The 71083-nt window shown below is 30.6% G+C and overlaps 9 protein-coding genes across 17 annotated transcripts; 6 read left to right on the plus strand and 3 right to left on the minus strand.

Annotated features, from left to right (window-relative positions):
• Positions 1–8631: 8631 nt before the first annotated feature.
• On the plus strand, positions 8632–11923 carry LOC114190782 (receptor-like protein EIX2). The gene is made up of 2 exons (XM_028079815.2): positions 8632–11386; positions 11603–11923. The coding sequence occupies exon 1, from the start codon at positions 8692–8694 to the stop codon at positions 11377–11379; it is 2688 nt and encodes an 895-aa protein (XP_027935616.2). The 5' UTR covers positions 8632–8691; the 3' UTR covers positions 11380–11386; positions 11603–11923.
• Positions 11924–12752: 829 nt separating this feature from the next.
• Positions 12753–20424, minus strand: LOC114191016 (uncharacterized). 4 transcript variants are annotated; one of them, XM_028080148.2, is made up of 16 exons: positions 19768–20418; positions 19561–19683; positions 18844–18985; positions 18520–18767; positions 17540–17586; positions 17356–17450; positions 16907–17009; positions 16720–16814; positions 16087–16149; positions 15754–15829; positions 15572–15680; positions 15040–15152; positions 14903–14961; positions 13894–13983; positions 13428–13539; positions 12753–13288 (listed from the first exon to the last, which is right to left on the minus strand). In XM_028080148.2, exons 1-16 carry the CDS (start codon positions 20156–20158, stop codon positions 13154–13156), a joined length of 2001 nt encoding a protein of 666 aa, XP_027935949.1. In that variant the 5' UTR covers positions 20159–20418; the 3' UTR covers positions 12753–13153. The 4 variants fall into 4 exon arrangements, 2 of the variants coding, with proteins under 2 accessions (XP_027935949.1, XP_027935950.1); XR_014996719.1 differs by lacking the exon at positions 13894–13983 and having other exon boundaries at positions 15040–15193; positions 19768–20419; XM_028080149.1 differs by lacking the exon at positions 13894–13983 and having other exon boundaries at positions 19768–20411.
• Positions 20425–20709: 285 nt separating this feature from the next.
• LOC114191015 (Protein kinase superfamily protein) lies at positions 20710–24993 on the minus strand. Of its 2 annotated transcripts, none has more exons than XM_028080145.2 (5): positions 24676–24993; positions 22205–23565; positions 21955–22135; positions 21391–21844; positions 20710–21278 (listed from the first exon to the last, which is right to left on the minus strand). In XM_028080145.2, exons 1-5 carry the CDS (start codon positions 24933–24935, stop codon positions 20940–20942), a joined length of 2595 nt encoding a protein of 864 aa, XP_027935946.1. In that variant the 5' UTR covers positions 24936–24993; the 3' UTR covers positions 20710–20939. The 2 variants fall into 2 exon arrangements, with proteins under 2 accessions (XP_027935946.1, XP_027935947.1); XM_028080146.2 differs by having other exon boundaries at positions 20728–21278; positions 22205–23613; positions 24676–24813.
• A 4688-nt stretch (positions 24994–29681) lies between these two features.
• LOC114192621 (uncharacterized) lies at positions 29682–35052 on the plus strand. The gene is made up of 4 exons (XM_028082400.2): positions 29682–30007; positions 30242–30394; positions 33649–33714; positions 34361–35052. The coding sequence occupies exons 1-4, from the start codon at positions 29885–29887 to the stop codon at positions 35027–35029; spliced, it is 1011 nt and encodes a 336-aa protein (XP_027938201.1). The 5' UTR covers positions 29682–29884; the 3' UTR covers positions 35030–35052.
• Positions 35053–38456: 3404 nt separating this feature from the next.
• MAKR6 (membrane-associated kinase regulator) lies at positions 38457–39814 on the plus strand. Its single transcript, XM_028079402.2, has 2 exons — positions 38457–39263; positions 39372–39814. The coding sequence occupies exons 1-2, from the start codon at positions 38606–38608 to the stop codon at positions 39383–39385; spliced, it is 672 nt and encodes a 223-aa protein (XP_027935203.1). The 5' UTR covers positions 38457–38605; the 3' UTR covers positions 39386–39814.
• A 5676-nt stretch (positions 39815–45490) lies between these two features.
• LOC114192572 (polygalacturonase-like) lies at positions 45491–47249 on the plus strand. The gene is made up of 4 exons (XM_028082333.2): positions 45491–45654; positions 45793–46101; positions 46203–46721; positions 46850–47249. Exons 1-4 carry the CDS (start codon positions 45526–45528, stop codon positions 47084–47086), a joined length of 1194 nt encoding a protein of 397 aa, XP_027938134.1. The 5' UTR covers positions 45491–45525; the 3' UTR covers positions 47087–47249.
• Positions 47250–52994: 5745 nt separating this feature from the next.
• LOC114192608 (polygalacturonase-like) lies at positions 52995–54748 on the plus strand. Its single transcript, XM_028082387.2, has 4 exons — positions 52995–53159; positions 53297–53605; positions 53707–54225; positions 54354–54748. Exons 1-4 carry the CDS (start codon positions 53031–53033, stop codon positions 54588–54590), a joined length of 1194 nt encoding a protein of 397 aa, XP_027938188.1. The 5' UTR covers positions 52995–53030; the 3' UTR covers positions 54591–54748.
• Positions 54749–58774: 4026 nt separating this feature from the next.
• Positions 58775–60539, plus strand: LOC114192570 (polygalacturonase-like). Its single transcript, XM_028082331.2, has 4 exons — positions 58775–58936; positions 59075–59383; positions 59485–60003; positions 60132–60539. Exons 1-4 carry the CDS (start codon positions 58808–58810, stop codon positions 60366–60368), a joined length of 1194 nt encoding a protein of 397 aa, XP_027938132.1. The 5' UTR covers positions 58775–58807; the 3' UTR covers positions 60369–60539.
• Positions 60540–66875: 6336 nt separating this feature from the next.
• Positions 66876–69544, minus strand: LOC114190149 (S-type anion channel SLAH2-like). Of its 5 annotated transcripts, none has more exons than XM_028078931.2 (6): positions 69391–69544; positions 69152–69266; positions 68545–69009; positions 67656–68429; positions 67539–67570; positions 66876–67455 (listed from the first exon to the last, which is right to left on the minus strand). In XM_028078931.2, the coding sequence occupies exons 2-6, from the start codon at positions 69251–69253 to the stop codon at positions 67116–67118; spliced, it is 1713 nt and encodes a 570-aa protein (XP_027934732.1). In that variant the 5' UTR covers positions 69254–69266; positions 69391–69544; the 3' UTR covers positions 66876–67115. The 5 variants fall into 5 exon arrangements, with proteins under 5 accessions (XP_027934732.1, XP_085531532.1, XP_085531530.1 ...); XM_085675406.1 differs by having other exon boundaries at positions 67656–68426; positions 69131–69266; XM_085675404.1 differs by having other exon boundaries at positions 69131–69266.
• Between the last annotated feature and the right edge of the window lie 1539 nt (positions 69545–71083).

Below are 71083 nucleotides of genomic sequence, written 5' to 3' on the forward strand. Positions count from 1 at the left end.
TTATTATCAAATTCTATTTATAGTATGATATATAATATAATAATTGATTTTAAAGTACCAGAAATTTATTTGATATATTTGTTTAGTCATAATCTAAGAAGTCTGTTTATAGAGCATCTCATCATAGATAATCTCTTCATGTGTAAATTATTCCACAATAGTTATCCAATATTAAAAGCGAAGATTTTGCCTAAACGACTCCTCGATAAACTACAAACCTTCTCTTAAAATATTTCTAAGCAAAACTATATATATATAGGACTTAAAAAAAGAAAAAAAAATCCAAAATTTGATAATGTGATAACTTTAAAAAGATGTTAAACTAATTTACCACAGTGATGGAATTACTGAATAATTTTTTTTAATATAACAGTGATCGCATAATAATATTAAATTTTTTAAATAATAATATTTTTACTCACTTTTAATCTATCATTCTAATTATTTTTAAATTATCATATCATACTACTAAAAAATTAAAATAAATTATCTAAAAATGATTAAAATAATAAATAAAAAATAAATAAAAAATAGATTAAAATATTATTATACTAACTTTTTACGGATCTTCAAGACGAGACATGGTTCTATCATAATTCACCGTTGTCTTATTTGGGATATTAAATAAATAGATAATGATATTTTAACTCATTCTTTTGACTCACTTTTAATTCATCATTCTCATTATCTTTAGATTATCACATTATATTATTTTAAAAAATTAAAATAAATAATTAAAAAGTAATTAAAATAATGAATTAAAAATAGATAAAAAAATTTGATCAAAATATCATTATACTAAATAAAGATATAGCTAGAGTTGTCAAAATGGGTTGAAACCCGCGAGCCAATCCGACTCACCATGGGTTTGAGCCGGATTGGGTTGAAATTTTTTACAAATTTTAATACAGATTGATTTTTAACCCATTTCACCCGGGTTGAACTCGTGGTAAGCCGGGTTGGTGAGCCAACCCGCAAATAAAGGATCACACAAGTATTTTTTATTTAATTGGGTTTTGCATTTAGGTCATGTTAGGTTGTTTTTTTAGTCAAGACATAAATAATTTTTATTTTTTTGATTTTGGTTTGTATTAAAGTTTATTTAGATTTTAATTAGAATTATAATTTAGTTTTGACTGAAAAAATTAAAAAATGTATTTTTTTTAAATTAAATGAACTCGTGATCCAACTTATTTAACCCACCAACCCATGGTGGGCTAGGTCGAGTTCAAATTTTTTTTGCTCGCAAATAGAGGTTCAAATGAAGCAGTTGAGTCTATTGATCTTGCTTACCACCAATATATGATGAATATTGTTTTCAAGAAAATATCAATATAGTTAAGAAAACAGGACTAATATTACACATTTTCTGTCATACTATTCAACAAAATATAAATAAAAAAACTATACATTTTTGTCATGCTAATTTAAAAAAAAATGTTTATAAGACAATTGCTTGAGTAATTTACTATAAAGATATATTACATTTAAAGAATAAAGTATCAACATATATAACTTGACAATCAAATTAATTAAACATTCAAACTGTTCAAATATTATTGAGCAACATTCTAGCATTTAAAAATATGAAATTGTGAACATATATGATAGGAGTAGTAAATAATTATTAAAAAAAATTAAAAAAAAATTAAAAAAAAATTGTAAAAAAATGTTAGTGGGTTAAGTGGGTCAACTCACCTTCAACCCGACTTCTCGAACCTGTGGATTAAGTAAGTTAGGTTGAGTTCAACCCACTTTAAAAAAATGAATTTTTTTCAACCTAATCCGGTTCGTACCAGTGGTGAGTCAAATTGACTTACGAGTTAAAATTCATTTTGATATTTTTACACCTCATAATAAATTAAGTTGAATCGAAGAATCAGATCAAATTATCCATTTTAATAACTCTAAATATATCAGTAATTAAGAGACACGGTTCTGACTTTTTTGGACAAACCCGCAAGCTAAGTTACTAATATATTCTTCTCACTCTTAACGATCAACGCTTAAATTCCATCAACAATGACATCAACGAGAAGTGTACCCTCTAGTTGTGACCACCACACTTTTCTCCGACAAATTACATTTGCCCAATGAAGACTGAAGTTAAAAGATACATTAAAATAAGTAACGTTAATTTCAATACCACGATAATGCCACTTCCGTCGTTCTCATGAAAGACTCTGACGAAGTAAAATTAACGTTCTTGTCCATATCAATTAGCTTCCTCACGGATATACTCCACTTTCAAATTAAACATATTTCCGCTTATTCCCTCTCTAACTCATTTTTATTATTAAACTTTAAATTTAAATAAATATAATTTTATTAATCCAAATTGTGAAATTTTTTAACATGTTAAACAATATTTTAAATTGACATTTCATCTATTTATATTATTTCATACATTTTAACTCAAATTTTGATCTAAAATATCATTTAATATGTAAAAGAAATTGACATTAAATTAAAAAAAATTATACCCATTAAATTTTTAGATTTATCAAAAATATCAAAATTTGAAGCATAAATAAATTATAATTTTTAGATTCAAATTTATTCAAGTTTAGTCAAAATTTCTTCAAGTAGTTTCTCTAAAGAGAATGTATCTATGTTTGTACTCTAAAAAGAAAAACTAAAATGGGTAAACAGAAAATAAAGTTGTACCATTTTTGCAAAAATCAATAGAAGTCAAACTAAAGTAGTGATGATTATTTTATACTTGCACTCAAATTCTAATTAGAGTTTTATGAGAACTATGTTATACAACCATATGTTAAGGCATCAACTAATAACCTTATAACGAAATAAATCAAATTAGAAATAGTTAACTAATTATAATTAAATTTATGCAAACTAATTAAGATAAAAATAAAACCCGAAATAAGTATGTGATTTTATGGGTTTTCTATCCGTAATTATATTTGTAAGAGAAGTGTTATACCCAAACACTTTTATTTTAGCAAATATCCTCTTTTTTTTTCACTATTTCTTAACCTTTATCACAATCTTAACTTTCGCATTTTTCTGTCACTCTGAGTTAAATGTTATTATCAATTTTTAATATAATAAAATATGTTTGTCCTACTTATTTATTTTAATATATATTTTACATAAAGTCCAATGGTTAAATACTTCATATAAATCCAGTTTAAAAAGAAAACCCAAATTTTTATAATAATTTAAAGAGAAACAAACATATTTAATCCATTAATAAAACTCTTTTAATACTGACAAAGATTTTTGAAGAATCATTATCAAAATAAGCAATTCCTAGTTTCATGAATGGTGTAATGATGGAAGAGAGAGAGATGTTGTGAGCAATATTTTCCAGTCTTGTACCCCATAACCTTTGTCATACGTACATGACTTTGAAACTCAAGTACAACCCAAAATATCTATCTTTCTCAACATAAAATGGACATGTGTAACTAAAGACTCTTTCTAGGCAGAAAAAAATACCACTTTGTCTCCTCAGCTTTTTCTTATCTTTAATTTCCAAATCCATTCCCAAGACTTTGAAATTTAAAGATATACTTTCTACGATATTTGTGTTGGATTTTTACTACCATCGTATTCAAACATAACGCTCACACTAGGAACAGTAACACCTCGGATTGAATACGGATTATATCTATTCGAAATTTGATCCGTAACGAAAAAATTTATCTATTATTTGTTTCTCTATCCACGTGATTCTTTTTAAAAAATATATGTGAATATTTTAAAATTTATGAATATACGTGAATATTTGTAAATATTTTAAAAAATAATATCTTATAATTTTTTAAAATTAAATTTAAATAAAATTATAAAAAAATGAAAAATTAAATATAAACTAAATTTAAATTTAAATTTAATTTAATCTAATAAAATATAAATTAAAATTTAATTTTAATTTTAATTAAATTTAACTTAATAAAACATAAATTTTATTTTATTTTTAATTTTTTATGGGTAAAGAATTCTCGTGGGTACAAATAATATGATATTCGTATCTGATATATTTATAAACAGATATAAAATACTCACTACCCATAAATAACAAATACTTATAAGTACCAATTATCCGTCACAGATTTTATACGAGATAAATGCATAGATTGAATATTTTTCCCATCCTTAGCTGACATTTTCTACCTGCAGTCATGTTTATTATATCTCTACCAAATTTGGTTTATTATTTTAAAATTAGACTATTATTTTAGTATTACATCTTTGATATTGTGTTTAAAAGAAAAAAAGATGAGAGATAAAAACGCCATAAAGAATATAGAAACGTCACAATCCATTTATCTGAAAATGACATGTTGCTAATCACTTGAGAATGATTTCAAAAGCCATCCAATCTGTTTTTTCATAATATAAAAACTTAAATAGAAGTAGTAGATATTTATTTATATTATCTCATATTACTTAATAAAAATATTTATGATTGAGAATAAGTTAAAAAAAAAAATAGTATCTTGATTTTGACATGATAAATTTTTTGAAAAGAATATATAAAACTTTTAATCATTTAAAAATATATAGGTTTGTAATATATTAACAGTCTTTCAAGAAAAAAAATTTATGAGAAAATATAACCATGAGACTTAGGTTCAATTCATTTAAGAATTGGCATTCATTTCAATTAAAAATTTTAAGACTATTATATATTTTTTGAGACTTATACTCATACTTAAATTTCTAACAATTTCTCTTGATTGAGTTTCTTTTATGGCATAAAAATTTTGGATACATAAATCGTATTGTACTCATATGAGCCAAACATCAAGAATCATCAGTTCTGTTAATTTTTATGAGTCTTTCAAACGAAGAATTCACGAAAATAATAATAATAATAATAATAATGAGACTTTAATCCAACTCACATAAGAGATTGACACCATTTTCAACCAAAAAATATTAAAATAATAAATTTATGAGTCTTATTTTTATATATTGTTCAATTTTTTCATATTTATATATATATATATATATATATATATATATATATATATATATTACCCAAGTATTTTAACTCAGATTATTAGTTTGACAACTTTAAGCTTTATGCTAGCTTGCTAGATTGTGGAACAAAGAGGTAACAAAGAACAAGGAGTTGAAAAGGTTGATAAACTGAAAAAATTATATGCATAGAAGGAATTATATACCTTTATATTGTAATAAACAAATAAAATATCTTTATGAATATTGTGTTGTTATTATTATTGGGTGAGATTTGTAAAAAATTAAAAAATAAACTTCAAAATTTATTTGAAATAAAGGAACTAATTAATATATTAATTTTGTCCACTTTGAAATTGGCATAATTAGAAGAGAAAAAAGATGCAGCTCCTAACTTGAGTCATGATAGACTAAAATTATTGAACAAAAATTTCCATGTAAGCAGCGTTTTCTTTAAGAAGATTCTTATTCAAATATTTGTAGTGGCTATGAAATATGGAATTGAGTAGTTAATTAATTTTTAGACTACCTATTATCCTTTAATAGAAACTGTATTTGATTCAATTCAATCAACCAATAAAGCAAAGTATATCATAGTCATTTGGTAAGCAAGTAATTATCCTACAGTTAATTTCAAAACACAGTCTAACGCAATAAAATTAAAATACAATTTCTTTTATTTATTTATTAAAAAATATAAATAGAAATCATGTCATGCATGACATACTAATTTCAATATTAGTACTATATTGCTTTTGCGATTAAACAATATTGTTATAAGTATCATGGCTAACAAATCCATCACACCTAACTCATGCTAATAACGATGTCTTTCTAAATTTATAAATTAGAAACTCGTAAATTTTGACTTATCATCGGAAATTAATGTTTGATTTAAAAAAAAATCATTATTTAATCCTCAATTTTAATGGAATGATCTCGTTATTTATTACTACATGATAAAGTAAATGTTTAATTCACAATTTATCATTTTATTATATTATTTTATGGACTTTACCATCAAAATTATTTTCAATATTTTTAGCATATTTTACCAAGCTTGTTAAACAATGAATAGCCTACCTATGAAAAACATGTTTAAAAATGCAACTCAACAAAAGATATAACAAAATAATGTTTTTTTATTTTATTTTTTTTCAACACATTAATACGTCATTGCATATTTAAGGAATTAATAAAATGTGTACGAAAAATAAAATTATGATGATAAAGTGTGTTCAAAAAAATAACCATAATAAAATTTATGATAATAATGCGTAAGTAGTGAAATATTTAATTAAATCTAAAATAAAAAATTGTAACTGGATATCTCCAATTATAATTTATTATTCTTAAAATATATAAATTCATTGTTGTTTAACATTTTTTGATTGACCAAGTAAAACATGTTCGTATATTATTCTGTGATGCAACGATACTTAAATTTTGGTTACATATCTTTGTATTTGATATATTTTATTGATACTTATTAATAAAGTATTTGATCTATAAAACAATAATATTTTTATGATAACAATAATTTGTAATTTTTTATGTTAAAAATTTAAAGTATATGATTTTAATTTGATTTCACACAATAATAATAACATATTTATCATGTTTTTAAGAAAGATGATATACTTTTCAATATGTATATATTATGTATCATATTCTATTATTTTTAAAATAAATATATTGAGATATTAAATACGTATCATATCCAATATACTTATAATATCTATGCATCATATATTTATTATTATGCTTTCATTCCATTAATTTTGCTAGACTTCAACTATTCTTCTCAAGTATGAGTTCACTCATAATATTAAACACACTAAATTATTCGATCTTTTTAGTTTATTATGGGTTGGTTATTTCAATTTTGACTTAAATAATTTTTTCGTCCTCAGTAATGTTTGTTGTGCATAGTTCTCGAAAAATATTATGAAAATAATGACGAAAAATATATTTAAGCCTTTAATTTTTATATTGATTTTTTAAGTGAATAACTTTTCAATTACGCGAAGAGACTTATTAAAAGTCGTGATACGTAATAAATGGAAAAACAAGTTCAAACTACTGTATTAATTGTGTCCTATTTGATTGAGTTTTACGATGTCTCAATGAGTGTACATATATAGTCAAGAACATGTGGATTGACAAGGAAATCATATTAATTAAATTTTAATTACTTTTAATTCGGGTTTTATTAGTCCTGTATTTCATTTCATTTAAATATATATTTCTGCAGAATTTTTCATTCAACTTTCACCGTTGTTAGGTATATTTACCAAATCCGCTCATATTCCCTAATTATTTTCCCTCTTAAACATTGCAATTAATAGAAGTCATAATCCATAAGAAATTTTAACTGGTGTAATTATTATCCTTTTCTATAATTATCGAATATTTATGTAATTGTTATTTAATAATTATATAATTATATTTTTTTCAGTTTCACATTAAAAATAGAAATGTGTAGTTTTAACATTAAATATTTTAAAATAGAATTAAATATGTTTTTGGTTTCTCATATTTCAGTAAAATTTGTAATTAGTCTCTCTTCAAAACTCTAGACCAATTTAGTCCTTCATCTTTAAAAATACGTGAATTTAGTCATTTTAACCAAATTTTGTCAAGTTTGTGACATTTCAAAAGCGATTTACGATAATATTTGAGTTAATATTAAAGAGAAAATGTGTCAAAAGGTGTAAACATTTCAAATACTAACATGGATGCACTTAAAACATCAGATAAACTTAACAAAATTTGGTTAATCCACGCATTTTTAAAGATGAAAGACTAAATTGATCTAAAATTTCAAAGAGAGACTAATTTCAAATTTCACTAAAACTTAAGGGACCAAAAACATATTTAACTCTTTAAAATATTATCTTTTTATTGTATTTTTTTTATAAAAAATATTTAATTACTATTTAAATAATGTAAAAAAAGTATGAAAGTGCATCGTGTATATAACGGGATATAAGAATGTATATGAATTTTCATGAGACATAGATATAACACCGCAATGAGTGTTGGAGTTGCTTTCAATCTAGTAATCATGTTGGACTATAGATTAAGTAGTATAAGTAATTCCTCCCTTCTTTGTTTTCTTGTTTTTGAGCTAAGAGGTTTATAGAGTTATATCGATTAGTATAAGTAGTCCTTTCCTTTTTTTTTCTTTTTTTCAAATTTAAAAATGAATGAAAATAATTATTTTAATTTAGTTACTTAATTTTTTTTTATATATTAGTATTTGAATTATTTACATTATTTAGGTGAAAAACATGTTTAGCATATTAACAAAATTTAACGTAATTAGACTAAAATGATTATATTAATTCATTTTAAAAATTTAGGAATCAAAATGTATTAAATTTTAGATAAAGATGAATTTCAATTTTGAATTAAAGTTTAGAGATTAAAAACATATTTAACCTATAAAAAAAATGAGAATGAGTGGTGTTTATTTGGGCTATCTAATATTTTTATATTATATGAGTCAAAGTTAAAAATGGTTTAATATATTTTTTTCTTTAATTCTTTAACAACATTATGAAAAGAGTTTCAGTTTCATAAAAAAAAAAAATTCAGATATAATAATTAACCCTAATGATAGTAGCAAAAGATTGAATGACAAACATTGAATGACAAGTATCGCAACACATGTGCCATTATAAATACTTCCCATGGATTGTATTCCTTCCCATCACGAACACACGCACTTTCCAAATAATGGATGCCTCTGTCTTTGTTAAACTGAAATTCCTTTTACTTTGTTCACTATTCACAATCATGTCTGGTTCTGTCATGTCCAATTCCAAGATTCATTGCAACAAAAAAGACATGAACACACTCCTGCTCTTCAAACAAGGACTCACAGATCCTTCAGGCATGCTCTCCTCATGGATCTCAAACTTAGATTGTTGTCAATGGACTGGAGTCAAATGTCACAATATCACTGGTAAAGTTACAAATCTTCATCTCCCCTGTCACACAAATCACCCTAAAGTTGTTGATTTTTTAGACAAGGACCACAAATCACACTGCCTAACAGGAACACTCAGCTTCTCTCTGTTGGAACTTCAATCTTTGAGTTACTTGAATTTGAGCAACAATAACTTCAAGTTCATGCAATATACCTCAATGCTAACTCCACCAATAGGTAACTTTTCTCGTCTGTGTCGAAACTCCACCAATCTCCAGTATCTAGATTTATCAGAAAATTATGATCTTTTCGTCGATAATCTCCATTGGATTTCCCATCTTACCTCACTGCAATATCTTAACCTTGGTGGTGTTTATCTTCACAAGGACATTGACTGGCTTCAACCAGTGACCATGCTCCCTTCACTTTTAGAGTTACACTTGAACTGTTGTGAACTTGAAAACATGTATCCATTTCTTCAACATGCCAATTTCACAAAACTTCAAGTTCTAAATCTTGCTGACAACCATTTTATGTTTGAGTTGCCTAATTGGTTGTTCAATCTTAGTTGTGAAATCTCTCGTATTGACCTCAGTCAGAATCAGATACATAGCCAACTACCCGAAACACAACCAAATCTTAAAAGTCTCAAGTCCTTGGTTTTGTGTGATAATATTCTCAAAGGACCCATTCCAAGTTGGCTAGGACAACTTGAACAACTACAAGAACTTGATCTTTCAAACAATTTTTTTTCTGGTCCAATCCCTACAAGTTTAGGAAATTTGTCATCGCTGATCAAATTGATGCTCGAGTCAAATGACTTGAATGGAAACCTTCCAGTGGAGCTCGGACAACTCTTCAAATTAGAAACCCTTAGAGTTTCAGAAAATCCCTTAACTGGAACTGTGTCTGAAAAAAATTTACGTTCTTTAAGAAATTTAAAGAACTTTTCCCTGAGTTCACCCTTCTTGATCTTTGACTTCGATCCCAAGTGGGTCCCTCCTTTTCAACTTCTAAACATTGAATTGGGTTATTTGAGAGACAAACTTCCTGCATGGCTATTCACACAAAGCTCTCTGAAATATCTGACCATCAGAGACTCAACTGCTTCATTTGAACCTCTAGACATGTTTTGGAACTTCACTGCTCAACTCGAATACATCTCTTTGGAAAACAACACGATCAATGGGGACATGTCAAAGGTGTTTCTAAGTTCAAAAGTGGTTTGGTTAGTGGACAATAATTTAAGAGGTGGCATACCGCGTATATCACCAGAAGTGGTTGTTTTACACTTACGTAATAACTCATTGTCAGGATCCATTTCTCGTCTTTTGTGTCACAATATGAGACATGAAAACAATTTAGTGTATTTGGACATGAGTTATAATAATTTATCCGGAGAACTCACAGATTGTTGGAATAATTGGAAATCGTTGGTTCTTATCAATCTAAGATTCAACAACCTCACTGGCGAGATTCCTCACTCAATGGGTTCCTTGTCTAACCTTCGTTTTCTGTATCTGAAAAGCAACAAGTTCTTCGGAAAGGTGCCCTTTTCACTGAGAAACTGCAAGAATCTTCGGATACTTGATCTGTGTCGAAATAATCTTTCTGGGGTGATACCAACTTGGTTGGGGCAAAAAGTTGAAGGTCTTGAATTGAGATCTAATCAATTCAGTGGCCATATTCCCACGCAACTATGCCAACTTCGTTCTTTAATGATAATTAATTTGGCGAGTAATAAATTATCAGGAGCAATACCCAATTGTCTCCGTAACATCACAGCCATGGTTTTTAGTAATTCTGTAACTCGTAGATTCAAATTTACCCTTAATTATCCAGGTTTATCAGTATACATTTCATGTAGCATTCAGCTGCTTATAAAGGGAAACGAGTTACCGTATTTTGATGTGATGAATGCCATTGATCTTTCAAGCAACAACTTGTCTGGAAGTGTGCCTCTGGGGATATGTAATCTCACTGGATTACAGTCCTTGAATTTGTCCCATAATCAATTCATTGGAACGATACCAGATGAGATTGGCAACTTGAAACAGTTGGAGTCCATTGATCTTTCATCAAATAATTTATCGGGAAAAATTCCTCAGTCCATGTCTGCTTTGCATTTTCTTGGGGTCTTGAATCTATCATTCAACAATTTTATTGGCAAAATCCCAGCGGGGACTCAACTTGGTTCCACAAATCTTAGCTACATCCACAATCCTGGCCTATGTGGACCTCCACTTACTAAGATGTGTCCTCCAGATGAAAATCCCAACAACAAAAAATCTATGAGAGGAGATGATAGAGATGATGACAAATTTCAGGTGCATTCATGGTTCGACATGGGACTAGGAATGGGATTTGCCGCAGGATTTTGGGGACTATTGGGCACCGTTTTCTTCAACAGAAAATGCAGACATGCTTATTTTAAATTCTTGAACCGAATTTCTGACTTTGTGATCCAAAAGACAAACTCCATTACTGGAATGTAGGACTGCGGTACGTGAAGAGACATTTTCTTTCAATTTTAAATTTAGTAAAGTTTAAATGCATTTTTTTTAAATCGATATATTATTCACTATCTATAAAGTAATTACATTTTCCTCTCTTTGATTGATCCAATACATGCAACCATGCATACACAAATACATGGACACATTTCAAATATAGTCACAGATATACTTAATAACTTCAGTTGCATTTTATGCACTGCAGGTCCTTGATGTTCATGTGCTTCACAAAGTTACACATCAAATACAGAGGTTTTTGCAGCGGGAGTTCATGTGTGATTCAGGATATATAAAAATAAAAGAAGTGTGTGATGAAATGGCAGTGTAAATTTGCTTTACACGGCCAATATATAAATTATTTTCTACAATAAAAGTCGTAACTTGTACAGTTAAGTTTATCGAAGTTACATAATCCATTGTAAAGGCTTCTGTTTACTCTGGAATTTGAATTCTGTGAATGGTTTGCAATGTATTTGGAGATGGTTTTAAGATACATATTAAATTAAATTGGAATGATCATTTGAAACGTTGATGAGTTGATTCTGATTTTTTTTCGGTCCAGAAGTGAAGTAAATGAAAATCTTTCATAAATACACGAGATTGTAGAAGTGTGGAAAGAAAGCAGAGAGTCAGAAGTTAAAGTATACAGTGAAGCTTTGAAGAACAAAAGTAAGACAGTTTTTCAAGGTTAAATTTCTTTTCCCCCCTCAAAATATTCTGAGACAACAATTTTAATCCTATAACATTTTTAATACATTTTTAGTTTTATATTTTTTTTTACAAAAATATTAGGATCAAAACTAATATTATAAAATATTTTGAAGAACTATATCATCAAACTTTACTTTTTTTTATTAATGGAATTGCATAATATTTAGAAAAGTTAAAAAAAAAATCAGATAAATTTTTCGATATTCTATCACTTTGAAAAACAATCACATAAAAAAATTGTTGTTTACTCCGTCAACTCTATGTATGAATTTTCATCCAAAAGAACCTGATTTAGTGGGTTAATCCATCTCATTGAGGGAATGTCTTAGACATAAAACCAGTAAGAAACTTATAGTTAATTAAAAAACTTTTAAAAATGCAAGCATGTAAAATAAGAAAAACAATCCTTACCAAAATCATTTGCTATTTTGTTTTTGAGCTATGAACCAAGATCATGTTATGAGAATCCCAATAATCTTGTTTAAGTAATACATGCTTTTAATAACAGATCTCGAAAATTTCTTTCTTAATAAAGCAAACATATGCATTGATGAACGCTAATTAGTAAGCAAACATGGATCATCAATGAGACCTCATTCATACTATCATTTTAGAGAAGAAATGATTTAATTAGTAGAGGAAAATCAAGGTAACACCCCCAATTATGCATTAATTACAATGGACATGAGATAACCAAATACAAATAAGAGACCTGAAATTCACAGGAAAACAAAATACAAGGCTGAGTGTTCTAGTTTAGAAGGTCTCCATATCTCTTACACGTGATCATCAACTCAAAACAAACCAAGTACATCAAGTCCAAGTTGGTTCTTATAAAAAAATTGAGCCTTTGGAATATTCATAAAAAATGGTATTTGTGTGTGTAAATAGCAAAACATGCTGCTTATAATATAAGATCGGCTGGTAACCTCTATACATCTATGGTCAATCTAGAGAGAGAGAGAACACCAATATATTACAACATAAAAATCCAATGAAGTCTCAAAAAAGAATAATAAAAAGACTCACATGTTACAACCTGGTGCTATGACAAAGATGTTACTCGGACGGAGTTATCAGCTGATCCAGTCAAGAAAATGGGCAGGGTCGGATGCCAATCTACGGCAGTAATAGGAGCACCGTGCGGAAGTGTTCTCCAACCACTTAGCTGACCATGAACCTGACACAAGAGAACCAGACATTGACAATTCCAGATAACTACCAACAGAACCAGAAATTTTCAAGCCAATATATAGATAACTAATATAGCCCCTTAAAAGCAGAGGGGTCTAATCACAATTCACGAGAAAAAAATCAACCTGATATATGGGTGCTCTGACTGAACTTGATGTTACCAAGAGTCTCCTCCCATTTGCGTCTAATGCCATCTCGTGTCTGAAATATTTTGAATCGTTGAGGGGGTAACAGAACCTATGAAAAGGTTAAAAGGTGTCATACTGAGAATTAATTCTTCAAAACATGTCTAAAACCAAGGGTAGGAGGAATAGAGACAAAATTTCTCTAGAAAGCAAGCCAGAAAAAAATATGCACACATCGTACTACTGTTATTCCATATATATCGCATCCAGTTGTAATTAAGGCAACGTAGCAAGCTACTCCAGTATTTTCTGTTATTTTCACGTATAAGTATCCGTGCAAATATAATTAATTGTGCATTTTCATGAGGATTTTACTATCTGAGTCCACAAGTTACATTTTTTTCACCCCTTCTGATCGACAGCATTGGTTAAATATGACTATTTATCAATCCACTACATCATATACCTCTGCCTTCCACCATCTAAACTTACGATGATGTTCTGGCCTGTTGAGATTAACAAAGGAATAGATGAAGAAAAAGGCTTCAGGAGAGGCCTGTCAAGATACAGGAAGTCCTAGTCATTCATGAATTCCCATTACACATAGTCATGAACATCCAAATGCAAACTCAATCAATGATGGAGATAAATATACTGAAACAGCTAAAGAAAGGCAGTGCAGACAGAGGGTTAAATTGCCTAGATTTGATGAGTGATCCAATTGGAGGGTTGGCTTGGGCAGAAAAGTACTTCAAGATTCCAAACACAAGACCAGAGATGAAGGGGGCTCTAGCCTTTGTGACAATGGATGGAGGGTCTGTTGTGCATTGGTTTTACCATTTCAGTATTTGAAAAAGAAATTACATGAGAAGAATTGGAAACTGACTGCAGAATTGTTCTAGAGATGTTACTTAGCAGCATGTTAGTGCAATCTGTCAAACATATTAGGTTAGAGATTATGTGCAGCTGTTCGTCATGTTACTTGTGTAGTTAGAAATTCTAGAGGAACAAGCCTGAGGATATTTTATGAATGAGTTGAACAAAGTTAGCAGACGGAACATGCAAAGGGTAATCTTCCTCGCACTATTCATTGAAGATGAGTTGTTTAGATGAATTCAGGGTTCCGCAGTTATATGTAATGGTGTGATAGTTATTGTTATGTAGGTTCTGACAAGCTCTGTAGAATGATTTTAAGATTTTGGATTTCTTTTTCAGGTATTTGAAAGCCGAAATTCTTTGATAGGGAGAAACCCTGTCTTACTTGATGTTTGTACTAAAATCTGACCTAAAACCGATATTTTATCCATAATTTATTCATATTGAAGTCTGTTTACTTCTTGAGTCCAACATATGACTACCCTCAATTTCATATCTAATTTCCCTACCTTCGACAAAGTACAACTGACCACACAAAAAGAAAAAAAAAAACGGAAACATTTTAAATCTAATTGTAAGCTACCAAACTAGGAACATACCTACTACAGTCTCTCGACCACAGGATTTGACCTTGATTTTGCAAGCTCCACTCAAAAATCTGACAATAGAGAAGCAATCAGTACCGATGTACTACCCTTTTCACGAGCTGGAATAACATTAAATTAATTATGCTTGCCTTCCCATCAGAGCCAAGGCTAAAAATGCTAGTCTCGTCTGGTCCAAACAAAATAGAACTGATGGAAGAATCATGTGCTGGCCAGCCAGTGATTTGTAGACCAGCAGACATGTCTTCGACTGGTTAAGGATGACGTTGTCAAACCATGGGGTCACTGATTCAACATTCAAAATACAATCTATTATCCAAAAAAATTGCAGTGTTTTATTTTACTGAATGACTGAGCCTAATAATCCTAGAATAACTTAGTCTAAAATAGGGAACCTCTAGAATGCATATGAAATCCCAGAAAATTGACAACTCCAGAAAGAGAAGATATAAATAAATACCACTATTCAAATTAAGTGATGATAACTGAAGGTAATTATATAAAAGCCAAGGATTAAGTGAAATTAGAGTCAAAACAGATAATAATGGAAATATAACAATCAAGTCAAATGATAATGGAAATGTGTTAACAACAACAAAAATTATTCCATAAAGGAATCACCAAGACCCCAGCAAGGAATCAAATGAATAAAATTAAGGATACCAAACATGTGAATCATTCCATCAACTGCAGCAGCTGCCAAAATCTTTCCATTGTGATTAAAGCATAGAGAAGTTATTGCTGGGGGATCTTCTCCAAGAGGAAGGACTGTCTTTATGAAATCCAAAATTAAAAATAGCCATAAAACAACATACATAAAACATTTTATACAAAGAAGCACGTACCATGGCTTTCCATGTCTTCATGTTCCACACAGTCAGAGAAGCGAAACCCAGGTTGTCAACATATTTGGAACCAGCACTACGCAGACAGTATAAATATCACAATATTAACAAAAGGTGAAAAACAGAAAGAACGAATAGGGAAAGCAAAATAAAGGAAAGGATACCTTAACCAATGGTATTTAACCATAGATTCATCCTTATTTCCGAGTTCAAAACAGAAAAACATACATATCATAAATAAACTAACATTTTTAAAACAGATTGTCAAACTACCAAATTAAATTAATTTAATAGTATACGAAAGAATTCAATATTTAAAAATTTAAAATTTACCCTCCAGATGCTGCTGCAGACACAAAAATAGGTTCCACAGGACTGCACTTTATGTCCAATACACTGTAAAACATGGGTAGAAGTGTTAAAAGGTAGTTCACATAAGGGAAAAATTACTTTGCCACACTTTTATACTAATTTGACACATGTATTCTCACTCTTCTATTAATAAAAACAGCGAGTGTAGGTGTATCAACCTACCGGTGTCCTTCACAGAAACCTGAAAAACTCATAAGGTTCAAATGTATTTGAAGTCCCCAAAAAATATAACATTGTTTTTAGTTTCTGTAATTTTTTTATCTAGCGTCACTTATTTATCCTTGTCAAAACAGTTGCGACTTAAAAAGGAAAACCTTTATATTTTATGGAGGCCAAAAAGTAGGGAGCAACCAAAAATTACTATATCTGTGGGGACTAAAAACAAATGTTATATTTTGTAGGAACATAAAACCAACACTGTTATATTTGCAAAGACATAAAACATATTATTGTTAATGGCATGACAAGGACCAAAAACAATGACTATTGCAAGGAGCAAAACCAAAAAACAAATGTAGGGATTAAAAAACAAAAAAACTGCTATATTTTTCGTGACCTTCAAAATATTTAAGCCAGCATATAATTGGGAAATACCTTGGAAATGATTCAGTTGTGCTGAGATCACAGACAACTCTCTTTGCATCCACATTCCATGCTTTAATGCACCCATCGGATGTACCAATAAGAAGCTTTTTATCAAGAGGAAAAACTTCATAATCTGATTGTATAATCTCATGTTCATTGAAACTGAATAAATTCAATCATTGATCAATTCACATACCAAGCGGTCGGATTTACATTCCCAGTCAAGGGACAAAATTTCAGTGCCACAATATATGGTTGCGTTTCTAGACACTGGTGTTGATGTATCATAAGTCCATATCCTTCATTAAAACATGCATAGCAAACAAAGGAGAAATTGCTTGAGAGACTTCATAAAAATTAAGGAAGAGTTGCAGATACTCAGTGAAAGGTAAAGCAGGATTGATGAAGGGAAACATATAAAGGGCATTTTGTAAACAAAAAGGTATTAGAGTGCATCAAGCTTTCTTTGAATTTAATTTGTATGTGACGTTTATGTTATTGTTCTGAATAAATCTGCACACATTGGTTCTAAATCATGGCAAATAAGGTACATGCTACAACGAGTAACTGAGACTAAAATTTACAAGAAAACTATTTCATTTTTCCACTAAAATAACACTTCATATCAACTCCAAAAAAGGGTACCTGACAGTTCCATCCAGAGAAGCACTGGCAATATTGTTTCCAGATGCAGAGAAGCGGCATCGACTGATTGGACTAGTGTGCCCCAAAAATGTCTCCTAGAAACCACATTGATATTCTGATAAAGAAAATGCAAAAGCAGAACAGCTGGGGCACATGAATGAGTCTCTGTAACAGGCAATATTACCTGGTGCTCTAAGTTGACCTCAGCAAAATCCTCATCCCCATCGTTTTCTACCACAAAATTCATTGTCAATTGTTTATTTCCAAATACTAAATCAAAGATTAAAGAAACATTTAGTGCTATCTTATTCTAGAGAACAATTTATTCAGTGTCCAGAAACTTAGGTGTGATTTAAAGTTCAGATAAAGTGCATCAGAGTTACATGGTGAATTAGTGAATACAAAATAGTAAGTAATGATAAACTGATAAGGTTGCTTCCGTGTTTGAAATTAAAATAAAAAAAATACAAAGCAGTTTAGTTTCGTTTCGATGAGTTATGCAAAACTGCAACTGATTCTAGCTTTCTAATTTCATTTTCATATCCGGTACCTTCTTATAGTTGCAGTATCTATCATTGGAAACCACACAAAACTAGATCTCACTACATACAAAATCAATATCTTGTTTCAGTGCAATTTGTGGTTGCAAGTTACAGCTTACAACTAGTGGCAATGGAAAACTGATGTCATCATTGTCTTAAAAAATGCAAATGAGAGTCATATTGGCAGACAACTTCCTTATGTCTCAAAACTCGGGGGTCTGACATTTTGTCCTAACTTCTATCGTCACTTCCATGACTAATTAACTAGTTATCTTTTCAGAACAATAATTAATCATTTTGAAATGTCCGCACACGAAGTAGAAGAACTCTATCCATGTAAAACAGCCATTAGGTAGCAACTATCTTAAATACAATGACCAAGCAATTGAAATAATGGTAAATGCTATCGAGTGCCCCCTGGTTAAGGAATTAAAAGGGAAAGTTTATTATTGGTTGTGTAACAATGCACTCCCCGATGATTTTAGTACAATACGCTATCCCATTATTTTTCATAAAAAAATCCTTTTCAATTTTTTTTTAACCAGTGTCCACTGGTCAAAGAATTAAAAGAGAGTTAGCGGTACTGAAGCATGACTGTCTGCTTCTATAGGCACTGCGTTACCTTTTAGACTGGCATCGTCAGCTCCGCCATTCCTCAAACAGTCTTCCGATAGAAATGCTGAATCATCACAAGATGTGGAGCCAATCAACTCGGAATGAACATTTCCGAGTTCACCCACCGCTAAATCTTGGATAACCTCGATTTGAACTACTTGTGAAGTGGTAGTTGGAAAAACATCCGGAGAACTTTTCACCGTACGAGCAGTTTCTTCACGTAAATTGCTTGATGAACCAGTACTCCCATCCATACTTCAATCCAAATTAATCAGAAAACCAAGTATGTCCAACACATGCTATAGGACTGAATAAACAAACACACGCTTACCTTCTAAATTGACGTAACTGTGCCTCTTTCTCATCAAGCAAACCCTGAAGTTGGGATAACTTCAGATTTAACTGTACGATATCCCTTTTGAGTATATTAGTAGCATTCATCTCCGAACTAACCTTCAGTAGTGCAGGTAGACGTGATACAATATTAAGGTTATACAAGTTGTGAAAGAGATAACGATATTTTGTGAATTTGACAAGCAAGACACCGAAATTCATGGTTTTAAATTATGGTCTACAATGACATAAAGGTTGTTTGTCTCACCGCTTCACAACCACATCGCCCATGTTCAAAAAAAATCTAAATCTGAAATTGACCAGTGATAAGACAAAAAGAGTAAATAAATTAAGGAAAACTCTCACCTCGCAATCAACCGGTTTCGTAAAATTTAATTAGACCATACCAGAATGCTGATATGGAATCAGAGTTTATCTTAAATCCTTGAATAAATCACCTATGACATTAGTCATGCACTGAGCCTAATAGTAACAAACATGAGGGGCGTGTTGAATATAAACTCAACTCCGAAAATTATAAAAGTGGGAGAGAATACTAAGTCACAAAACAGTTTTGTTGAGCTAAGTTAATCCAAAACCCAAACTCTAATACTACAGTCTCATCAACTGCAATTTTCCACAATGTCAAGGATAGTCATGAAATAAAATCACAACACCAATTTAGAACTACGAACAGAATTAACGTAAAGGATATGAGTAGCATTGAAAACCTCGCTGAAGAAGTTTCTAGAAGAAAGATGCAATGCCTGATACCACTCCTTGGAGAAAAAAACCCGAAACTCGGGATCCAAGTGCGGGTTCTTCTTATAAGGAATTGCTGCAAAAAAAAAACGACATCTCATTTCACCGTTTCATCACATGAGAGCAGAAACAAAAACGACGAAAGAGAAAATAGACGCACCGAACCATTGGGTCCAATCTTGCGACCTCTGCAGCAATTCGGTGCCGTATACTGCGAAGAACTCAACCACCTTGTCGTTGCGGTTGCACTGCACGGCGTGGACGACATAAAAGCGTAGAATAGAAGCCTCCAACTTCAAGAGCGTGGAGACGAGCGGCGTGTCGGAGGAGGAAGAGAGGTAGTGCTTGAAGAACCCGAGAAGCGCCACAAGCTTATCGGCGTGGAACTTTGGAACGTAGACGGAGAAGATTAGGTCGAGGATCTTGTCGACCTCGAAACCCTTGCCGATGTCAGTGCGCAATTCGGTCTCGTATGATTCGAGGGTGTTGGTGAAGCCGCGGAACACCAGAAACTCCCTCACCAGCTCCTCCGCGTGACGCATCTTCTCCATCGTCGCCTACAAGCGCAAACGAAAGTCGCTGTTGTTATCGTTACTCAATAGCATCGAGAATTGATCGATCTTGGTACAGGGAAATAGAATCGTGCTGGATTTGGAGAGGGTTTGCGGTGGCGGTGCTAATTTGCGCCGGTGGGGTTTTGTGGCGATTTGTGGTAGTTAGTTAGCAACCAACTGAAGTCATGTTTGCACGTGCGTCGTCTCCGATCTTCGGTGCTGATTGTGAACGGAGGCCCTAACCTCACTTCCAAATCCAATCAGCTGGACCGGTTCACCGTTACCTTACCGTTAAATTCTACAGTAAATAAATAATCTTTTTAGATTGAGAAAATGTTTTTTTATTTCATTTAAATTATAAAAATAATTGTACTTTACACTTGTAAAAGTGTGTATAAAAATGATACAACCAACAAGGTAGAGAAAGGGGTTTGTGATAATTTAATTAAAAATAGCAATGGGCACAGAATTATTTTAATAATATGAATTGTTGGCGAATGATTTCAGCAAAATAAGTAAAAAATTCAAAATTATGGATATTATGAATATAACCTCAAAAGGACAAATACTCCAAAATTGCAAAGAGTATAACTACAAAGATTATCGATACAATCAGTCTTTACTACAAAGGAGTAGAAGGAAAGAACAGTTGTTGAGAAATGGGTAGGAGTAAGAATCTATTTCCTTCTTATGTGGGACTTCTCCCAAAACCTTCCATGACTTTCCCGTATACTCAGATTACACGAAAGACCAAATTTTTTGTGTTACATTTTGAAGATTATCTAGGTGACATTGTGGAATTGCTACATGTGGCACGAGACGTGAGATGGCTGGTAAGAGTGAATGAGCTTGAGTGATTATTCTCTCTTTTCATAGCTTTGTATACATGGTCTAAGCCTTCCTCAATTAACTCTAGCACTGTTTGTGGCATCGGTGGCATATTAATGTCCACCGAATCTTCCAGCAGTTTCACCACTTCCCCCATTGTTGGTCGCATGGATACCTCATCTTGGATGCACCAAAATGCAACTTTCAGAGCTCTCGTTAGCTCTTCTTCATCAACTGCCCCATTTAATCTTCTATCTGCCACTTTAATTGTTGCCCCATTTGTCATCTCCTACAGTAACCCAACATTATACTATCACTATATTTATCAAACACTTAGATAACAAATTTAATACACAATTATCATAATACTAATAATGATTAGTGCAATCTGAAAAATATACCTTGTAAGCCCAACCAGGATAGAAGAAATCCTCGGGGCCAAAGGACATGTCAAGATTTCTCCTACCACCAATGATCTCTAAAAGAAGCATCCCATAGCTGTAAACATCAGCTTTGACAGTTATAGGACGATTACCAACCCATTCTGGTGCCAAATAACCTCTAGTGCCTCTCACCATTGTCACCACATGAGAGTGCTCCCTTCCCATCAATTTCGCCAGTCCAAAATCAGACACTTTAGGACAAAAGTTTTCGTCCACCAATATATTCTCTGGTTTTATGTCACAGTGTATTATCCGATCCCTGCATTGCTCATGAAAGTATGCAATCCCTTGTGCAGTAGCTATGGCTATATTGAAACGAGTTGTCCAATCTAACAGTCTATCTCGCCCCTGATACGAAGGGAAGATCCACTTATCCAAGGACCCATTCTTCATGAACTCATAAACCAGAAGCCTGTCAAACAAATATTTTTCAAGGCCAATAAACAATTTTAGTTTAGTAAACATGTATCATCGTTAGGATAAATTTTAAGATAGTTATTATTGTGAAGAAAGAGTGCATACCTATGTGATCCCTCAGAGCAATAGCCGCATAGGCGAACCAAATTCATATGATGCATTGAGCCAATAGTGTTTACTTCAGTTATGAATTCCTTCTCTCCATGAGGCAAAACCCTGTCAAGTTTCTTCACTGCCACCAGAGTACCATCACCCAGGCTTCCTTTATATACACTCCCAAATCCACCTGCAAAACATGTACCTTTAGTATAACTTCACACAAAATCGAAACTCTTGCAATGATATGCACACGTACCTGTTCCTAGCAGCTGTGAAAAGTTGCATGTCCTAATCTGCAAATCACGATATGTGAAATTCATTGGAGCACCTGATAAGATCAAGGAACTTTCCATCTCCCTTTTCAAAGTTCTTTTCCTGTGAACACTGTAATACAGTAATAAACTCAGCAAAACAATGAGAACTACCATGCTCACAACAGTGGGAATAATCACAGCCTTCTCCTTTGCACTTCCCATTCCATCAGAAGAGCTATTACTAGACCCTCCTTCTTGGCCTTCTGGAGTCCACGACCCATTTGCTCTTACCTTCACAAACAAAGTTGAGCCTGTATCCTCAAAACCACCATAACTTAAGCTCCTCAACACCCAACAATACGCTCTCTCCTCACTTAGCCCATAAACAGAAGCCACGCAATCACATTCCGACAAGCAAGCATCCCCACATTTTGACACATTAGAAATATCACTGTAGTTAGCTATAACTGAAATGTCAGAGAAATAATAGTTGGTTTGCTGCACCGTCGAAATCCTAAACTGGGATGTCTGGTTTTCATGCCTGCCATTGCATTTTCCCACAAGAGATGAATTCTCATAGCACAGGCCATCCCTTCCAACTTTAGAAGTTCCTGGCAAGCAAGTGCAAGTGGCTTTTGTCTTGCTTCTATCCAAATTGCAAACCCCATTGCCACAAACTCCAGCAATGTCACATGGATTTGAAACTGCAGCCCACTGTGGCACCCACTGCCTTGAGCCATTCACTTCGTCCCATCGATACAACCGCAGATTGCCATTCTTTTCCAGTGTCAATCTCCTGAGAACAGTCGATGCTGTTGATTGATGAACTGCAGAAGGCAAGCCTGCATCGTCACCATCATTCTTGTACACATACACCGCACCATCAGATGAGTCTCCATACACAATCCCAAAGCTCCCAGCATGGTCCAAAACTGCTATAACCTCCCCAGTCACATTGGAGATATCAGGGCCTTTCCAATAGGAATAGTTGGTGTATGATTCATCTGAGGCCTGGTAAGTCTCGAGGAGATTGTAAGTGAGAGCAAGGCTTAATGAAGTACGCTGTTGAAGCATTTTGAGAGAATAGTAGCCACCATGAGAAGAAGACTTTGATGAAGTTAGTTCTGAAGACACTGTTAGAAGCTGGTTGGGGAGGAGAGTGTCGGAAGGTTGAGAAAAACTCTGCCACACAGGGTGGTTGGTGGCGTTCTGGAGGATGAAGTTGCCGGATTCTGCCATGACTGCTGCTTGTACGCCAGCACCTGAGGTGTTTGAGGTCCACACTGTGATGTCTCCATCCACGAGAACGAGGTTACCAGTGGTGTCAAGCTCCAATGTCGCATCTTGGGATACAGGAGTGTCTCTATTTGGATTGAGATCAAAGAAAATGAAACATGTTGGCATTCATAACCTGCACAAGCTTTTGTAAAAACACTAAAGACTAGACGGAGATATGATTCATGACTTCCTTTTTTTGTCTAAGTCAAAAACCAGAACTAACCATCTAATCACTTTTGTGTGAAAACTAGCCCCAACCATTTGATTAATTAAATTGATTTCCCAATTTTTTAACCTCTAGTGTTTAAAAGGTTTTAGTAAGATTGTATATTTATACAATTTTTAATTAGACTTCTTACTGCTAATGATATGTTTAAACCCTTTAATAAATTAATGCTTTCCATTATTTCAAGACGAATGGAAATATTACCTATTTAAAAGATTGATCTGTAAAAACTTATTAAAAAGATAATGTTAAAAATCTATAAACTAAGAACTATATATAAAAATGTAGAAAAACTACAAGAGTATGCAAAATAAATTTAACCTTTATATTATTTTTCAGCAAATAACTAAATATTAATGACTTTTACATAATGAAAATAAAATAACTTTTGGCTATTTATTGAGAGATATTCTTATACAAATAAACAAAATAAAAAACTAATTCATTTAGAGGGTTAAAGTAGTTAATTTTAAGTAATAAAGTCATACATTTAGTTTTTATTTTAAAAATACCTACCATCTAAACGTGAGTTCATATATTATATAATTGAAACAAAAAGCACATTTGCTTATATAAAAGATCGAAGAAATAATATATAACTACGAGTATATGACTGTTTGATTCTCCTTGCATCTATAGTTTTTCAAATATATTATATTTTTTTCCTGTGCTCCCTTGACATATAGGTGCAGTTTGGTTTTTTCATTATATTTGGCTTAAGGCTCTTCTATTTCTTTCATTTACTCGTTCTTCATTTTGGCCCTCACGTATGATCACTATCAATTTTTAACATAGTCAAGGTTCTCAGTAAATTAAATTGCAAAAAAAAAAAAAAAACTTAATTTACACACTCAATGAATTTCATTTTATCAAATACTTTCTTTCTCATGCATATATTTTTGCTATATTCAGAAACTTTAACTGTATAGAATAAGTTGATTTATAAAGAGGAAGATGAAAAAATGGTACCTATTGGGTGACCAAACTACAGTTGGATCTCCTGGAAGCTGTGCAAACCAAACGCCAAGCACAAACAATCGATTATCGCTATCTGCCGGAGTAAACCCCAAAGCAAATGTGCCGTTTTCCGAAACCCAAGTTTGGGCCTTGCTAGACAATAACCTGGAGCCCAAGGCAACGTGGGCCGAAATGCAGGTACTAAAAGAAAAGAGGCCCAAAGCAAGAATTATGCAGTAACATGAAAAGGAAGAGGAAGGAGCATTGGCCATGGAAAGTTGTCACAGTAGCATGGTAGAGTGGTTTTGGAGTGAAAGAACAAAGCTTGGGAAATGTTACGGCATGGTGTTATATAAGGGGATGAGTAGCGGGGGAGTGTAGTGTTGTATTTGGAGAAGAAAGACATAGAAATTGAACACGTGGAAAGTGGTGGTTGAACTACAACGTTTGAAAATGTTGGGTAATGTGTGGTCGGTAAATAAGATATGATTAGAAATGTGTGTGTATGGTGGCATGGACACAGTGCTTTGCGGGTTTCAAATGGGGATTCAGATGTGTGCATGGCCGAAAGAGCAAAGGCTATAAAACATGGACACGTAATTGTTGAAAATATTAGTTTGTAGCAAAGTAAGTTAGATGCTGATGATGATTGTGAATGTATGTACGTGTGTTCACGTTTCTCACTTTCAAAAATAGGGGCATCTTGACATTTTATGTGCTCATCGATGCTGACTTTTCACTACCTAACTTCCTCATTCAATTTTTCATTCATTATGCTTATTTGAAATAATTGTTCTTACATGTAAAACTTAGTATACCGTAATTTACATGTAAAAAATAATTTTTCAATGTTACTTGTTCAATCACAAGTATATGCAAAAATTAATTTATATACAAATATTAACCATTCAACAATAATGTCTTCAATTATTACTAATGTTGACTTCTTCTTTTTTCTGACCTTCAAATTCAATCACAATACAACACACTACCCGATGCATGATGATGAGAGGGCAAAGGAGTCATTGCGGTGGTTTGAGTGGGACAAATATAACGAGTCTACATTTTGTTGTGATATTTTTTATGGTGTTCTTTTTAAGTATTGATTTAATCAGTAATTTCATTTTAGCGTTTAAATTTGAATAATAATAATTTTTAAAGAGTGTTAACTTTAATTTAATAAAATAATCAAATTTATTTTATTTAAAAATATTAAAATTTAATTAAGTAAAAAACTATGAAAATAAAATAAATTATAAACTTAAATATAAAAATAAAAATTAAATTACTGGTTTTTAAAATATTAATTTTATGTATTGAAAATTTTAATATATTACAAAACATCAGAATAAATATGCATTAGTATATTTTAAAAGCATAACGAAAAGATAACATACAAATTCATTAAAAATTTTAAATTTTACAATCCACCATTCTTTCCTTATTTGCAAATCACCTTCTTAAATTACTACATGTACAATTTACGCATCCCAAATCTTATCTACATTAAATTTGTCAATCCAAACAAAACTTAGAGAATTTATAAGAGAATACACGTTAAATGCTTGTATCCTTATATTCTTAATTCGGATCTTTTAACGATAAAACGTTTATATGAATTTAATAGAAAGAATAAAATTTACTCATTTATTGTAAATAAAATTGAGATCAAACTTATATCACAATATTATGATTACATTAAAATAATGTTTAATATAAGAAAAAATCTATTTAGCCAATAAATAAAATATTATGTTATGGTTGAATAGAAAATTCACGACTTTTTGGCCATGCAATAATTATATTCATAAATAGATGAATGATGAGTTCCAAAATTATGGTTAGTTATTCCTGAGATAACGTGTTTTCTGTCATACTCGAATTTAAGAGATTCCACCGTCCACAAAGCTTTAGCTCCAAATTTGGATAAACAAATTTTAAAACAAACTGCATTTATCCATTTTCAACTCATAACTACTGGTTTGAATATGCTTTTGTTTCGTTTATTTTTTTCATTCTCATAAAGTGAGAGACACACACCTAATTTACTAATTTGAACAAGAAAACACCAGCACCACACATTTTTTTTTTTTTGTATCATTGCATCAACTCATGAATCATGTTTTTATTTTTTGTTTTTCATTTTTACTCTCTCTAACACTTTTAGGCATTCTATTTTTTATTTTATTAATTAATTCTGTTTTAAAGAAGTTAAAAGCAAAACTTTAAAAAATTACAAATAGGACGTAGTTTTAATTTTAATTCATATTCATTTCTATTAAATTTAATAAAAACTATTTTAATAAATTACTCTATTACTACTTAATAATTTTATTTTATTATTTTTTATATCAATCAAATCTATAATTTTTATGTTGATTATTTTTCACTTTTTATTCTCTTTCTATTTAAGAAATATTTGTTTTCCTTTTTTTTAGTACTTCATCTTCACTCCAAACGAAAACATAACTGATAAGTAATATATGATCACATTAATATATTACAACAAAATGTCATGTTAAATAAAACTAAACATGAAAAGAAAAGTAAAATTTAACAAATTTTTAAAGTAAAATCAGAATATTAAGAGTAAAATATGAGTCTAAATTTAGTTTGAAACTAGTATAAATAAAATATTACATAAAACAACCAGTCAATAATATAATATACGAGTTAAATGTAGTTTTTGATAGCCCAAGTATCCTAATGCATTAATTAAGTCATCAATCAACAATGAATGAAAATGAAAATTAAAGATCAAATATTCTTTCAACCTTTCTCAACTTGTTTTTGTATAAACACTACCCAACACACTCCAAGTTCTTTCCTTTTTACCAAACTCATCGCACTCATATATGGTCAAATATTGATATATCTGTTTCTTTTTAACATTTTAGACAATATTTTTATGCAACAGACTAAATATTTATGTTTTAAAATAAACCATACCAAGTTAGATGGGTCCCTTATATTTATATTTATATTTATTATAAATTGTAAGATTATAATGTAATTTATACTTGATAGAAAATATCCAATTAAATACATTAATGATTTATTTATGATTTATAGTGGAAAAAAGATAATTTGTGCTTCTATATTTAAAAAAAAAATATAATTATGATTGCATTAAAAAATAGGGGATATATATATATATATATATATATATATATATATATTTTACATGATTTGTTTTTTCTTTTCATTCTTTCTAATTTTAAAATATAATTAAGAAAAAAATATATGAGAATTTTTTGTATGCTTATTATAAATATTATAAACTTTCAAATGTTTTTTTTAAATTAATACAGATTAAGATAATTAAGCCTACAATCTTATCATAGATTTCTTTTCCATATTTGTTTGTAGTCGAGTATGCATTACTTTTTTGTTTACATTTAGTTTATGTAAACGATGGTGCAGAACTTCTTAAATACATATCTCCTTATTATCTGATCATATCACTGTATACAATAATATATATATATATATATATATATATATATATATATATATATATATATATATATATATATATATATAAAGAGAGTAGAAGAAAAATAGATTATGCTTTTAGTAGCTAAACAACATTAAATTTGAGAAACTATTTTATTTTTATTGTTGTAGAGACTAAAAAAAGATTTACTACAAATTTCAAAGTTTGAAGACATAAGTAAAAAAAAAATGGTTCTTTACAAATAAATCTATAAAAATGCTAATATAAATTAAAAATGTAGAAATTTACTTAGCGTAAAAACAAAATATAAAAGTAGATGAAAATTTAAAATGGCAGTCAACGACGCTGGAGACACAACAAAATTACCGAAACATTAAGAAATGAAAACTATGAAAACTAGTTAAAAAAAAGTCAAAGTTCTTACCTAATAAAACTTACAGAAGTAGATTGTGAGATATCGAAACCATCCGGGAATCTAAATTATTGTAATTTTTATTTATATAAAAATATTTATTTATATAAAAATAATTATTTATTTTGTGCATAAATCAAAAATTTACGTGATTTTTATAATATAATTTTTATTTGTTAATAATTTATCCAAAATTTATAATTAAGTGTTGAATTACTCCAAATGGAATTTTACTTCAATATCATAGGAATGATAGTTGAAGTGCATACTCATTTTTATTTAGGTATCAGTTTAAGTACAATTTAACGTGTTTTTAATTAAATATTTATTCCTGCATTGTATTGTAATTTTTTTTAAACAGAACTAATTTTTTAATGGTATGAGATGTTTATATAAAAAATCTCATAACTTTTAAAATTTTTAAAATTTCATGTTTATAATGTTTTTTTTTTCTTGTAAATAATTTTAATTTTTATTTGTGTTAAATATATTTTAATTTTTAAAATTTAACACAAAACTGAAATTTATCTCTATTTTAAATTTTAGTTTAAAAATAAATGAATATTATTCTTTTAATTAATTATTTATAATTTTGTTATGTGTCAGAAGATATTTTAAATTAATAGTGTTTGAATTGTTTATCATTTAATAATTTTAACTCAAATGTATTTTAAATATTATGTAACACGTGAAAAAAAAATAACACAATATATCATTTATTTTTTATATTTAAAACAAAAATAAAAATGGATGAAAGATGGAAGAAAGACGAATATTTAACCTTTTTATTTTGATTCGATGCCATAGTTATATTCCTAATACATTATGATTTCTTCCTTCTCCTTTTCACCAAAATATATATATATATATATATATATATATATATATATATATATATATATCAATAAAATGCAAAAAAATACTCAAAAGAAGAAATGTAACAAAAAAAATGTGAACAAATGTCACTAAAGAGAGAAAGGTAACAAAAATGGTAAACGGACAAAATATGAAACATCAACCTACAGCCACGTCCTAATAAAATGTGGATATTATTTACACAACTGAAGCAAAATGCTGTCATATGCAACCCAAGTTTCTATCCCTGATTATGTGATAATTATCAATTTTAATTTATTATTACCACTAACTAAATTTAAGAGTATGAAAATTTGAAATAGGCCGAAGTTTAATTCATGGTTTAGGCGATTGACGCATGATATTATTAGAACAACAGTCTGTGTTGGTTTCATTGGTGGGGTGGAAGCTCCAATCCAATGGCGATATTTTTGTGTATATGATGCACAGTGAACAATCAACTCGCTTCATCAATCTCTGTTGTTGCACTGCCATCAATGTCCACCACCATTTCTTCCCTTCCCTTCTCTCTCCCCCTTCACCACAACTCTAGGGTTTCGTCTTTCTATCTACCTTCCTCTTCTATTCCATCCCAATCATCTATCACCTTTCCCACAAAAGTAAGTTTTGTTTTTCAACGAAGTTTTTTTTTTTTTTTTTTTTACTTAAAAATATTATTTTTATTGATATTTAATCTAATGGGTCAATTGGGTATTGATTTTTTTAATCAATTAATTAATTGTCGAGGAATTTCATTAAATGATTGGATTGGTGCATAAAATACGCAGTTGGTGTATGAAGCTAGTTTAGTTTTCTGTTCTTTATTATTGATCTGAATCATTTGTCCATTATAGAAATGGAGATTTTTGTGTTTTAAACATGAAAACACTTCATCAGAAATTAATGGTTCTGAGCTCAAAGACGATGAATTGGCAGAAGATTTGGTGAAGCACGAAGATGACCAGTCCGATGACCTGAAAAAAGATTGGTTTGCTGCTATTCATTCGGTATTTACTTCATCTGTTCTGTTTTGAATTTTGAAGTTTCTATTCTTGGTTAATGCTTGTGTTCATCTTGTTTTAAAGTGCACAAGCCCATGGGTTTAATTTACATTCAATGGATGGAAATGTCCAAATATACTGTGAAGGCTGTCACTGATTAAAGAAAGATAAACCCTCTTAAATACTATTTTGTTTTAGAATCATGGTTTTAAATTGTAGTTCTGATTCCTTTGTTATTATGTTAGGAATTCCTGTGTTAGACCATGTTAGAAGTGAGTGAGAAGAGAAAAGTGGCTTGTTTAGGCTGTAAAAAAACTTCCCTACGTGTCAAAAGGTGAGGAAAACTAACTCATAAAGTTAAAGACTGTGTAAGGGAAGAGGGGGAAGTGAGGGAGGCAGGAATTTCTGTGGGTTTGAGGAAGGTTCAGTTCTCTTGCATGGCATGCACTATCTTTTCCTCCCGTAGAATTCTAGAGATCCATCTTCATTATATGGAGTTAGTCTCTGTATTTTCTTAAACAATTCAATATCACATAATTAGAAAAAAATCAGACTAATGAGGTCGATGTGGTTTCAATTGTTATTTCAGAGACCTCCAAAACTACACTTTTGTAGCTGTAGCTGTGGTTGCAGATCATAATTTATAACTATTTTTCTCTCTTACACTCATACTATTCTTATATAATTGTCTTTTTGGTGGACCTTTTTGGCTATTTATCCTTCAACCTGTTCTCTATTTACCTTTTATTTAACTTTACATTAAGATTATCATACCCTCAGTTTTTAAGTCCACAAAGAGAAATGGTTGGATTGTTTGTTCAAGTGAATTTCCACTCTGGTCGTTGTGTATTAGTCACTTCAATTCCTAACTAAACAAAATTCTCAACTTTGACCTAGATTTTACGAGATGACAGCCACTTAATCCTTCTTTTTTTTTTTTGTGAAAAACAATTGTAAAAATTAAATTGGAGAATAAGACTATAATGGACTACTTTTTGCAAAGTTGTGGAAGAACTAGAATGGGGTTTACTCTTTTTTCCTTTTTTTCCCTTTCTGTTACCTTTCTAAATTACCTGATCCAAACACAACATAAAGGAAATCTAGTAAGAATAATTATTAGTAAATGGCACAAGTGAAAGTCTCCATAAATCACTAAAAATTAAATCAAAGGGAGAATTATATGTAGTGAGAGAATGATGAGAAAGGAGTCTATGTGCTTTGCCCATACAATGAGCTAAACAAAATGACAAACTAGTTTTAATATTGAAAGTTATTATACAAGATTGAAAAACAAGTCGAAGTACATTGAAATTGGTGTTTCCTAAATGTAAATGCTAGGTATGAGCATTACAATCAAAATTATTATTAGAAATAGTGAGAGTTTTAAACTTGGAGTAGGAAAATAGAAGGTTTATGTATATAAGAGGCAAGACACAAGCTGGGAAACTAATAGAAGCAATCAAGTCGAACTTGTCTGTGTAGAAGACTTTCATTGGATGCTTGACATTTGACATAGAAATATTTAGGATGATACTCAAAGTAAGCATTGTTATCTTGAGCAAATTTACTAACACAGAAGATTCTTTGTAGTGGAAGAAACGTGTCAAAGTTTGGTACGAATAAAATGGATTTTAGATTATGTAATGATGTAAGGAAAGTACAACTGAATGAGGAAATGGGTAAAACTTATCCATTCCATGAAGATCTGACCAATACCTTCAGAAAGAGGTGTTTGTTGAATATTTTGAGCCACAGTAACAAGAAGCACTAAACCAAGGGAACCATGTCTAAGAAATGGCTTGATCCATATTGGTTAACATTGCTTGAGGCGCTTTGGGACAGGTAACATGTTGGGGAAGTAGCAAACTGTGAAGGTTGATACGGATGTTGCAAAGAATGAGGAGGTGGTTGCGTCCAATGAGAAGTGAAATGTGAATTTCCTTGAGGTCAGCGCATGCTTGAAGTGTGAGAGACTTGAGGAGGTTGAAACTGTGGATTGAATAAATTGTATCATGAAAGCATTGCAGGACAAAACTTGAAACATACTTGGCACTGAATTGAGGCTTGACCATCATGACTTCAACCACTGGAACGACCAGTTCGCCACAAAAATTAGTATATTGTGGGTAACACTATCAATTTGCATCTGTTGATCATTGGAGGATGATTATGATGAAGTTTGATCAATGTTGACAGATAGGTAAAAGGATAAATCAGCGTTGTTTTTTTTTTCTTTCAGTACTTCCATATCCATTAAGGTAGATCGAGGGCAAGAAGCATGCCTTTGATGATAACATAATCATACTCGCTATCCCTCAGGAATGGAATCAAGATCTTTGTAAGAGACATGATCTCCAATGGGCGCAAGAGAATTAACAAGTGACTTTATGCACAAAGGAAATTATCAACTGTCTTATTGGCAAAAGAAGAATTGCACAACTCAGAATGCAGCTGGCATGCCTTTGTACCAGTTTGATGATAAAATATGCATGGATCTTCTACCTAATTTCATGAGTTAGTACAAACAAGAACGTGAGAAGATTAGTTTTGGAGAGCAAAGATCGAAGCGATGCTAAGAGTAATTGTCTATTCTTTGTTACAGAAGTCCTTTATATATAAGAGTAGATAGACGTTTAACAAAGTTTGTAATAACTTACTGAAGCAATTAGTTATATAATCAATACAACACAGACGGAAAGATAAAAAGAAGTAAAATGAGAACTATATCTAACAACAATTGATTTGGAAATGCTGTGTAGGACAAGATAAATTAGAGTCGTATAGATTAAGTCTTCATATGTTTTTGGTTAAAATGAATCTGATGACATCGCTCTCAAAAGAATTTCTAACATTATCAAACTGTCTAAACATCAATTTGCTTTTAAATCTTTGCCATCTGACCTTAAACAAGTTGTTAAACACTTCCCGAAGAAGGACAATAGGTGAATGGGATGGGAGTTAGTAATGATGAAGTGTGAGGAGAGAGGGATTCGTTGGTGAATAGTAGGTTCATAGGGAGCAGGACTGCATAGTGGCAGGAAGGAAGTGAGTATTACTATGTTGAAGTGCAGTTAGGGAGGTTATCTTCCTGTAGAAGCTTAGTCTCTAGGTATTCTCTAAGGTTTCTTGATTGTAGTAGCTCTATTAGTTCATTTTGTATTAATCAATAATATTGTGTTCGTATAAATCTGTCATAGAGAATTAAAACATCTTTAGGGAGTCTCAAAGATTGTAATTGTACTGTGCTTTCAACATTTCAGGTCATAACTGTTATTCATGATGTGAAACCGTGGACAGTTCCTTGGACAGCAAAAACTATTGTTCAGGTAAAGTATATGGTTTCTAACTTTTTGATACCATTATCAATGCTGTCAATATTTTGAGTATGTTTTTGTACTTCAGATCAAGGATTTCATGTCTTCTTACCAGAGGAAGCTCTATTTTTATGTTTAGTAAATGAAAAGGCATGAAATGGCCATTCCATTCAGGCCTACTTCTGCATTGCCAGGAATGCCGGTTCCTATTCTTTTATAGTGAATGGGGATTCTTGGCTGTCAATAAGGCAATAAAGTTATTGCTTGACAACTTTACCCCAATGTCAATAATGCAAAAATGATAAAAGGTATTACTTGATTGACAAATAATAATGTGGTTAAAAATGATATTTATTGGTTTACCCACTCTCCGTATTAAAAGGGCTGCAAAATTAATAAATTTCCTTTATATTTAAAAATTATTATAAAATTGACCATCTGAATTTGGAAAACTAAAATTATTACTTCTTTTATATTGAAATTTTTCTGTTCAAGTGCAAAATTGTAAAATAGTTATATATAGCAATCGTAACATTTGATTTTAGAGGAGTTTTTGTTGTCATTAAAATACACTTCTGATTCTATTCCATGTTCCAAATATAAAATATGTTCTTAGTATCATTACATCTAGAAGGACAAACTAAGTTGAATTCTGCAGGTTATGCTCCTCTGGATTGCCTCATTTTGGTTTGTAGGATCTTGGATAGTTCCCTTTTTAGCATACACAGCAGGGTTTAGAAAGGAATCCCTTACATACAGAGGGCAAGCATTGTACAGCCTCTTGACCGATGTTGCTGAAGGTGTGGTTGGGATAGCAATTCTTCGGCATTGTCTTGCAAAGTTTCAACCTCTTTCATCTGATTGGTTCAAATTTGAACTGAAGGGGAAGTGGCAGTTTGATGTTGGTTTGGGCTGCCTTATGTTCCCCCTTATCAATCAGCTATCACAAATGAACCTAAATTTGTTACCTGTTCTTCAATATACTCCAGTTCCCGTCTCAAGTGTAGAGCAATCCATTGTTGCTCGAGACCCTGTGGCAATGGCGCTCTATGCTGTGGTAGTCTCAGTTTGTGCTCCAATATGGGAGGAGATTGTCTTCCGTGGTTTCCTTCTCCCATCTTTAACCAAATACATGCCTGTATGGAGTGCAATATTAGTTAGTTCAGTCTGTTTTGCCTTGGCACATTTTAACATTCAGAGGATACTACCACTTGTATTTCTTGGCATGGTGATGGGTACTGTCTTTGTACGGTCTAGGAACCTCTTACCATCAATGTTGTTGCATAGTTTGTGGAATGCTTTTGTATTTCTGGATCTCATGAAATAAAATATAAGTTTTTGACTATCTTACTTTTTTGGCATTCTTGCTTCTGGATCTGTCTATTTTCCACTCCCTGTCAGACAAATTAAGGTGCACTTATTATGCTTTGATCAAGATTTTGTTAAACTCGGAGAGTTAAAGGGTTAAAAGTTAAAACCAGAAGGGGGAGGAGTAGGTCGGGGTGGGGTTGTGTTTGTCAATATTTAAACACTTAACATCGGTAGTACGATTATTGTCGGCAGAACTGTCAGCAAAACACTATCTAATACACTTTCTTGAACGTGTTCTTCACTATTGATTGAAATCTACTAGAAAACATCTTATTTTCAATGAGTTTCTACTTGATTTTGTAATTTTCAAAAAATTCAACTAAGAGTAAGGAGTGTCAGAAAGGATGTTGCAAATGAGTTTCTCAGGAGACTAATGGTATCATTTTCAAGCTCAAAGTCCTCTCTTATGATTGTCAATGCTGATAAATGTTTGTCACGATCCCGTTTGTAAAGCTTCACATTAAGATGGTTGACAGTCTTTCACGAAATGCAAGAACTTCAGAATTTCAACTGTTTGTAAAGCTTCACATTAAGATGGTTGACAGTCTTTCACGAAATGCAAGAACTTCAGAATTTCATCTGTAGACGGAATTCCAAGATAAAATATTTCAGAAGTCTCTGGAAGATGAACAATGAAGGATGACTGAAAACGAAATGCAGAGCAGAGTATGCTTTATTAAGTTATAGAGAATCCAATATGCAGAGTTTGCTTTATTAAGCTATACAGAATCCAATAATTTATCGGTTGCCTCTCCCAGTCTTAACATCCTTACAAGGTGGCCCCAGAAGGGCACTTAATGACAAATAGTTATAGAATGAGTGCATGTGGTTTGCCTAATGCCTATAGCCACATTTTACCTGCTGCTGAGCTGGTTGTCATGATGCTCCCTTGTGAAATTTATCTGCAATTCAGCTAACTATATTCTTGTAGATAAAAATTCTGTCAATTTTTATCAGAACCACTTAATTCTTTGGGTCCTTCCTGCTTGCATGAATGGTGCAACATTCTTTTCAGAATTAGACTGCATTAATGAGTGTTGTATTTACCAGTAAATACATATTCTCTTAAATGGGGACATGGGGGAGGGGACCAATTGGTTTCAAGTCACTTACTATCCTGGCTCAGTAACTTTTGTCCCAAGAACTTTTGCTGATGCTTACTTTATCCGACAGCTGATGGGACCCTTGTCTGCATTTTTAGCATCTCATAGAATTGCTTATCAGAACCAGTTTGCCCGTTTTTTCATGAAAGCGACGTTACTTTCTTACACATTTAAGCCTCAGAAGATTTGTGTGCAGCTCCACTCAGGCTGCTAGTGGATCAAAAAGCCAGAATTTCCTTACCCCACGACAACCTCATCAGTTTTGCTCTTTAAGAATTCAAATTCGAGTTGAACTCGTCCAAGGGCAACAACAAACAATGATTCTGCATATGCCAATAGGGAATGTTATCGTGTAATTTATCAGTATGTAATATGCATATGCCTTTCTTTAAGAGAGTGCATGATAGTCCCTCTGTACACGTCAATTTGGTTTTAGGTTATTTTTATACCACATTTTAATTTAAGCTTTATTGTACTTTTGCTCCATTGTCAATGGTTAACATCTATAGAAGGAATATTTTTGCTTGGATTTAGTTCTGTAAATTTTTAATCAAATTCTCATACTTTTCTTCTTCAAATCTCCATAATCGAATCATGTAAATAATTTTAAACACTCTTTTATTTAAATCTCACTAACCAAAATATCATAATCATTATTCACCTAATAAAAGAAAACTCAACTGTTCTCTCTTCAAATCCCTACTACACTCACATTCTATAAAATTCCTCAAATTTCATCAGTTTTTTTTTATTATTAGTCTTTCAAATCAATCTATATTACAAGTTCATCCTAAACACTTAATTATTAAATCAAAAAGGAAGAAGTTGAGGGTTTCATATAGAGGAAATTTGATGGGAGTACTGTATTGTTAAAATTAAAAAAAAAATTACTTGTTATGAACCAATTAAGGAGTTAATTAAATTAAATAAATATTTTTACTTGTTATGAAAATTTTTTAAAATTTTTCTGCAAACATTTATTATAAGTTAGAGATCCAAAAAATATTATTTGTTCTTGAGATTTAATTTCGTTTTGATTTGCTGACCTTTACATTATAAACACTCCATTTAACTCTATACGTGTACTAACAACTATCACACCTTTGAAAGTAATGAATTACATTGTTTTTCCTCTTTCTTTTCCATTACTCATTTTATTTATTATTTTTCTTACAATATTACCATAAATTTATTATGTATATGTGTGCGTGCATTCTTTTTCAACTTTTATAAACTATTTCTCATAAGTTGTCCTGGTCCTCTCTTTTTCTTATCACGATCTTTCCCAAAGAAAAGTAAGATACGATTTAGAATCAAAATTTTGCTTTTACACATAAAGGTTTACCGACACTCGCCTTTTAAAGAGCTTTTGGTTATTATCGAAGAAAACTAAAATTTACCACAGCAATGGCTAGTGGCAAGACTAGCTTAGAGAACAATTTCTTGATAGATATATTTAGTACAGTGTTTTCTATTCTAAATTTCTCAAATAAGACTCTAATCTTGTGCACAGTTTCAAAACCACTAAAATACTATGGTACAATGCTTTTTCTCTTCATGAAACAATAATGTTGTCCTAGGGTATCTCGTGAATATAATAATCCATGATGGTACAATAAAATATACAACATATCTATGTCATTTAGGTTGCATGCACATAATAAATATTGTACGATGAGATATTTTATAGTTTCCAGTTTAACCTGGTGTTGCAGGCGTGCAGCAGTTGGAAAGTAATATCACACTGATGAAATCACCTTTCTAAAGTGGTCATGTCCATCCAAATAATATTATTACACAGAACAAGAAGACAATAGAAAAACGTAAAAAACCTTAGTACAATCAACAGCATTGCACATGTTGTTTTAAAACATTGATTTATCGTAACAACAGAGGATTTAATCTAATTGTTCTTCAATTAGGACTTAGTTTTGAGTTTCAATTTACTGAAGGGGTAAAGGGAAAGTTCAAAAGCATGGAAAAGTACTGTTCTGCTTCTGCATATTTTTACTGGATTGAATTCCCAGTGTAACAACATTTGAATATTTATGTAAGTCTAGAAACAAACCAAGTCCTCCTTTATGAAATTTTAAAGCAATAAATGATTAAAAAGAGAGGGTGAGGCTAACTACTGATGAAACAAGACATTATGGGACTATTGGTGGGCTCATATTCCTGTTTCTTTTTCTTCCTTTCTCATTTCCAATTATTAAAACTCTTGTCTCTTGCCAGACAGGCACATGACTAATTCTTGGACAGAGATGATATATTAAGGGTGTGTGTGTGTGTTTGTGTATGCATATAAGTTAAAATATATGCTGCACAAGAGGAGTGAGTGCTTTTGGTAGCAATAAACCTCCTTGTATCCCCTTTCCATAAATTGTCAATTCTTTCCAAGATCCCTTCTATACCTTCACAATACCACAACCATGGAAACTTCTCACCCTCTTTCTATTGAAAGCTTCTCATACAGTTGGTTAGTAAACCTGAGGCCACCATCACTAGAAAGCCTTGAAGCCTCTCTTAGGACTTCCCTTGATGCATCTGATGAAGCTTCTTTCATTGAGATGGACCCAAGAAAACCACCCTCCAAGAGATTCTTTAAGAACTCACAGGACTCCAAATTTGACTTCCCAATTTCACAGTCCCCTCTTACCCTTGTCCATGCAGATGAACTTTTTTCCAATGGCTACCTCATGCCCCTTTTTGTTGAATCACTGCAAATGGAAGAATATGAGTTCTCTGATTCCAACACAAGCCCGGTTTCATCTTCACATGCACCACAGAGTCAGGCTCCTACATGCCCTTCTAGATGCCTTTCCTTAAAAGGGTGCAGAACATTATCAAGGAGAGTCTTTCAGAAGTATCTCAACTTCTTGAGGCCTCTGTGTAGAAGACTGAGGGGTCACAAATCAAGCACTGAAACTGCTGCTAAAAGAGGTGTGTCTGTGAAGAATAGGAGATACTATTCAGACACATCCCCGCGAATTAGTGTGGCCCTTTCTGCTGATGATTGGCGATACTCTTGTGATTCTGAAAGCTCAATATATGAGGCAGTTCTTCATTGCAAAAGATCCATTGGTAACGGTAAGTGCAAGTCCAACATATTATAGATGTCAATTGAACATAGCTGTTCCCATCATAGCATTCTCTGGATTTTGGAGCTCTTACATTTTAATACTTTGATTATGGCAGAGAGAATGAGTTAAGGGAGCTGCAAAAGGGAAGGGAGAAGATGAAGATCAAAGAAAAGGGATTAAACTTAATCCACTGTCACTGTCACTGTAAAACGTTTTATACTACGAAGAAAAAAAGATGACACTTTATTGTTGTAGCTAAAAGCTTTTACACTTGTTGTGGAAGTTTTAACCATATTTTCAGTAGGTGGCATCTGATGGTTCACTAATATTACATGCCGGTGGATTCAAATCAAATTTTAGAAAATAGGGATAAGAAAGAATAACAGTCACATGTGAACTGAATATGCATGAAGCCAAATTATCATCAGCCACTCATCCTGTCACTATTCTCTCATCTGCTTAAATGGCAAAGGAAATTTATTATATGTTGTTAGTCAAGCTTTTTGCACTCAAATCAGTGGAAAATAATAAAGACACGGCTCAATTTTTCTTTCTTCACTGAGGAACCCTTTTACAACAGATAAGATTCTGCTTCCCAATTTCAGTAATGCAAAAGTTGCTGAAATAATTGTATATATCATTCTCTAAACTTCATTCTGTGAATACGTTTTGGAAGAGGAATTATCATAGTCGCAATTTTGTCTCAACATTAAGGCTCTTAAGTTTTATATGATCGCAACACAATTATCTCTGTAATGCTATCATGATGCTACAGAATTACAGCAGTTGGAATCTAAAACCTTTAAGATAAAGATTAGTAATCTTAATTTTCAAGAAGTTCCTAGAAACACAAGATGTCATTACTATTTTATAACTAATGCGTCAAATCCAGACAGGAATATTCCTATCTATCTTGTTCTGAAACATCAATAATTGCCTAATTGGGGTACGACATTGTTTTAGTTACATGCTTATTTTCAACTCTACCAGCCCAAAAGGTTTTTATATTGTCCTAGAGTTATTCATTTTTACAAGATGATGACTAAAACATATTAATGGATGACTAGTTTTGAGTAATTGTTGCGTTGAAATGAAGCTGATTCTTAGTATGAAATGGGACTCCCAAGTTTCCAAATTTTCATACACTAAAATGTGAAAATCAATTTTGAGGTGCTTACATGCAATCTTTTCATGTGCGAAGAGCTTTGGTAAATATGTCAAATATTATGTTGACCTCAATCATCACAAAATGTTTACAAATCCTTATTTCAGAAAGAAAATGTAATCATTGAAAGAAGGTATGTTATAATGATCCCTACAAAAATTAATTTCCACCGAATCAAGCCACGTACCTAACTAATTATCCTCTCATCACTTCAAATATTGTATTATCAATTTTAGTTAATCAAATAGATTTTAGATCTCACATAGTAATTTTTATACTCTTTTTTATTATTTTTTTACATGAAAATGTTTGACTCTTTAAATTTATGTTCAATCGTGTAAACACTTGGTTTACTGGATCATGTTAGAAAATAATTACTCAAATAATACTAATAATAATAAAAATATGAAATAATATAATAATAACAATTAGAGCAATAATAATACTAAGACAATATATAAAACAATAATATTAATCAGAGACCAACAATTATAATAATAATAATAATAATAATAATAAATAAAGGTTTAATTACTCGGATGGTACCCACTTTGGTCCAAGTGTGTCAATCTGGTACCCGCTTTTAAAAAAGTGTCAATTGCATCCCAACTTTTAAAAAAATACTTCAATTAGGTCACTTTCAAACGGAGTTGACTAACATCGTTAGTCAACGTGCCATAGTCTATGGTTTTTTATTTTTTATTTTTATTTTTTTAATTTTTATAAAATTTTTTTAATTTTTTTTTAAATTTTTTGAAAAAAGATAAAAAAAAACGTCACGTGTCAAGTCTCTGTGTGTGACATGTGGCATTGTCAGTGCCACGTGGCATTGTAATGCCACGTGTCAATGTCATTATCAGATGTCATTGTGTTGATTTCGATTTAGTCCCCGTATATGTCTTTTTGTTTCAATTTAGTACCTACTTATGTGTATGTGATTCAATCTTGACCTATTTTTTTTTAATAATTAAAATCCATTTTTTATAAAATTAAAAGTAGTTAAGTATAAAAATTTTACAAAAATTAAGTATTTGATATTTATATTAAAATTTAGTGGTAAAGTCATTTTATTAAGTCATTTTTAATAAAAAATTAGTATAACATTCAGACAAATAGAAATTTTGGTTTAAAATTATTAAGAGACAATATTGTTTTATTTTGGGTTAACAAAATAATAATTAACAAAACATGAGTACTTAATAAAAAAGTAATTAATAAATTAATATGTTAAAAAGTCATTTTTAATAAAAAATATTAGTAAAACATTTTATACAAATAATAAATTTGGTCTAAAATTGAGAGAAATAATATAAATATTAGTACTTAATTTTGTAAAAATATACAAAAATATTTTACTTATTAAAAAAAATGGGATAAAATTGAATTAGATATACATAGGTGGGTACCAAATTGAAACAAAAAGACATATATAGGGACTAAATCGAAATCAACATAATGACATCTGACAGTGACACTGACACGTGACATTGCAATGTCACGTGGCACTGACAATGTCACGTGCACTGACAATGCCACGTGTCACACACAAGGACCTGACACATGACATTTTTAATTTTTTTTAAATTAAAAAATTTTCAAAAAATTTAAAAAAAATAAAAAATAAATAAAAAATACCACAGACTGACACGTGGCACGTTGATTAACGGTATTAGTCAAATCCATCTGAAAGGAACCTAATTGAAGCATTTTTTCAAAAGTTAGGATTCAATTGACACTTTTTTAAAAGCGGGGTACCAGATTGACACACATGTACCAAAGTGGGTATCATCCGAGTAATTAAACCATAAATAAAAGATAAACAAGGAAAGGAGTAGAAATATCCTGGGTTGAGACACGCATAATGCTATCCTTAGATAGAAAACGTCCCTACTGCACAGGGCTAAACAAATACACAATCATATGTGTTTCAAATCAAATGTGTTTCTCTTCCAAGATACAACAACCCGTCAGATCAATCGAGTGCAGCGAAGGATTCCCGTACCTTATGAACACCACTGTCTTAAAGATAATATAGAGAAGAAAAGAAGAACGCTTCTTAGAGAACTCTAGTGTTTATTGTTTCTGTTGTTGTCTTGTATTGTATTCACCTAGATGGTATTTATAGGTAGAAAAGAGAGACAAAAAGTAAATAGTAATAAGAATATAGCCGTTAGCCATTAAAAACATTAATCCATAAATTAAAGGTCTATAAAAACAAGAGTAACAGTAGAATTTTTATTTTAATTATTTTATTTTTTAAATTATATTAAAATATTTCTAAAAGGTCATCCTGTTAAGGCTGAAGTGCAACTTAGACGAGAAACACTTAATATAAATTCTCACTCTCTGTATTCTATAAGGACCACAACCCCAGGTAGAGATGTCAAAATGGGTTTCAACTCGTGAGCCAACCCGGCTCACCACGGATTCGAGCCGGGTTGGGTTGAGAAAAATTCAACTTTTTCAAAAGTGGGTTGAATTCAACCTGGCTCACTTAACCCACGGGTTAAACGGGTTCGAGCCGGGTTGAAGGTGGGTTGGCCCACTTAACTCACCAAATTTTTTTTACAATTTTTTTTTAATTTTTTTTAACTTTCTTTTAATTTTTTTTTAATTTTTTAATAATTATTTACTACTCCTATTATATTTGCTCACAATTTCATATTTTTAAATGCTAGAATGTTGCTTAATTATATTTGAATAGTTTGAATGTTTAATTAATTTGATTGTCAAGTTATATATATGTTGATACTTTAATCTTTAACTATAATCTTTATAGTAAATTACTCAAGTAACCGTTTTACAAACAATTTTTTTCTAAATTAGCATGAAAACGTTTTTTTATTTATATTTTGTTGAATAGTATAACAAAAAATTTGTAATATTAACCATGCTTTCTTAGACTAATGGATACTTTCTTGGAAATAATTTTTCATATATTGATGGTGAGCATGATCAAAACATTGGTTCTTGATTTTACTATGATTGTCATCTCATGGGTTACTTAAAAATTTATTTAAATATTTGAATACTAAAAAAAAAAAAATTTAGGTGGGTTGGTGAGCCAACCCACTTAACCCACCAACCCGTGGTGGGTTGAGCCGGGTTACAAAATTTCTGGCTCACCAAAAAGTGAGTCGAATTGGGTTCACTCATTTTCAACCCGGCTCGTGGTGAGCCAACCCGTATGAGCCGGGTTGGCTCACTTTGACATGTCTAACCCCAAGTTTGAACTTGCATCAAGGATGAGAGTGTAGAGTTGAGAAACATTACATCCCCTCACATCTGCATATCAGCCTAGTGCCACATAAAGACCACTAGTTAATATAAAAAAAACTTATTTTTTTTGTTTTCCATTATCCTTATTTTTCTAGTGTAAGAACTTTTTGTTTTACATAAATAATTTTCATTATTTTCGATGATTCAACTATAGTTTGATATTTAAAAAGTTTTCTCATATCTCCAAAGTACTTTCTATTTTATCATACCATTAACTATACAATTCTTTTACTTTGTGCAATATCATTCTATAGTGTATCAAATCGTTTATAGGGAAAACAATTGATCATTTTCAATTTTTAATACTTTTATTTATTTTTATTGTGTAGAATATTATTTAGATTTTTTATGTTTTAATTCATTCTCAAAAATATAGTTTTACCACCACAATTGTATAAAAGTTTTTTATTTACCAAAATAGAAATAATTTAATGTCATTATCATAAAGTTCAAAAGATGAAAGAGTTATCTTTAAATTCGAAATTGTAACATCCTAATTCCACGATACTGCTATCTTAAATCAATCATACTTCATATCATTATATTAGTGGAAAACATGAAAAAAACCAACAAGTGCACTGGTCATGGGTAGCAAGTGATAAATATCATTCTCTCTCAAAAGATTTATGAAACACATGACAACTTTCACATTTAATAACTTAATTAGACCGCACAGTTCACAAAAACACAATGGAATTTTTTTTTAATATTTTTATCAAATAGTTGGCGTTCAACGAGAAATTAACATAATGTATTTACAATTTGTCAAAACACTTCATTCTCATGCATTCTAAATTATGTCAATTCCATATTCATTTTAAAATCAACTCACAAAAATATTGAAATATTCTTCTTAGAGTCTTTGAGCCTAGGATCACTCATGAAGTTTCAATCCTTGAATCCTCAATAAGTGAACTCATGCATTAATTTCAATAGTCTAAGATTACTAATGAACCAACTTCTATTCCTAGAAACAAACAACCATTACGTGTTCAATTTGAAGTCTAGATTTTAAAGAGATCTCCAATTACCCTAAGAATCACAAATCAAGCATGGAAACCATCTACATCAATCATTAAGCATGAAAATCAAATACTAACTTAAATTGTTGGAAAAACATGTATATATATATATATATATACACACACGCACACACACACATTTATATGTTACTCCCAAAGAAGGATAATTTTTTTAATATAATTTAGATTATTATAATAATGAATAATTAAACTAATAAAATTATTTTTATCATATTAATTATTTAAATTTGGAAAGATTATAGAAATTTTAAAAGTAATATTCCCGAAGGAATAAAATAGTTAGAAATGAAAATTTTTGAATTAACAAAAAGGACAAATTTTTTGAATATAATTAAATTAATTACAATAGAAACAATTAAATTAATAAAAAAATTATCATATTAATTGTTTCAATTAACAATTCAAATTTCTTAAATTATAACAATTTAGAAATGAAATCTTTTTCTTTAGAGTATGGGTTAAAAACATCATGCCTTTTGAAACGAAAACATATTCTTCAAATTGAACTTTTCCTTCTGACATTGATAATTTGTAGGGAGAAGATAAAAATAGGTTGTTTATGAGTGATATAAAGTTAATAACTTATAAATGAATACTATAAAAATATTGAAAACATCTAAAAAAAGGAAAAGACAGATTTAGATAATAACGTATGTCTCGTAATGACTAAAAACATTTGTGGTTTTGGATTCATGGTGCTCTAATATAAATGGATTTGAAACATCCTTCTTTGAGAAATAGTTCGCTAAACACGATTTCAAGTGTAGTATAATTAAAAATAAATGGAAAACATAAAATTTTCTATGATAGTATTATTTTTATCTTTTTTTGCATTTAGCTTTGATTTAACTCAATCAGCGGATTTTCAAATATCGCAATTTGGGGGAAAACCAAATGGGAATATTGCTAAGGTATGAACATTTGATATTGTGTCAAAAAGGAACTGAGATTGTTTGATGGAAACAAAAACATATTCCATCCCAAATTATAGGATATTTTTTGTTATTATTACAATCTTTTAATTGATTTGTTATTTTCTTATTCTTAAGGCTTTACAAAGTGCTTGGACTAAAGCATGTGCATCTACATCTGCTTCAAAAATTGTGATTCCAAAAGGGACATTTCAAATGACACATGTACTTTTGAAAGGTCCTTGCAAGGCTCCTGTTGAACTTTATGTTGATGGCACAATCAAAGCACCGGTAAAGCCAGAAGACATGGGCGGTGACGAAATTCTCAGGATTGACTATGTTAACGGCTTAAGCATAACTGGTAACGGAGTCTTTGATGGCCAAGGTTCCTATGCTTGGAAACAAAATGAATGTTCAAAAAAAGCTAACTGCAAACTGCTTGGCATGGTAAATAACTATTGTTTCTTAAATTCAAATAAAATGTAACATGTGAATTTATCAAAATTATATTTAATTCATTTCTTTATTCTTTTATCGAATGTCACTAGAATTTTGCTTTCAACTTCGTCACCAATTCAATAGTTCGTAGCATTACTAGCAAGGATAGCAAACACTTCCATGTCAACGTTTTGGGATGCAAAAATTTAACTTTTGATGGATTTAAAGTAACTGCTCCACATAATAGCGCCAACACCGATGGCATCCATATTGGAAGATCAAATGGTGTGAATGTTCTTAATACAAACATTGCCACTGGAGATGATTGTGTTTCATTGGGTGACGGTAGTAGAAATGTTCTTGTCCAAAATGTGAAATGTGGACCTGGCCATGGCATTGCTATTGGAAGCCTTGGAAAATATAAGGAAGAAGAGCCTGTTGACAGTATTACAATTAAGGGTTGCACTTTGAAAGGAACTGACAATGGAGTGAGGATTAAGACATGGCCTAGTACGCCAGGAACAATAACAGTTACTAACATGAGATTTGAAGATATTACCATGGATAATGTTAAGAACCCTATCATCATCGATCAAGAGTATTGCCCATGGAACCAATGTACCAAAAAGGTATTCAGTCTCTCACATATTTATGTACTAGTTGATCTTATTATTCAAGTTGCAAAATACTTCATATAGTACAACAAGATGGCTTAAAAGACTAGCTTATATCATTTCTTATTGTTGTGATGATGCAGTATCCATCAAAAATAAGGATAAGCAAAGTTATCATCAAGAATATTAAGGGGACTTCAGCAACTAAAGAAGGATTGATTCTTGCTTGTAGCAGTGGTGTACCATGTCAGGGTGTAGAGATATCTAACGTTGATCTCAAGTTCAATGGAGCTCCGGCAATAGCTGTATGCAGTAATGTGAAACCAAAAATATCAGGAAAGGTCCCTCCCTGCACAGCTCCGAATAATAAAAAACAGTAATACAAATTTGTTTAATAATCTATAAGTGTATTTTTCTTGGAGAATAAGAGTTGTAATTGTAATTGTAATTCAATGTTAAATAAATACTTGAAATTAATTCAAGTAGAATGATAATTATGTATATAGTTCTTTTAATGATAAAGTGTTCAACTACCTTATTGTAATATATCTAACAAAAATTCTATTAGTTTTTCATGGTGTTGGAAAGTATATGGAATGATGTAAATTCGATGTAGTATTTATTTTTTCTAATGGTTTTAAATATGTTTGATTAATGTACGTTACTAAAATAAGAATTAATGATAATCTTATTTTTTATGTTATGAAAGCTTATTTGAAAGAACTCTTTATGTAACATCCCATTTAAATAATAACATAATTAAATGAAATCTTACACTGCATAATATAAAGAGCCAATTTGCGGAGTATAAAGTCACTCTTTACCGTTATCCAAGGTACTTAAAAGGAGATACTAAAGCTCACTACAATGCCTACAAAACTCAAAAGGAGTAAGAGATAGCCAGTATTCGAAATAAAACCTTAGGGGCAATACAATACACGGGCCTTCGCCCTAAAGAAAAGCCCAAAGAGACATGAAGTCCAGCACAGGTAGACTGTGCAGCGGAACCATCCCTTCTTTGTTGACCTCGAGTACCTCTCGCATCTGCTCCCATCAATAAATTGATGATCATCGCAACGGTAGAAGAACAACATACAAGGCATTCAAACAAGCAAAAGTGTAAGCTAGAGCCAAAAAGATTTTATCATGTAATCAGATATACTTTCACAGTCCAATATACATACATCATCCAAGCATGTTATAACCTCTCAATCAATACACTAAGACTCGACTCGACTCATCCAGATACATATAATCTGGTCGGATGCAGCGGATGCTCGCACTTGTGGTGGATACCTCTGTTCACCCCCGAGCTATGTGTTACAAGTGTTACAATGAATCAATTCCCTCACACACAAGGTTAACCCTTAATGAATTTCAGGCCTACTACTACTCTCACCACAAGTCAGTCCGCTCTAAGTGAGACTAACTGACTCCTTAGAGTGTCAGGATACAATCCTTACCTTGAATCCTTACCAAATTATATAGATGGGGCACCACCATGGACACCCACTAACAGGGGTCATGGAATTATGTCCCGATCACTGAAGCACGACCCTGAAATCCCACCTAGAGATTCCAAGGAATTACGCACTGACCACAAACCAATCATGTTCAATCAATCAAGTAATGTTTACCATACACAATATATCATGCCAACCTTTACAACCCATTCTCATTCATAACCAAATGTTGAATCCATACCAACTCATCCTTCCCAAACAGTGAATATATATTTGTATTTCATATCAATACCATGTCTCCTTGATACCAACCATCTAATTTAAATCACATGTCAAGTTCATACTAAACCCATCATCCACAATCCATGAATCACATCACTCATGCATAATCATTTATCACATGCTTTTGATATAACAATTAGATTCAAGCCAGTAATAACCATTCAAGATCAGAGAAACAAACAAACTACAGCGATCTTGCGATAAAACTGCTCTCACTACAGAGCTATGATTCAAGATCGGACCAATCAAAGTCAAAAGCTATGTGTTAAGGATCAGCTGTTAAAATATCAGTTCGATCCAACGGTTAACGAAATAGTAACTTTCATTTTACGAAAAATGTGCAGTGTTATCAACAACACAAATTCAGTGACCTTGCGATAAAAACTTCTCTCACTACAGAGCTCCGATTAAAGATCCGACCGGTCAAAGTCAAGAATTATGTGTTAAGGATCAGTTGTTAAAATTGTAGCTCGATCCAACGGTTAACATAGTAGAAATATTCATTTTACGAAAAGTGTGCAGTGTAGAAAAAGAGTAGCGCCACATCAATCAAACATACTTGCGCACCATACATTTTTATTCGACCAACAACCTCATTCAAGCATCACAACCATACAACAGACCAAAAATCGGCAAAATAACTTTAAAAACATAAACCCTAGCTTCCTTTACCTGGAAAGAGCTAGTCAAAACGACCCCGACCCTTAAGCGAATGAGTAAGACAACTCCAAGAGCATATTTAAGAGCTGAAAATCTCAATACAGAGGAAGCACAAGATTATTACGAGGAACTCCAACGGCAAGCACGAAGATTAAACTAAAAGAGAAGAGTATGCATCGGAAGTAACTTACGTGAGTGAAAGAAATGGGTTGAACTTAGTTGAACTTGGATGAACCCCAAACCCTAGTAGAGGAACGTTACTGTTCTACGAAAAAGGAGGCTATTTTTCTGAAAGTGAGAAGAATGAAAGTGTTTCAGCTGGTTTAGGGGCTTTGGTTCCTTATGGGCCAGTCCTAGGCCTAACTTATTTGGGACAGTCCTTTAAAATAAAAGTAGTAAAGTAAGGTAGTAAAGTAAGTGGTTGATACACTTTACTTCATAACATAATTCAAATGGTTAGTATATTTTAAATTCAAATTTTCTTTTATAATAATAAAAAAATAGGTACAGTAATTATATTCAAAAATTTCCCTTTTAGAAAATAAATTTTCAAAATTGACCATAAAAAATATCAAAAATTTTTATTTTGATATATTTGCTATGTGTCTCTCTTATGAAATTTCTTATTAATATTATATTAAACTGCTACGTTTAAAAGGTCAAGATAATAATTGTACATAGGGATGGCAATTAGGGCCTGGCCCGCAGGCCCGCAAAAAAAACGCGGGGCGGGCCAGGATATTGAGCCCGCAGGCCCGCGCGGGCTCGGCCCGCATAGGCCTGCGGCCCGCACGGGCCGGCCCGCAAGCCCGCATAAAATTAAAAAAAAAAAAAACTTGTACTTGTGTATATTAATTACTTCTTTTATGGACTCTTGCATTAATATTTCAAATTCTTGTATAATTGGAAAAGACAAGTATTATGTAATTTTTAATGTGCTAAAATTTAAAGAATACATTGTGTATGTCATAGTATGAATATGATGAAAATGTTGAATTATCAATTTATCATCTAATTCTCCAAAGTCTTTACTTAATTTTGTGAACTTCTTAAAGTTTCCCAATTTTTAAACATTGAAAGTTTTATCATAAAAAAAATAAATAAATTAAAAAATTAAAAAAAAAAAAGCGGGCCGGCCCGCGGACCCGCGAGCCAACGTGTATGCGGGGCGGGCCAGAGTATGCGGCCCGCATAAAATGTGCGGGGCGGGACGGGCCGGCCCGCGATATGCGGGCCTTATGCGGGGCGGGCCTAAACGGGGCGGGCCGGCCCGCATTGCCACCCCTAATTGTACATATCACATTGTTAGGTTTGTTTAATATAGATATAATTCATTGACAACACTTGGTACTTATAATATTGATTACACATTTTCTTTAAGCAGTTTTATTATAAATTTCGGTTAGTAAGAGAGGTTTTAATTTTTACATTCAATTATTTATAGTTAATTTTAGTGTTTTTATTTATTATATATTTTTTCGTGCGAGATTATATAACTCTTCTTGTTTATGTTCAGTCGCTTCAATTTTTTTATTTATTTGGTAAGATGAGGAGAATTCATCTTCTTTATCCTTTCTTATCCTTAATATTTTTTTACTTAAGTAACTTTTTGTTTCATTTAAATAATTTTGAATGTGTTTCAATTGGTTCAAAATCTAAAAAATTTTCACAAAATTTAGAGATACTCTCCATCTTATCACGCATTTAGTTATGTTTTTTTTTCTTTTGTGCAGTATCCTGTATCATTAAATAGTTTGTCCAAACATTATTAAAATGACATTTCATTATTTTTACTTTCTAATATTTTTATGTCATCTTTTTCACCATCACATAGAATTTTATTTTAATTATTTTATATAATTACTCTTATTTCCTAATTCATTCTAAAAGAAGTGTAAAATTAGTATCACAATAATTTCATTATCATTATCTTCAAAAAATAAAATATTTAAAGTTAAACTTGAAATATTAGTAGTTTAATGTTTTTTTATGTATGATTTTATTTAAATAGTCTAAATATTTTATTATGATTTACAGAAAGGAACATTTGAAATATTTGTAAACTTAACTATTTGTTTTCTTTTTATAGAATTTTAAAAGTATTTTGTAATTTAATGAAGTTTGTCATTAACATTTTCAAAATTAAATGTTGTTTTGGTTGTTGTAAAGCTTTATTTATATGTGTGTAAAACTATATATAATTCTTAGAATTTTACCTATGTGTTATTTGATAACCTTATTTAAAATTTATACCATTTTTATTATAAATATTGAATATGTTGTTTAATTTGATAATATTATGTTATTTTTAATAAATATTTTTTATAAAATTTAATTAATTGACACTAAAGAGTAAAAAATATGAGGTTGGACACCAGTATTCCACTTACCTTTAGGATGAAGATAAGTTATAACTTTCATAATAGTCAATTATGGAAATAAAGATTAGCAAGTATTTTTACTTCGAAGTTGGAATAATATATATTTTTTAGTCCTCCTTATGTTCTCAAATTTTAGTAAATCAATATCAAATTATAAATTATAAATTAACATAGACGATTTTAAAATCTATACTAGGTTTTCTTTTTTTTACTCTAAAATTTGCTACTCTATAATTTTTAATTTTAATTTTTTCATTCTATAACTCCAAGTCTCTATACCTAAATAGTCCATATTTCCACTATCATATCTTCCACACCTTTTAAAAGTAATTATTTGTTTTTGAAATAAAATAATTACATACAATAAAAAATTAATGATCGGATAAATAAAGCCTACCAACAATAAAATTATAAAAATTATTATTTATTATTATAATTATCAGAAACTTTTTAACATAACAAAAACAAAAAACACACATGATATTTCCACTCTGTAGTTATAATGTTATTTCAAAATATAATACATCACACATAATAATAGATTTATAAACCTCTTTTTGTTGTCGTTCCTTGTCTATAATTACGACTTTTAGTAAATCAATAATAAAATATAAACTAAAATAGAAGATTTTAAAATCTATATTTGGTTTTCTTCATTTTTTTAACTTTAAGAGTTTCTGCCCTAAAAAAATTGATTTTTCCATTCTATAACTCCAAGTCTCTATGTACCTAATTAACTCATTGACTCATGTTCCCATTATCTTATCTTTCATACCTTTAAAAAGTAATAATTTTTTAAGGAAAACAATTACTTACAATTAAAATTATTAACGGAATAAAAAAGCCTACACTCACTAAAATTAAAAAAAATTATTTATATTTACATTTATAATAATAAAAATTTTATCACCACAAGAAAAAAAGTGAACACACTTAATATTTCCACTTTGTAGTTATAATGTTATTTCAAAATATAATATATCACACAATATATATATATATATATATATTTTGATAGATTTATACATATACTTTACTTTCTTAATATTTATACTATTCTCAAAAAGGACAAATATTTTGAATATAATTAAATTAATTATAATAAAAAACAATTAAATTAATAAAAAAATTATCATATTAATTGTTTCAATTAACAATTCAAATTTCTTAATTATAACAATTTAGAAATGAAATCTTTTTCTTTAGAGTGTGGGTTAAAAACATCATGCCTTTTGAAATCAAAACATATTCTTCAAATTTAACTATTCCTTCTGACATTGATAATTTGTAGGGAGAAGATAAAAATAGGTTGTTTATGAGTGATATAAAGTTAATAACTTATAAATGAATACTATAAAAATATTGAAAAAATCTAAAAAAAGGAAAAGACAGATTTAGATAATAACGTATGTCTCGTAATGACTAAAAACATTTGTGGTTTTGGATTCATGGTGCTCTAATATAAATGGATTTGAAACATCCTTCTTTGAGAAATAGTTCGCTAAACACGATTTCAAGTGTAGTATAATTAAAAATAAATGGAAAACATAAAATTTTCTATGATAGTATTATTTTTATCTTTTTTTGCATTTAGCTTTGATTTAACTCAATCAGCGGATTTTCAAATATCGCAATTTGGGGGAAAACTAAATGGAAATATTGCTAAGGTATGAACATTTGATATTGTGTCAAAAAGGAACTGAGATTGTTTGATGGAAAAAAAACATATTCCATCCCAAATTATAGGATATTTTTTGTTATTATTACAATCTTTTAATTGATTTGTTATTTTCTTATTCTTAAGGCTTTACAAAGTGCTTGGACTAAAGCATGTGCATCTACATCTGCTTCAAAAATTGTGATTCCAAAAGGGACATTTCAAATGACACATGTACTTTTGAAAGGTCCTTGCAAGGCTCCTGTTGAACTTTATGTTGATGGCACAATCAAAGCACCGGTAAAACCAGAAGACATGGGCGGTGACGAAATTCTCAGGATTGACTATGTTAACGGCTTAAGCATAACTGGTAACGGAGTCTTTGATGGCCAAGGTTCCTATGCTTGGAAACAAAATGAATGTTCAAAAAAAGCTAACTGCAAACTGCTTGGCATGGTAAATAACTATTGTTTCTTAAATTCAAATAAAATGTAACATGTGAATTTATCAAAATTATATTTAATTCATTTCTTTATTCTTTTATCGAATGTCACTAGAATTTTGCTTTCAACTTCGTCACCAATTCAATAGTTCGTAGCATTACTAGCAAGGATAGCAAACACTTCCATGTCAACGTTTTGGGATGCAAAAATTTAACTTTTGATGGATTTAAAGTAACTGCTCCACATAATAGCGCCAACACCGATGGCATCCATATTGGAAGATCAAATGGTGTGAATGTTCTTAATACAAACATTGCCACTGGAGATGATTGTGTTTCATTGGGTGACGGTAGTAGAAACGTTCTTGTCCAAAATGTGAAATGTGGACCTGGCCATGGCATTGCTATTGGAAGCCTTGGAAAATATAAGGAAGAAGAGCCTGTTGACGGTATTACAATTAAGGGTTGCACTTTGAAAGGAACTGACAATGGAGTGAGGATTAAGACATGGCCTAGTACTCCAGGAACAATAACAGTTACTAACATGAGATTTGAGGATATTACCATGGATAATGTTAAGAACCCTATCATCATCGATCAAGAGTATTGCCCGTGGAACCAATGTACCAAAAAGGTATTCAGGCTCTCACATATTTATGTACTAGTTGATCTTATTATTCAAGTTGCAAAATACTTCATATAGTACAACAAGATGGCTTAAAAGACTAGCTTATATCATTTCTTATTGTTGTGATGATGCAGTATCCATCAAAAATAAGGATAAGCAAAGTTATCATCAAGAATATTAAGGGGACTTCAGCAACTAAGGAAGGATTGATTCTTGCTTGTAGCAGTGGTGTACCATGTCAGGGTGTAGAGATATCTAATGTTGATCTCAAGTTCAATGGAGCTCCGGCAATAGCTGTATGCAGTAATGTGAAACCAAAAATATCAGGAAAGGTCCCTCCATGCACAACTCCGAATAATAAAAAACAGTAATACAAATTTGTTTAATAATCTATAAGAGTATTTTTCTTGTAGAATAAGAGTTGTAGTTGTAATTGTAATTCAATGTTAAATAAATACTTGAAATTAATTCAAGTAGAATGATAATTATGTATATAGTTCTTTTAATGATAAAGTGTTCAACTGTCTTATTGTAATGTATCTAACAAAAATTCTATTAGTTTTTCATGGTGTTGGAAAGTTTATGGAATGATGTAAATTCCATGTAGTATTTATTTTTCTAATGGTTTTAAATATGTTTAATTAATCTACGTTATTAAAATAAGAATTAATGATAATCTTATTTTTTATTTTATGAAAGCTTAGTTGAAAGAACTCTTTACTTCATAACATAATTCAAATGGTTAGTATTTTTAAATTCAAATTTTCTTTTATAATAATAAAATAATAGGTACAGTAATTATATTCAAAAATTTCCCATTTAGAAAATAAATTTTCAAAGTTGACCTTAAAAAATATAAAATTTTTTATTTTGATATATTTGCTATGTGTCTCTCTTATGAAATTTGTTATTAATATTATATTGAACTGTTACGTGTAAAAGGTCAACATAATAATTGTACATATCAAATTGTTAGGTTTGTTTAATATAGATATAATTCATTGACAACACTTGGTACTTATAATATTGATTACACATTTTCTTTAAGCAGTTTTATTATAAATATCGGTTAATAAGAGAGGTTTTAATTTTTACATTCAATTATTTATAGTTAATATTAGTGTTTTTATTTATTTTTTATTTTTTCTTGTGAGATTATATGAATTTTCTTGTTTATGTTCAGTCGCTTCAAATTTTTTATTAATTTGGTAAGATGAGGAGAATTCATCTTCATGATCCTTTCTTATCCTTAATATTTTTTACTTAAGTAACTTTTTGTTTCACTTAAATAATTTTTGAATGTGTTTCAACTGCTTCAAAATCTAAAAAATCTTCACAAAGTTTAGAGATACTCTCCATTTTATCACGTATTTAGTTATGTTTTTTTTTTTTTGCAATATCATGTATAGTTAAATAGTTTGTCCAAACATTATTAGAATTAGAACTGACATTTCATTATTTTTACTTTCTAATATTTTCATGTCATCTTTTTCACCCTCACATAGAATATTATTTTAATTATTTTATATAATTACTCTTATTTCCTAATTCATTCTAAAAGAAGTGTAAAATTAGTATCACAATAATGTCATTATCATTATCTTCAAAATATAAAATATTTTTAGTTAAACTTGAAATATTAGTAGTTTAATGTTTTTTATGTATGATTTTATTTATATAGTGTAAATATTTTATTATAATTTAAAGAAAGAAACATTTGAAATATTTGTAAACTTAACTATTTGTTTTCTTTTTATAGAATTTTAAAAGTATTTTGTAATTTAATGAAGTTTGTCGTTAACATTTTCAAAATTAAATGTTGTTTTGGTTGTTGTAAAGCTTTATTTTTATGTGTGTAAAACTATATATAATTCTTAGAATTTTACCTATGTGTTATTTGGTAACCTTATTTAAAATTTATACCACTTTTATGATAAATATTGAATATGTTGTTTAATTTGATAATATTATGTTATTTTTAATAAATATTTTTTATAAAATTTAATTAATTGACACTAAAGAGTAAAAAATATGAGGTTGGACACCAGTATTCCACTTACCCTTAGGATGAAGATAAGTTATAACTTTCATAATAGTCAATTATGGAAATAATGATCAGAAAATATTTTTACTTTGAGGGTGGAGATGGAATAATATACTCTTTTTTTTAGTCCTCTTTATGTTCTCAAATTTTAGTAAATCAATATCAAATTATAAATTATAAATTAACATAGACGATTTTAAAATCTATACTAGGTTTTCTTTTTTCTCTCTAAATTTTGGTACTCTATAATTTTTATTTTTTATTTTTTCATTCTATAACTCCAAGTCTATGTACCTAAATATGTTAAAACAGATCTGTCTAATAATCTTAACCAAGAAGGGGATCTGAACTGGTTATTGAATTTTTCACTTGTTTAAGGTGAATCTTGAAGGAGTCTTTAAGTTTTAAATCTCAATTAATCAAGTTCGCAGTTCTGGGTTAATGGACTATTTTAAATCAATCAAGAAAGATTGTGAGAGAAGAGAAAGAAGCAATACACAACAATTTATACTGGTTCGATTCAAGATGAATCTACATCCAGTCTTCTCCTAAGTAACCCACTTAGGAGGATTCCACTAGTACAGATAGGATCCAAGAATTACAAGAACACCTATATAGTTCTAGAACCTAAAAACCAAAGAACTTGATCTACCAATCAAGAACTCCCCCTAGGAGCAATGCATCTACGCAATTGCACCTAGGCCTACACTTCACACAATGAAGCAACTGTAATCAGAGATACAATAAAAAAGAATCAAGAAACGAATACACCTATTATTGTGCAGATTTGTCAATTTGCTCCTAGATTCAAGCTAGACCCATCAAGGTAGAATCAACCATCAATCTCCTTGAATCTTCACTTGAATGATCTTCAAGAATGCTTAAGAACTCTGTGAATCTCAGAGGGCTGTTTCTCAGAATGTTTTTCAGTGATTTGTAACTTTTTCCTTACTGAAACAGATTTCAGAAAACAACTTTTATACAGAGTTATCTGCTGTTATTAATGGATTAGGAATTTACCTACTCGATTATCGTGAGTGTATTTTCACTGCCAGTACTCACAGTTAATCCATTAGTTAAACAACTAATGAATTCAAGAGTGCACAAGCAAGAGTGTGATGGTTAATTACAACTTAATGCAGACTTGATTTACATCTGATAATTTCATACTAACATCCTAATGCACAACCTAACTAAAACATGACTAATTCTAAACTAGTAATGCACATGAAGTGTAGTCTTAGACATCATCAAAACCATCTTTATATGAGTTGAAGTAGCTCCCCCTTTCACAAAAATAGTCCATATTTCCACTATCATATCTTCCACACCTTTTAAAAGTAATTATTTGTTTTTGAAATAAAATAATTACATACAATAAAAAAATTAATGATCGGATAAATAAAGCCTACCAACAATAAAATTATAAAAATTATTATTTATTATTATAACTATCAGAAACTTTTTACCATAACAAAAAACAAAAAACACACATGATATTTCGTTCAAAATATAATACATCACACATAATAATAGATTTATATACCTCTTTATGTTGTCGTTCCTTGTCTGTAATTACGACTTTTAGTAACTCAATAATAAAATATAAACTAAAATAGAAGATATTAAAATCTATATTTGGTTTTCTTCATTTTTTTTACTTCCTGCCCTAAAAAAATTGATTTTTCCATTCTATAACTCCAAGTCAGTATGTACCTAATTAACTCATTGACTCATGTTCCCATTATCTTATCTTTCATACTTTTAAAAAGTAATTATTTTTTTAAGAAAAACAATTACTTACAATAAAAATTATTAACGGAATAAAAAAGCCTACAATCACTAAAATTAAAAAAAAAATATTTATATTTACATTTATAATAATAAAAATTTTATCACCACAAGAAAAAAAGTGAGCACACTTAATATTTCCACTTTGTAGTTATAATGTTATTTCAAAATATAATATATCACACAAATATATATATATATATATATATATATATATATATAGATAGATAGATTTATACATATACTTTACTTTCTTAATATTTATACTAGTCTCAAAAAGGACAAATTTTTTTTGAATATAATTAAATTAATTACAATAAAAAACAATTAAATTAATAAAAAAAATTATCATATTAATTGTTTCAATTAACAATACAAATTTCTTAATTATAACAATTTAGAAATGAAATCTTTTTCTTTAGAGTGTGGGTTAAAAACATCATGCCTCTTGAAATCAAAACATATTCTTCAAATTGAACTATTCCTTCTAACATTGATAATTTGTAGGGAGAAGATAAAAATAGGTTGTTTATGAGTGATATAAAGTTAATAACTTATAAATGAATACTATAAAAATATTGAAAACATCTAAAAAAGGAAAAGACAGATTTAGATAATAACGTATGTCTCGTAATGACTAAAAACATTTGTGGTTTTGGATTCATGGTGCTGTAATATAAATGGATTTGAAACATCCTTCTTTGAGAAATAGTTCGCTAAACACGATTTCAAGTGTAGTATAACTAAAAATAAATGGAAAATATAAAATTTTCTATGATAGTATTATTTTTATCTTTTTTTGCATTTAGCTTTGATTTAACTCAATCAGCGGATTTTCAAATATCGCAATTTGGGGGAAAACCAAATGGGAATATTGCTAAGGTATGAACATTTGATATTGTGTCAAAAAGGAATTGAGATTGTTTGATGGAAACAAAAACATATTCCATCCCAAATTATAGGATATTTTTTGTTATTATTACAATCTTTTAATTGATTTGTTATTTTCTTATTCTTAAGGCTTTACAAAGTGCTTGGACTAAAGCATGTGCATCTACATCTGCTTCAAAAATTGTGATTCCAAAAGGGACATTTCAAATGACACATGTACTTTTGAAAGGTCCTTGCAAGGCTCCTGTTGAACTTTATGTTGATGGCACAATCAAAGCACCGGTAAAGCCAGAAGACATGGGCGGTGACGAAATTCTCAGGATTGACTATGTTAACGGCTTAAGCATAACTGGTAACGGAGTCTTTGATGGCCAAGGTTCCTATGCTTGGAAACAAAATGAATGTTCAAAAAAAGCTAACTGCAAACTGCTTGGCATGGTAAATAACTATTGTTTCTTAAATTCAAATAAAATGTAACATGTGAATTTATCAAAATTATATTTAATTCATTTATTTATTCTTTTATCGAATGTCACTAGAATTTTGCTTTCAACTTCGTCACCAATTCAATAGTTCGTAGCATTACTAGCAAGGATAGCAAACACTTCCATGTCAACGTTTTGGGATGCAAAAATTTAACTTTTGATGGATTTAAAGTAACTGCTCCACATAATAGCGCCAACACCGATGGCATCCATATTGGAAGATCAAATGGTGTGAATGTTCTTAATACAAACATTGCCACTGGAGATGATTGTGTTTCATTGGGTGACGGTAGTAGAAATGTTCTTGTCCAAAATGTGAAATGTGGACCTGGCCATGGCATTGCTATTGGAAGCCTTGGAAAATATAAGGAAGAAGAGCCTGTTGACGGTATTACAATTAAGGGTTGCACTTTGAAAGGAACTGACAATGGAGTGAGGATTAAGACATGGCCTAGTACGCCAGGAACAATAACAGTTACTAACATGAGATTTGAGGATATTACCATGGATAATGTTAAGAACCCTATCATCATCGATCAAGAGTATTGCCCATGGAACCAATGTACCAAAAAGGTATTCAGTCTCTCACATATTTATGTACTAGTTGATCTTATTATTCAAGTTGCAAAATACTTCATATAGTACAACAAGATGGCTTAAAAGACTAGCTTATATAATTTCTTATTGTTGTGATGATGCAGTATCCATCAAAAATAAGGATAAGCAAAGTTATCATCAAGAATATTAAGGGGACTTCAGCAACTAAGGAAGGATTGATTCTTGCTTGTAGCAGTGGTGTACCATGTCAGGGTGTCGAGATATCTAATGTTGATCTCAAGTTCAATGGAGCGCCGGCAATAGCTGTATGCAGTAATATGAAACCAAAAATATCAGGAAAGGTCCCTCCTTGCACAGCTCCGAGTAATAAAAAGCAATAATACAAATTTGTTTATTAATTTATAAGTGTATTATATTTTTCTTGTAAAATAAGAACGTCGTATAGTTGTAATTGTAATTTAGTGTTAAATAACTACTTGAAATAAACTCAAGTAAAATGATTATTATGTATATATGATTTTTTAATAATAAATTTTTTAATTATTCAATAACTTATATTTTTGGTTATTGTTCAATTGGGAGGTCGAATTTTTATTTAAAAATTAGAAATATAGGCCGTCATTTTTATTTTTTTTTTGAGCTTTCAATGTATAGTAATCATCTAAATGAATATAATTCGAGATATGTATCTGCCGATTAGAGTCAGTTTTCTGTTATCTGTTAGAGTAAATGCCGAACATGAAAAACAACAGTCTTTTGAAAAGCTTTTTTTTTTTCACCTTTCAATACTTTAAAATATATCTACATATAAACGCCTGGTATATTCTAATTAAAACTGTACATACTTAAGATAAAATTTGTGAATAATATTTTTATTAAAATAATAAAATTAATGCTACATGATAAGGTTTGCTACTATTTGAATATTAAAATTTAATAATATTTTTAATTGATACGAAATCTTCTAACATATTTGTTTTACGCTGAGATCACCAAACATGAAAATTGAAAAATATTTTGTGATAAATGGTATGATAAATGTAACAAACTAGATTATATTTAAATGATTTAGATATTATATTAAAGTCATCAAATTTAAATTTCACTAATCTAGTTAAAATGACACACTCAAGCAAAGTTTCCACCCAATTATTGTAATCATTCAATTTTCTATTTCTGGTATGAATCACATTTTCCCCTTTAGAGGTAATTTTCCTCGAATAGGCGATCATATTATGTTTTTCTTTCATGTATGGTTTAATTATACCTTTGGTCCCCATTTTGGAGTCAAAATCTCAAAATGGTACCCAAATGTTTAAAAGTCTCAAAATGGTCCCCTTTTTTGTTGAAACGTCTCACGTTTGCCCTTGCCGTTAAGTCAACGTTGACACCGTTAGAGGGCGTGCCATGTTTCAGTTCCTCGATTTTTTGAAATTTTTTATTAATTTTTTTTTGAATTTTTTTTTTATTTTTATTTTTGAATTTTTTTAAAAAAATTAAGAAAATTGCCACGTGTCAAGCTGTCATCGTGCCACGTGGCAGTGACAGTGACACGTGTCAGTATTACGCCACGTGTCATTTTCTTAGTCTCAATTTGGTCCCTTTATTTTAATTTGTCTCAATTTAGTCCCAATTTTTGTAAAAATGGAACAATTTTGTCCCTCTCCAAATTGAAATCAAATTTAATTTCTGTATAAATGTACACAAATATTTCCATCAAAATTGATATTTCAAGTAAATATTTTTAACCAAATTAAGTTCATTTAATTAATATTTTACATTGAACTTCATTTAAAATGGTTTAAAAGTTGTTAATAGAAAATAATGTTAATAGAAAAAAAAATCATAAATTACCTAGTTCATGTTACAATAAAACACATATAAATTTAAAATTTGAAAACAATTTTAAGTAAAGTTAAATGTGAAATATAATTTTAACTAAACTTAGCTATGTTAAAAATATATAATAAAAATATCAATTTGAATAAAAATATCAAATTTAATAAAAATATTGGTATAACATTTATATAAAATTAAATTTTGTTTCAATTTGAAGGGGGACAAAATTGCTCCTTTTTATAAAATATTGGGACTAAATTGAGACAAATTAAAATAAAGGGACCAAATTGAGACTAACAAAATGACATGTGGCGTAATATTGACACGTGCCACTGTCACTGCCATGTGGCACGATGACAGCTTGACACGTGGCATTTTTTTGATTTTTAAAAAAAAAATTCAAAAAAAAAATTAAAAATAAAAAAAAATTCAAAAAAAATTAATAAAAAAATTCAAAAAATTGAGGAACTGACACGTGGCACTCCCTCTAACGGCGTCAACCTTGACTTAACGGGAAGGACAAACGTGAGACGTTTGAACAAAAAAGGGGATCATTTTGAGACTTTTAAAAATTTAGGTACCATTTTGAGATTTTGACTCCAAAATGGGGACCAAAGGTATAATTAAACCTTCATGTATTTAATCCCGTTGTATATTCAGAATTCCCCTAAATGCAAAAGCTTTCATGATATGTTTTTATATTTATTAAAAAATATATATGCATGGTGTAAAAGAAGAATTTGGATTCTCTATTAAATTTTGTTGTGCTATTTTTTTATTGTATCTCTTTAATACACTGATTACCACTAATTTTGATATTTTAAAGTATATTAAAAAATATTTAAAATATCAATCCAATATACTTTTAATGTTCAACAAAGAATAGAAAAAAAAAAACTAATAAAAAATCTAAACTCGTAAAAGAATGCATGAATGGAATGGAGTCATTTAAGTCATCGTATCCGTTTTGTAAGATATTTTTATGCTGTGTTTGTGTTAAGTTATTTGGTGTGAAATTGATAAACAGTAGGAAAGCTGTGGAAGGACGTGTGAATAACAGTTTGTAGCAGTTGTGAGACACCATCATATATTCTTAATGCTTTACATGTTCCTTTTCTTTTCTTGGCTATTGCCAGCATATTGACAGGAACGGTCACTAATCTTGTATACTGAAAGTTTGAAATAGCCAAACATGAGAACTATACTCCAATGATGTTGGTTATTTTCCTGAATAATTTCTACCAATGACAATCCAACTGGGAATTTAAGTTTCATATTAAATAAAAATAAGAAGTTAAGTATCATATAAGGAATAAGACTCATAATCTATTGTTTTAAGGTTTAATTAGTTAGATGATACTCACTTTCATTTAGATCTGTCAGTTTGGTACCCGTTTTTAAAAAGGTATCAATTAAGTCATAACTTTTAAAAAGATGCCTCAATTAGGTCATTTTTAGCAAAAAATTATTAACACTGTTAACGGTATTGATATTTAAAATGACTTACAAAAAATTAAGTATTGATATTTATATTAAAATTTAGTGGTAAAAGTCATGAATTAAGTTAACGATTTTAGTCATTTTTGTCTGAAAGGGACCTGATTAAGATATTTTTTCAAAAATTTGGACTAGATTGACACATTTTTAAAAGCGGGGTACCAAAGTGACACATCTGAATGAAAGTGAGTACCATCTGACTAATTAAACCTTGTTTTAACATATTGGGTTAGGAATAATGTCAATCTCCTGTGTAGGTTGTTTCAGGTCATGGTGTTGAGTATCTCTAGTGATTCTTTTTCTCAAAAGATCCATTATTAACATCAGAATCTATGATTAGTTTTAGTGACTGACTAATACAAATACAATATAGTTTTTGTATCAAAAGTTTTACTAACGAAAAATTCAGGTAAGTGTGTTCCGTTAAGTATTTTTAAGACATCAAGTAAAAATAATAAAATTGAACTTTATATAAGAAAAAAAATCCATATGACTTTAAAGTTTTGAATCGAAAGTATCAATACGTTCACATCTTGATGTTGAGTTGATTCTTCTATGAAAAGATCCATCACATGTATAGATCACTTGAAGTGAAATTTTCATCACACACTAAAGTTCAAAGCAATTTTAAAACTCTGCAATATAGGTTCTGGCAGAATAATTAAGATGACATGTATAATTGAAAATTTGAGGATTCATGCAATGTGTACCCAAATTCTCTATATCAAATTCTGTAATTCATTGCATTCAAGTCATTTTCTTCGGAGCTGCGAATCCTAAAGCCACCAGCTGGTCCCCCAACCTCCTACATTTTCCCTCTTTTGTCACAGCTGTCTCTTAAAAACTGCAACAGTATATTATTAATTTAATCCAAAAATAATATTAGGTTCGAATATTATATGTAAAAAAATAGTATGTATGATCTACTAAACTCTAAATAAATCCTTCATATAGATCAATTTCAACCAAAAATAATTCTATAAAACTCATGAAACACAAAATAAAATACCAACAAGAAAAAAAAAATCTAAAATTGTTTACAAGTAGTCATACTGTACTACCTTTACTCTTATAAGAATAATATTTTTACGTTCAAAATTCTTTTACACCTATTTAATAATATCTTTAACTATTTTTCAATTTTTTTATATATATACAAAAAATTATTTTTTTTAGTGATTATTTTATCCCTACATGCATATCAACTTGTGTCAAATAATTTTTTTTTCTTATTCTGGGACGCTAGGACCCTAGGATGGTAGAACCTATCGGAGTATGGACCGTGGAGTTATGGATATTATTGGACTTTAATGGAGGTTGGTTACCATTCTAATTGGTTTGGTCTACACAAGAATCACTGTCCCAACTTCATCAAAACAAATTGGGTACCATGGTAGACTTCTAAAGCAAATTAATATGAATTGAATGAAGGAATATTAATATTATTGACCTCATTAGCTTAAAGTCCATTTGTTACAAATAGATTATCTTTATGTTAAAAGATGAAAGAAACTAGGAGAATAAGAAACAGTAGACCCTCAATTTGAATAACGAGGAAGCATTGCAATTATACTCACGAGAAGATAGGATCGATAAGATAGTTTAGTGGTTAAATAGAAACAGGGAAAGATAATGGATTTAATCTCCTACTAATACTTTGAAAAATAAGGTTGGTTTAGAACATCAAGAAGGGAAACTAATTCTTCCACTAACAAAAATTAACAACAACTAATAAAAAAAAATATTGATAAGATGCATATTCAACATGTTTTCCACGGGCACATTGCATTGATCGCTCACTTTTGCTAATAAAACTAGCAAAGGATATAGTTAGGATGACAAAAATATTTACGCTGGTAAATATCTGCAGATAAAATATGTTTTCGATAGTTAATATTCGTGGATAAGAAATATTTTAATACCCGTTTATAAACGAGTTGGGTATAGGTATCATACTACCCGTATTCAATTGTATTCATTATCTGCAAAAAATTAAAATTAAAATTTAATTTATATTTTATTAAGTTAAACTTAATTAAAATTAAAATATATTTTATTAGCTTAAATTTAATTAAAATTAAAATTTAATTTATATTATATTATATTTTATAATTATTTAAATTTTATTTAAAAAAATTATAAAATATTTTTTTAAAATATTTGTGGGTGTCCACAGATACTCACAAGTTTAAAAAAAATCGCAAATATTTTTTAAGTGGGTACCCAACGGATAAACAAATAGTGAATGATTTTTATTTTTTTTGTTGCAGGTTAAATTATAAGTAGGCACTATCCGTATTCGACCCAACCTCTTTCCATCTCTAGATACAACTTGGACAAATTATCAATATATAATTTGTTTACAACTCTCATAATTTGATCCCAGAAAACATTAGGGTGAATTCTAGATATTAAGAGTACAGATGGGAGAAGTTCATGGACATGCAGATGTTGAAATAGCTTTTATAAGACTTTCTTTTTTTGAACCAATTATAATTGGTTCTACATTTAAGTAAATTTCGAATAAAAAAGCCTTCGGTTATTTTTTTTTTCCGAATCTCTAAACTTAATCACTAACTATCATTTCCATCTTTGAATATATGTTAAAACCTTTTCCCAAATCATGCACTTTTCTTGCACTTTCATAGACTTTATAAAAGTTTTAGTTTCAGGATTAATATCATAAAATTATATACCTTTAGGGGTGTTTACTCCTTTTCCTTTTTCTTTTTTTCTGAATGCTTCTGACATAGAGGAATATCCTAAAGTGCATGAAGAATAATGTTAGTGCACATTATTTAAAAATGTTGAAACACTAATAAGTTCAATGCATAAGCTAATGTACAGTTCCTTTGCTACAGATTAACTGGTTATTAAAAAAATACTTTTTAACAACTAATTTTTGATAACTTTTTTAATAATTTAAGGTAGTATCTTTTTATGTGATTTTTTATTTTTTTTTAAATTCTAGAATTATTTAAAAAATATTACCTCAGTTCTTAAAAAAAATTATTAAAATATCATTGTTCTTGGTTATTATATCGGAAGACTACTTCGTGGAATTTAAACTTTTAAGTAAGATAGATATTTGCGTGAATTTTGGTTCAAATTCTTTACGTTTGGATATTTCTTTATAAATTTCAGATTTACTTGTATATTACCGTTTGTGTTTATTTAGTATATGTTTCTGCATTTTTTAATACATGCACCATTCCCGACTAAGTGATTGCCGTAAAGTTTCTTGCTAGAAATTAATGAAAGCATCATCTTTATTAACTTTGAATCAGATTTGACAATCGTTAAAGATTTGCTCTGTTCTTCGATCATATTCCCTTGTGGCTTAAGTACTCAACAGTGTTAATTTTAACGTACATGGTAAATGGAAAAATTGATGACACCATTATTGTCATTTTAGTCTTTAACTTTACAAAATTCTCCTTCAGATTCTGAGTTTGCAAAACGTTATTCATTTTAGTTTTTTTTTTTCACTTCACTTTCCATTGTTGTTCAGCAAAAAAAAAAAAAAAAGGAAGTTCTAAGATTTTGTAAACTGAAGGACTAAAGTGAAGATTTCATATAATCAGCAGCTAAAATGATCAGCATTTACAGTGTCAGGGACAACTCAAGAAAAATCTAAACCTTCACCCATGTCTCACCATCGAAGGTACTTATTAGTAAAGATGTTGGTTGTCTTGTCTCATTATTTTTTCTTACTCGTTTGAGACATCTAAATACTCACGCAGATGATGAATTCCTTGAAATATTGGAGTATGTTGTCGTCCAAGAAGCTTCTAAACTAAATCATTTTTATCCGAGTTCACAAACTTCAAGTAACTTTCAGTCTTTTTGGCATGACCATGGCTTCCAAGTCCTAAAGGGAAGCGTTTCTTATGAGTTTTTCGCTTTCTCTCACTTGTGGCAATGGCAAGGTCATTGGGAAAGAGGTCTCGGAGGACAAAGGCATGCACTATAGTCGAGACAAAAACTGTTGTTACTATGAATGTAGAAATGAGACTCAACATTACACTCAAAGCCTGAGTTACAACGTTTGTGACTTGATTTGTGTAGTTTATGGTAGCAATCGCAGCAGCAGTCACTGGAAATGTGTAGGCCCACCATGAGATTGAGAATCTGCACAATCACACACAGAGTGTCACAAAAATCAACATAATGGAATAGCCAATGTTATAGATATTAACAAGAGCGTAGCTTACTTGAGTCCTCTGAAAAGATTGACCCGAACAGCCTGCAAAAGATTGACCCGAAACTGATAAGCAACTTGAATACTAAAATCGTTGATTGTGTAGAAAATCCGTGAGACAAAAGCTTACCAGCGTGAGATATAGGAACATGGAAGTGAAATAGAAAATTCGTGATTCCAAATGAAAAGAACCCTGAATCTTAGCCAATGCCAAAGCAGCAACACTAGGTGGTGCAACCAAAAGAAAGAACACTGGATGGAGGTCCCTGATGAGGGTCTTATTTGTTGGAAGCATCTGTGCGAGAGTTACAAATATCACCATATAGTGTGTAAGTCCAATAGTGAAGAAAAAAATAGGTCCTTCTCTTAGGCCCATGGATGCACCCAATAAAGCTCCCACAAAATTTCCAACAATTGCTAGCATATTTGTTGGATTGGCAACCTTTGAGAGCATCCTTTTGCCCCCAAACATCCACTGTCCGTATATTTTTAGCATAAGGAAGAACAATGGAATCATTAGAATGTACCAAACCGCATGATGCAATTCTTTGGCAAACGATGAAGGAACTCCAAGAGCTAAGAACAAGAGGGATATCCATGGGGCAAAGAAGAAGTTAACACGAACTGCATGATGGAACTCGCGGCGAACTGCTTCAAAATAGAGAATTATTTTGAACAGATAGATGGCGAAAATAGTAGCAACTACAGCAACAGAGATAAGCCATAGCACGAAATTTATTTTCGGAGTTATGTGAAGAAATTCAGTGGAAGGTGACGTGGCCAATGCTTTCCATAGAATTGCTTGACTGCTAACTCCTAGACAAATACCAAAAGATGAAATCGGAAACCGGAGAAGGAATGGCCACTGCTTGTCCTGAGGATGCACCATCTCTTCTGGACACTTCTGAAGGAGTAAATCACAGTGTAAAAACTCAAATGGTTGAAATATTAGTAAAAACTGCATTGAACGATTTCTAGGATGTGGAACATTTGTTACACAGAAGAATATGACTGCATACCTTAGGAGTTTGTATCTGAGGATCTTCCGATGCTTTCACGAACAAAAAATCAACAGGTAAAGGCTTCTTAGTGTTGCTTAAGCTGTTATCCTCTTCTACACTTTGTGAATGTACCCTTCCACGCAGAATTGATAATTTCGCCTCAAGTTTACTGTACCATGTTTTGCAAAAGTTAGTTCCATTATCGTTCAAGCTTTTGAGGCTTTCATGATTTGTAAAATTCACTGAGCTTGCTTCCTCTGGTTGCACGCTTCCATTTGGCATTGATTGTGATGGCAATGGTGGCTTGGAGTATGTAGTAGTTGATTCAGAAGAGAAAATGGGAGCACCATTGCCACTAAGATCAGTTTCACTAACTCTTGCGGTGCCATGTAGCTGAACATCTTCACAATTTAATGGCATGTTGATAGATACTGAATGTTCCTGTTCATCACCTTGGCCTCCTGCTACTTTTTTTTCACTTTCCTGTTATTGGAAACAAATATCCTAACATTTAATCACCAGAATGATGTAGTTATTGCATAATACTTAGTTTCATCAAAAGGACTAATCTCTGGATTTCTGTTTTTCAGTTTTTCAAACTCACATTAATGATAACGAGTCTTACTTTGAAAGAGGAGCTTTTTTTCACGTTTGATATATGTGGAACTAGTGATGGAACTTTAGGAAAGCCATGCCCTTCTGTTTCACGGTAAACGTTGTTTTCCATGCTAGGCCTACACCTGAAAAAGTATACAAATTACTGAGTTTATTGACATACGAAGGAGTCATTTTATTAGCTCTTAAGTAATTTATCACATTAGACATACAAATAACTATTTTAAGTATACAGAGGCTCAAACTCACAGGAAGCAGAAATTTCACAAGAGAAGAAGATGCAAAGAGAGAAGACAGAAAAACGAAGTTAGAAAAAATGGTTCTTGAGAGAAAATAAAGAGTGTGGAGAAGGCATGCGTGAGAGATGGTGAGAGGAGATTATATAGAATGCAAGACTACGGTGGCCATGATATTGTTGCAGCCATTACGTCAAAAGCACTTTATTAGTGATAACAACAGCTGCTTATTTTGACAACGGCGTGGCCACATTAAAAAACGAGTATGGGAAAATTTAGGTAGGTCAGATATGTCACACACCATATATGAGTCCATGAAATACAGTAAAATAAGCATAGAAGAAAAAGTTAAGGGTATACATTATAATATAATTAAGCTTCAAATTTCTAGGTCAGTGCATGTCGCAATTTTGTAGCCATCACCTAACATTTGAGTGACGTCAGGATTAAATATAGTACTAAAATGGAACCAAAAATTTATTTTTTCAACAGGTTTCACCACTCCCACTTAAGCTAACCATTATTTGCAGAAATAGAAGATAGGGTAATATTCTAGTATTTTCCTCGTCATCTCCCAATACAAACCCAAAATGGACCAAAAGTTCAATCCAAGAGATAAAAAGAACGCAAGTTTTATAACGGAAGTTGCAAGTAAATGTATATTAAAAGGTCTATAAGCTTTTTCTGTACACTATATAATACAGTGACAGATACATTATCACCACGGATATAATATATTGACTGAAGTTCAAATCTGAAATTAAAGACTTATATAATGGATAGAAATTAATAAAATAAGTAACTTATACTAGAAAATCCATCTAATGTATTAATTTATTTAATGTGATAGTGATGTCAAAACGGATAATCCGGCTTGATCTGGTTCGATTCATCACGGGTTGATCACTTAATGAGTTAATCTAATCCGGCTCACTTATTAGCGAATCAACAAAATTCGAATCCGACTCGATCCACTATGGATAGGTGGGTTAAACGGGTTGGCTCACCGGCTCACTTAATTAAAAAAATACAATTTTTTTTATTTTTTTCGATCAAAACTAAATTATAATTTTGATTAAAATCTAAATAAACTTGAATACAATCCAAAGACAGATCAAACTCAAACAAAAAAAACAAATTATCCATGTGTTGGGTAAAAAAAACAAACTAACATGACCCAAATACAAAATTCAATTTAACAAAAAACACTTGTGTGACCCTTTATTTGCGGGTTCCTTTATTTGCGGGTTGGTAAGCCAACCTGGCTCATCACGGATTTAACCCGAGTGAGTTAGGTCAAAATTCAATTCTATTGAAATTTATAAAAAAAATTCAACCCAACCTAACTCGAATTCATGGTAAACCGGATTGGCTTGCAGACTCTAACCCATTTTAACAACTCTAATCACGTATGATATAAAATTTGTCGGTGCCATTAACTTCAAAATCTTTCCGTATTATATATATAAAAAAATATATATCATCAAGGTCAAGGCTAAAAACTCGTGGTTAACAACTGGCATCTTTCACTTGTATGCCAAGAAAGGGTTAAAGAAACAAATCTTTCATATGTTTTAAATTGTTAATTGGTATGAAATAATAGTTTTATGTTATCACAGTGTGAAATTGGGTTCTCTAGTTGTTATTTCCAAAACAGAAGAACAGAAGAAAAAAAATAGAGCATGGTTTTTTCGCTTCTCAATTTA

Source organism: Vigna unguiculata, chromosome 7 (assembly GCF_037176805.1).
Source record: "Vigna unguiculata cultivar grain cowpea cultivar isolate G323 ecotype 2 chromosome 7, ASM3717680v1, whole genome shotgun sequence".
Lineage (NCBI taxonomy): Eukaryota > Viridiplantae > Streptophyta > Magnoliopsida > Fabales > Fabaceae > Vigna > Vigna unguiculata.

Coding starts and splice junctions, on each gene's coding strand:
- LOC114190782 (XM_028079815.2), top strand. CDS start 8,692: ATGGATGCCTCTGTCTTTGTTAAACTGAAATTCCTTTTACTTTGTTCA.
- LOC114191016 (XM_028080148.2), bottom strand. CDS start 20,158: ATGGAGAAGATGCGTCACGCGGAGGAGCTGGTGAGGGAGTTTCTGGTG. Junction 15,681..15,753: donor TGAAGACATGGAAAGCCATG/GTACGTGCTTCT, acceptor GATTTCATAAAG/ACAGTCCTTCCTCTTGGAGA. Junction 13,984..14,902: donor TGGTCGAGAGACTGTAGTAG/GTATGTTCCTAG, acceptor GTATCTTGACAG/GCCTCTCCTGAAGCCTTTTT.
- LOC114191015 (XM_028080145.2), bottom strand. CDS start 24,935: ATGGCCAATGCTCCTTCCTCTTCCTTTTCATGTTACTGCATAATTCTT. Junction 22,136..22,204: donor TTCACAGCTGCTAGGAACAG/GTACGTGTGCAT, acceptor CATGTTTTGCAG/GTGGATTTGGGAGTGTATAT. Junction 21,279..21,390: donor ATCCTGGTTGGGCTTACAAG/GTATATTTTTCA, acceptor GGGTTACTGTAG/GAGATGACAAATGGGGCAAC.
- LOC114192621 (XM_028082400.2), top strand. CDS start 29,885: ATGTCCACCACCATTTCTTCCCTTCCCTTCTCTCTCCCCCTTCACCAC. Junction 30,395..33,648: donor GGTTTGCTGCTATTCATTCG/GTATTTACTTCA, acceptor TCAACATTTCAG/GTCATAACTGTTATTCATGA. Junction 33,715..34,360: donor CAGCAAAAACTATTGTTCAG/GTAAAGTATATG, acceptor TGAATTCTGCAG/GTTATGCTCCTCTGGATTGC.
- MAKR6 (XM_028079402.2), top strand. CDS start 38,606: ATGGAAACTTCTCACCCTCTTTCTATTGAAAGCTTCTCATACAGTTGG.
- LOC114192572 (XM_028082333.2), top strand. CDS start 45,526: ATGGAAAACATAAAATTTTCTATGATAGTATTATTTTTATCTTTTTTT. Junction 46,102..46,202: donor ACTGCAAACTGCTTGGCATG/GTAAATAACTAT, acceptor GAATGTCACTAG/AATTTTGCTTTCAACTTCGT. Junction 46,722..46,849: donor GGAACCAATGTACCAAAAAG/GTATTCAGTCTC, acceptor GTGATGATGCAG/TATCCATCAAAAATAAGGAT.
- LOC114192608 (XM_028082387.2), top strand. CDS start 53,031: ATGGAAAACATAAAATTTTCTATGATAGTATTATTTTTATCTTTTTTT. Junction 53,606..53,706: donor ACTGCAAACTGCTTGGCATG/GTAAATAACTAT, acceptor GAATGTCACTAG/AATTTTGCTTTCAACTTCGT. Junction 54,226..54,353: donor GGAACCAATGTACCAAAAAG/GTATTCAGGCTC, acceptor GTGATGATGCAG/TATCCATCAAAAATAAGGAT.
- LOC114192570 (XM_028082331.2), top strand. CDS start 58,808: ATGGAAAATATAAAATTTTCTATGATAGTATTATTTTTATCTTTTTTT. Junction 59,384..59,484: donor ACTGCAAACTGCTTGGCATG/GTAAATAACTAT, acceptor GAATGTCACTAG/AATTTTGCTTTCAACTTCGT. Junction 60,004..60,131: donor GGAACCAATGTACCAAAAAG/GTATTCAGTCTC, acceptor GTGATGATGCAG/TATCCATCAAAAATAAGGAT.
- LOC114190149 (XM_085675404.1), bottom strand. CDS start 69,253: ATGGAAAACAACGTTTACCGTGAAACAGAAGGGCATGGCTTTCCTAAA. Junction 69,010..69,130: donor TAAGACTCGTTATCATTAAT/GTGAGTTTGAAA, acceptor TTCCAATAACAG/GAAAGTGAAAAAAAAGTAGC. Junction 67,456..67,538: donor AATCTTTTCAGAGGACTCAA/GTAAGCTACGCT, acceptor GTGATTGTGCAG/ATTCTCAATCTCATGGTGGG.